Here is a 72089-nt window from a genome sequence, read left to right on the forward strand (position 1 = left end):
GCATAACGGGATTTCTTATAAGCTTCCGTGTTAGAGTCCCGCTCCTTGAAAGCGGAAGCTCTAGCCTTTAGCTCAGTGCGGATGCTGCCTGTAATCCATGGCTTCTGGTTGGGGTATGTACGTACGGTCACTGTGGGGATGACGTCATTGATGCACTTATTGATAAAGCCAGTGACTGATGTGGTGTACTCCTCAATGCCATCGGAGGAATCCCGGAACATATTCCAGTCTGTGCTAGCAAAACAGTCCTGTAGCTTAGCATCTGCTTCATCTGACCACTTTTTTACTGATCTAGTCACTGGTGCTTCCTGCTTTAATTTTTGCTTGTAAGCAGGAATCAGCAGGATAGAATTATGGTAAGATTTGCCAAATGGAGGGCAAGGGAGAGCTTTGTATCTCTGTGTGTGGAGTATAGGTGGTCCAGAGTTATTTTTCCTCTGGTTGCACATTTAACATGCTGATAGAAATTCTGGAGTAAAAATGTGCTTAATAAGTCACATAATAAGTTGCATGGACTCACTCAGTGTGCCATAACAGTGTTTAACATGATTTTTTAATGACTACTTTATCTCTGTACCCCACACATCTGTAAGATCCCTCAGTCGAGCAGTGAATATCAAACACAGATTCAACCACAAAGACCAGGGAGGTTTTCCAATGCCTCGCTAAGTGCACCTATTAGTAGATGGGTAAACATTTTAAAAAGCAGAAATTGAATATCCCTTTGAGCATGGTGAAGTTCTTAATTACACCTTGGATGGTGTATCAATATACTGTACCCAGTCTCTACAAAGTTACAGGAATCCTTCAGTTGCCAGAGAGAAAGGAAACCGCTCAGGGATTTCACCATGAGTCCAATGATGACTTTAAAACAGTTACAGAGTTGAATGGCTGTGATAGGAGAAAACTAAGGATGGATCAACAACATTGTAGTTACTCCACAATACTAACCTAATTGACAGAGTGAAAAGAAGGAAGCGTATACAGAAAAAAAAATGATTACAAAACATGCATCCTGTTTGCAACAAGGCATTAAAGTAATACTGCATAAAATGTGACAAAATAAATGTACTTTTTGTGCTAAATACAAAGTGTTATCTTTGGGGAAAATCCAACACATCACTGAGTACCACTCTCCATATTTTCAAGCACAGTGCTTGCGGCATCATGTTATGGTTATGCTTGTAATCGTTAAGGAAGTGAGAGTTTTTCAGGATAAAAAATAAATGTAGCTAAGCACTTTCCACCAGACACTGGGAGATGAATTCACCGTTCAGCAGGACAATAAACCAAAACACAAGGTGAAATCTACTCAGGGAATGTTCCTGAGTGGCCTAATTACAGTTTTGAATTAAATCTGCTTGAAATAAGATTTAAAAATGGTTCTCTAGCAATGGTCAACAAACAATATATTTTTTTATTCAATTCAATTATTTAGAATATAGCCTATAGTGAATAAACCTATAACTATCCTGAAGGTATTAGCTAGTGCACAAAAACGTTTCTGACATGATTTCCTGACTTAGATCTTAGATGCACACTGACTCAACTCCAATAATTTCCGTATTTTGTACTCTCTCTCTGTCTCTCTCTCTCTCTCTCTCTCTCTCTCTCTCTCTCTCTCTCTCTCTCTATATATATATATATATATATATATATATATATATATATATATATATATATATATATATATATTTATAAGATCTCACACACACACAAAAACACACACATGCACGCACACACACACACACACACACACACACACACACACACACACACACACACACACACACACACACACACACACACACACACACGCTGTCAAAGCCTCACCCTCTATTCAGTTCCGCGGAGCGCAACTATTTCCTAGGCGGTATAAATACTAAGGCGCGCAAACATCTGCATTTCACAACGAGGCGTGGTTTAGGACGGACAGGTGGGCTGCTGCTGCTGTATAACTGCTGTGAGCATTAATTCAACTAGGATACTTCTTTCTATCCCGGAGACCAACACATCACCATGCCGAAGTGCCCAAAATGCACAAAGGAAGTTTACTTCGGTAAGACATCTTTATTGTGTCGATCAAAATTATTATTCATTATTTTTGCTAAACAGGGTGCACTTATTTTATTCAACATACCTGCTTGGGGTTATCATACCATATTTCACATTTGACGAAACCTGTGGACAGTTCAATACAGTTTAGTTAACCAACTTGTCTGTAGCTGTAAAAAAGCTCTTGAGAGATTGTGAGAGAAAAGGAGCAATGCTTCGCTTGAGCAATTTCCTGTTAGGGATTATATATAGAAAAAACATGTCTGTGACTGCAGAATCTTTTTGGCATGCAAACTTTTAGTAACTAGTTAATAACAATTTTAGTAATACTAATTGACTAATTGGTTAATGACTGCAATGTTTATTTGCCCTTCCCAAAAGAGGAAGACATAATTCTACAAAAATCTGATGCAGTGAATTTAATGGGAGTCTTTTCCCCCTCAGACTCTGGAGATTTTCCAACAGTGATAACGGCTTGACAACAGACTAGCTGTGGTACTGCAGGTCCTGCTAAGTCAGTGACTTAGCATACGGCACTTAGTGCATTAGGGAGAGAGGGGATAAAATAACACAGGGATAAAAGGCTACAGCGGGCATTAAGACATCCTAATACAATATCTCTCTCAGACTTGTATTGGAATAGGAAATCACTAGCTATATATCAGGTTTGAAATGGGGAATTCATACATGTTCAAGTTGGCAGTAACCATCTGTTTGTGTTGGAGCCTACCCATCTTATTTCTCAACAACTGATATAGTAAGGAAGTGTACTGACAAGCACAAGCACTGCGAGGGAGATGACATCTCAGACGGGCACGGTGTAAACTAATATTATTATGATCAAGGCTAGGGAAGGAAAACGAGTGCCATCAAATTACGACCACTGGTTCCATCTCGTAAACTAATATTCCCCATGGAAAATATTGCTTTTGTACTTATTTTAAGTGACGACTTAAATGAAAGATGAGAAGAAGAGGAAATGTAATGGGTTGTTTTATCCGGTGAATCCCAAGAACCTTGGTCTCCCTCTGTCTGGAGGTCCATGGAGGGAGGAACTGATTGGACGTACGGACAGATCATTTTATGTGTCTTGATCCATTTAGCACATTTCCTTCACTTCAGTAGCTTAACAGAGTCAGTCTGTCATCGCTGGAGACACACAAAGCCATGATACATAGCACAAAGCTACAAAGGCTCTCTTTCTCTCACTCTACAGTAAGGTTGGCCTGTCAGTCAGATGAATTGACTCTGCTGGCTGGGGAGCCATACTTTCCCCCCCCCCCCTCTCTCTCTCTCTCTCTCTCTCTCTCTCTCTCTCTCTCTCTCTCTCTCTCTCTCTCTCTCTCTCTCTCTCTCTCTCTCTCTCTCTCTCTCTCTCTCTCTCTCTCTCTCTCTCTCTTTCTGCCTCTCTCTCTCTGTCTCTCTCAATTAAATTCAAGGTGCTTTATTGTCATGGGAAACATATGTTAACATCGCCAAAGCAAGTGAAGTAGATAATAAACAAAAGTGAAATAAATAATAAAAAAAATGAACAGTAAACATTAAGCTCACAGAAGTTCCAAAATAATAATGATATTTCAAATGTCATATGTATATATACAGTGTTGTAACAATGTGCAAATAGTTAAAGTACAAAAGGGAAAATAAATAAGCATAAATATGGGTTGTATTTACAATGGTGTTTGTTCTTCACTGGTTGCCCTTTTCTTGTGGCAACAGGTCACAAATCTTGCTGCTGTGATGGCACACTGTGGTATTTCACCCAGTAGATATGGGAGTTTATCAAAATTGGGTTTGTTTTCGAATTCTTTGTGGGTCTGTGTAATCTGAGAGGAATATGTGTCTCTAATATGGTCAAACATTGGCAGGAGGTTAGGAAGTGCAGCTCAGTTTCCACCTCATTTTGTTTTCTCATGATTTGGTTGGTTTGTGTTTGTGGGGTCTGTTTGTGTTTGTGAACAGAGCCCCAGAGTGTTCGTGAACAGAGTCTCTCTCTCTACCCACCTCATAACTCCCCCACCTCCCTCTCTCTCCCTCTCTCTCTCTCTCTCTCTCTCTCTGTCTCTCTGTCTCTCTTTACAGTAAGGTTGGCCTGTCAGTCAGAGGAATTGGCCTTGCTGGCTGGGGAGCCATACTTTCCTTCTGCGGATTACCTTTTCGTTTTTTTCATGTGCTGCTGAAAAAGCCCCCATGAAAAAACAGTTCTGCGTCTCTCTGCAGCTCTTGAATAAAATGTCTCAGGGCAATAGGGTATTGAAGCTGAGCTTCAGTTTTTTAGCTTGTAGGCTGTTATCAGTTTTCTCTTTCATAAATCTCTAAAATAGTTGTTTTCAGAAAGTATCTGTCATTGCTCAAGGGAGCAGCTATACTATCTTACATTTTAGTAGACACTCTTATCGAGAGCAACTTAAAGTACCCATTAGCATTAAATGCTTTGCTCAAGGGCACATCGGCACACTTTTTACTTTGTTGGCTTTGGGAGTATCGAACCAGCGACCTTTCGGTTCATTGCACAACAATCTTAACCACTAGGCAACCTGACGCTACTGCTACTCTCTGTTCATCATATATGCATAGTCACTTTAACCATATCTACATGTCAGTACATGTCAATCAGCCTGACTAACCGGTGTCTGTATGTAGCCTCGCTACTTTTATAGCCTCGCTACTGTCTTTTCTTTGTTCTTTTTCTTTACTTACCTATTGTTCACCTAATACCTTTTTTGCACTATTGGTTAGAGGCTGTAAGTAAGCATTTCACTGTAAGGTCTACACCTGTTGTATTCAGCGCACGTGACAAATAAACTTTGATTTGATTTGACACCCTATCTAGCTTGGAAATGCTTATGCAGCAACTCCATCTTCACGTAAGTAGCTTTTCACAACCTGTTCCACTGTAGGCCTGTTTTCCTACCAGAAGAGGCCTATTTCCTGTTCTACACATATCATTTATCTCCCCATCTCCTCTCTTGCTAAACTGTCTTTTGCCTTGGTTGATCTTCTCTACCTACCTCATAGCTCCCTCCAGCTCCCTGTCTCTTTCTCTACTCACCCCATCTCGACTCTCCAGAGCCCCCAGCTCCCTGTCTCTTTCTCTACTCACCCCATCTCGACTCTACAGAGCCCCCAGCTCCCTGTCTCTTTCTCTACTCACCCCATCTCGACTCTCTAGAGCCCCCAGCTCCCTGTCTCTTTCTCTACTCACCCCATCTCGACTCTACAGAGCCCCCAGCTCCCCGTCTCTTTCTCTACTCACCCCATCTCGACTCTCCAGAGCCCCCAGCTCCCTGTCTCTTTCTCTACTCACCCCATCTCGACTCTCCAGAGCCCCCAGCTCCCTGTCTCTCTCTCTCTACCCACCCCATCTCGACTCTCCAGAGCTCTCACCTCCCTGCCTCTCTCTCCCAGGGGTGGCTGAGCTCTCAGATGGAAGCAATCGTTCTACTGATGCTTAAGTCAATGACTGATGGAGGGAAAGTACTGTCTGCTTCCAGAGAGAGGAGAGCGGGAAACAATCAAACTTACCCCTCTCCCTGTAACGACAGAGAGACAGCTAGACAGAGATAGACAGAGACAGAGAGAAGAGAGAGTATGAGCCAAGGAAGGGCACCAACTATCACAGTGTGCAGAGATTTACCCAGGAACCACAAATAGAGGTCATCTTAACTACGTGTTCCCTCAATACATTATCTTCATGGACCATTTAGATTCAGATCTGAGCCAATCCAGGGTTATTCAGGGTAGTTGGAGTGGGGTAAGAAGGGTTATTCAGGGTAGTTGGAGTGGGGTAAGAAGGGTTATTCAGGGTAGTTGGAGTGGGGTAAGGAGGGTTATTCAGGGTAGTTGGAGTGGGGTAAGAAGGGTTATTCAGGGTAGTTGCAGTGGGTAAGAAGGGTTATTCAGGGTAGTTGCAGTGGGGTAAGAAGGGTTATTCAGGGTAGTTGGAGTGGTGTAAGAAGGGTTATTCAGGGTAGTTGCAGTGGGTAAGAAGGATTATTCAGGGTAGTTGGAGTGGGGTAAGAAGGGTTATTCAGGGTAGTTGGAGTGGTGTAAGAAGGGTTATTCAGGGTAGTTGGAGTGGTGTAAGAAGGGTTATTCAGGGTAGTTGGAGTGGGGTAAGAAGGGTTATTCAGGGTAGTTGGAGTGGGGTAAGAAGGGTTATTCAGGGTAGTTGGAGTGGTGTAAGAAGGGTTATTCAGGGTAGTTGGAGTCGTGTAAGAAGGGTTATTCAGGGTAGTTGGAGTGGTGTAAGAAGGGTTATTCAGGGTAGTTGGAGTGGTCTAAGAAGGGTTATTCAGGGTAGTTGGAGTGGGGTAAGAAGGGTTATTCAGGGTAGTTGGAGTGGGGTAAGAAGGGTTATTCAGGGTAGTTGGAGTGGTGTAAGAAGTGTTATTCAGAGTCGTTGGTCTTTCTCACACACACCCCCATTACAGTAGACACACCCCCATTACAGTAAACACAACCCAATTACAGTAGACATACCCCAATTACAGTAGACACACCCCATGACATTGACATCAAGGGGACTGAAGGATCTGTGTCTGTATATAAACTTCATTCACACACCCACCTACAGACAGACAGATGGACAACAGCTCTGAGTGCCTGAGGAATGAGCTGCCCATTCATAACCAATGGTGACAACAGAAGTGAAGGAATGTTGTTCGATGAATCACAATAGACCTTATTAACGTGTCGGCCATGATTGCTCCAGAGTAGGAATGAAAACCCCTGTGTGAATAAGTAACCCAACAGCGTTGCCTCTGTTACCCTCTGACACTGTAAGTCAACCTAGAGCACTTGAGACACAGCAGCACCATTATATTCTGTCCCAGGGTAGTGGAGAGGGACATCCTTTCTCTGTTTCCTCATCTTGTTAGTGGAAGTACAGTAATTACCAGAGGTGGGACCAAGTCATTGTTTTACAAGTCACAAGTAAGTCTCAAGTCTTAGCACTCAAGTCTCAAGTCAAGTCTCAAGTCAAGACCGTCAAGAATCAAGTCAAGTCTCAAGTCCTAAACTTTAAGTTTTGAGTTCTAAACAAGTCATAATGTGCTCTTCACCAAATGTAATACCATTTCATATTTTTAACAAGAGTAATAGTATATTACATTTACGCAAATCATGAATGCTTTTAAAAATATCTATATATTTATTACTTTCCAAATAAATGTTATATTTCCATGGGTAGCCATGAGAAAAACACCGCCTCCCCCCCAATAGTGATCGACTATCGAGGAACGCTATGGGGCGCAATCGGGCGACGTAGGCTTGTACACAATCGTCCAACCTTAACACACACACACACACACACACACACACACACACACTCTGTGTGGTTACAGTAGGCTAACGTATGTCAATGGTTTAAGGAACAGCAGTAACATCAGGCAGGATTTAGGCTACCAACTGCCTAGCCAGTTGTAGCTCAATCTTGGGTGCAATGATCACGTTCCCGCACTGACTGACTCTGTGGAGGCTCATTGACTTAACATTACGTTAGCCTACATGATACACCAGTAAAGTAATAAAATATATAGCTGTCGGCTATATTAGCCACGACTTACCATTCTTTGTGCAGCTTCCAATGTCAAGCAAAATTGGAAATTGTTCCGCCTCCGTCTGTAATTTTCTTCCCGCATGTTTTGCAAGTTGCAATCTGTTTTTTATTGATACAGCGTCGTCTTTATATCCGAAAATAATAATTTTGGGTATCATCTTTCCAAGGGCTCCATGTGAATTCACCCGCCGACGTTCCTCTGCACTGCCACGCACAACTTTTTCTCAGCTGACACAATTTGATTGGCTGCAGTCCGATTCAAACTGTAATCCGTTAAATGAAGAGTTGATGCGCTGCACACTTTTTTTAATAGCATCATTTTTAATATTTGGGCTTGGGGAGGGTATCAAGTCAGGTCGAGTCAAAAGGCTCAAGGTCACGAGTCATTGGTGTTAAAGTCAAAGTCGAGTTGCAAGTCATCATATTTGTGACTCGAGTCCACACCTCTGGTAATTACTGTGGCCCAGAGGGAGGCCAAACCTTGGACCTGGTTCCATTCCACCCAGCCTCTACAGAACCAGCTGGAATGATGTAGGACTGACTGACTGGCTGACTGACTGACTGCACTGAGACACTGATTGACTGACAGATTTTTTAAAATGTAACCTTTATTTAACTAGGCAAGTCAGTTAAGAACAAATTCTTATTTTCAATGACAGCTTAGGAACAGTGGGTTAACTGCCTTGTTCAGGGTAGAACAACAGATTTTTACCCTGTCAGCTCTGGGATTCAATCTAGCAACCTTTCAGTTACAAGTCCAACGCTCTAACCACTAGGCTACCTGCCGCCCCAGTAGAATTTGATTGCTGACTGACTGACTGGCTGAGTGGAAGACTGACTGACTGGCTTACTGACTGCACTGAGACAGTGATTGACTGACTGACTGACTGGCTGACTGACTGACCGACTGATTGTACTGAGACACTGGAACAATAATCTGACAGCAGTTGCCAGAATGGATCCATACTCACACTAGGGGCTCGATTTAATCCGTAGCGCTGAAGAATTGTGCTACAGCTCCATAGAAATGTAAAGGCAATGTTCCTGCGTTCACAGAGACTGGATTCACGGTAAATGCTGCATATGTCGGCTCAATCGGGAAATTATCTTTACATTGAATTTGCGCTACAGTGCGGTTCTTCAGCACTACGGATTGAATCGAGGCCTAAATCACTGACATGACAAATACCAGTGGTGTAAAGTACTTAAATAAAAATACTTCAAAGTACTACTTAAGTGTTTTTTTGGGGTATCTGTACTTTACTTTATTATTTATATTTTTGACAACTTTTACTTTTACTCCACTACATTCCTAAAGAAAATAATGTACTTTCTACTCTACATTTTCCCTGACTCCTAAAAGTACTTGTTATATTTTGAATGCTTAGCAGGACAGGAAAATTGTCTAATTCACGCACTTAAAGAGAAAATCCCTGGTCATCCCTACTGCCTCTGATCTGTCAGACTCACTAAACACAAATGCCCTGTTTGTAAATTATGTCTGAGTGTTGGAGTGTGCCCCTGGCTATCCGTAAATTTAAAAAACAAGAAAATTGTGCCGTTTGGTTTGCTTAATATAATGGAATTTGAATTGATTTATACTTTTACTTTTGATACTTAAGTATATTTCAAACCAAATACTTTTGGACTTTTACTCAAGTAGAATTTTACTGGGTGACTTTCACTTTTACTTTAGTCATTTTCAATTAAGGTCTCTTACTTTTACTCAAATATGACAATTGGGTACTTTTTCCACCACTGACAAATAACTAATGATACATATGCCTACCGTGCAGGAACTCGGTAATACAGTATAGTCAAATGCAATTCTACAATATGTAGAGACCTTCAGAATCATTTACAGTAATTCCAAATACGAAGCAAGAGTTCACATGATGGATCTGTCATCTATTGGTTAAACATTTACTTTAAATGGTGTATTGAGTAAGACTTTAGCAGGACCCTCATTCATATCCATAGATGGTAGAGATAACGTTACGCTCCAGTGGGTTTTGAATTTTCTCTACTTTATTTATGACCAAAATTGATTAGAATGTCATTTTGCTTTCAGCACCTCCTGTCCTTATGTTTTGAAATTGTGTGTGTGTGTGATGCGTGTATGTGTATATGTGCTCAGTGTGTGTGATGTATGTATGTGTATATGTGCTTGAGTGTGTGTGATGTATGTATGTGTATATGTGCTCAGTGTGTGTGATGTATGTATGTGTATATGTGCTCAGTGTGTGTGATGTATGTATGTGTATATGTGTTCAGTGTGTGTGATGTATGTATGTGTATATGTGCTTGAGTGTGTGTGCTCAGTTTGATGAACTTTACAGCATTTGGCTCCCATCAGACACAGCAGATGCTTAGTTGGCCCTCTCTCCCATTGCATCGTGGGATAGGTCTCAACAGACAGCACTCCGAGCTTTTCTGCTCATAAAAACCATAAAACCCATGACTATGGCTTACCCCCCTGTTTAACGACCGGCTCCATGATGGCTGTTTGTTGCAAATCGTTCCTCACAGCTCAGCCCGAAGATAAATACTCTCTTTATCGGGTTTTTATATTTACAGGGAAGGAGAGGAAATAGGGAGGGAATGGAGGGCGTATTCCTCAGGGAGTCTCCTCTCTCTCTCTCTCTCTCTCCTCAGACACTCAGCCAAGCACCACACCCTCCCAATATTCTTGTGACTAAAGTGTTATCTGTGTGCTGGTCTAAACGAGGCCTGTAACATTACATCATGGAGCACACAAGCAGTATCCTCAGCAGACTACAGCCTGACATCCAGACAGTATCCTCAATAGACTACAGTCTGACATCCAGACAGTATCCTCAATAGACTACAGTCTGACATCCAGACAGTATCCTCAATAGACTACAGTCTGACATCCAGACAGTATCCTCAATAGACTACAGTCTGACATCCAGACAGTATCCTCAATAGACTACAGTCTGACATCCAGACAGTATCCTCAATAGACTACAGTCTGACATCCAGACAGTATCCTCAATAGACTACAGTCTGACATCCAGACAGTATCCTCAATAGACTACAGTCTGACATCCAGACAGTATCCTCAATAGACTACAGTCTGACATCCAGACAGTATCCTCAATAGACTACAGCCTGACATCCAGACAGTATCCTCAGCAGACTACAGTCTGACATCCAGACAGTATCCTCACCAGACTACAGTCTGACATCCAGACAGTATCCTCAATAGACTACAGTCTGACATCCAGACAGTATCCTCAGCAGACTACAGTCTGACATCCAGACAGTATCCTCAATAGACTACAGTCTGACATCCAGACAGTATCCTCAGCAGACTACAGCCTGACATCCAGACAGTATCCTCAACAGACTACAGTCTGACATCCAGACAGTATCCTCACCAGACTACAGTCTGACATCCAGACAGTATCCTCAATAGACTACAGTCTGACATCCAGACAGTATCCTCAGCAGACTACAGCCTGACATCCAGACAGTATCCTCAACAGACTACAGTCTGACATCCAGACAGTATCCTCACCAGACTACAGTCTGACATCCAGACAGTATCCTCACCAGACTACAGTCTGACATCCAGACAGTATCCTCAATAGACTACAGTCTGACATCCAGACAGTATCCTCAGCAGACTACAGTCTGACATCCAGACAGTATCCTCACCAGACTACAGCCTGACATCCAGACAGTATCCTCACGAGACTACAGTCTGACATCCAGACAGTATCCTCACCAGACTACAGTCTGACATCCAGACAGTATCCTCACGAGACTACAGTCTGACATCCAGACAGTATCCTCACCAGACTACAGTCTGACATCCAGACAGTATCCTCACGAGACTACAGCCTGACATCCAGACAGTATCCTCAATAGACTACAGTCTGACATCCAGACAGTATCCTCAGCAGACTACAGTCTGACATCCAGACAGTATCCTCAGCAGACTACAGCCTGACATCCAGACAGTATCCTCACCAGACTACAGTCTGACATCCAGACAGTATCCTCACCAGACTACAGTCTGACATCCAGACAGTATCCTCAGCAGACTACAGTCTGACATCCAGACAGTATCCTCACCAGACTACAGTCTGACATCCAGACAGTATCCTCACGAGACTACAGTCTGACATCCAGACAGTATCCTCAGCAGACTACAGTGCCCTTCTCGTGTGGTGTGGGAAGATGCATGTCATTGTGAGTGGGCCATTGTCCATTAGCTAAACGTGTCCTATTATCTCTTTGTCTCACAGCGGAGAGAGTGACATCGCTGGGGAAGGACTGGCACAGACCCTGTCTGAAGTGTGAGAAGTGTAACAAGACGCTGTCGGCCGGATCACACGCAGAGGTCAGCCGACACACACACACACACACACACACACACACACACACACACACACACACACACACACACACACACACACACCACACACCTACGCACGTGCACACTCAAACACACACACCCATGCATGTGCAAGCACGCACGCGGGCAAACACACAAGCATGTGCAACCACACTTCACACATAACACACAATTCATTATTAGATGAGAAATATTTTAAGGAAAGAATTAAGGATATTGGAAACATTTATTTATGATATGTGTTCTCTTGTCATAGATCGTATTGGTCATAAACTACAATTAAGCCCACATTCTGGTCCATTAATCTTTCATGTAATTGTTTGGCTTTTTATCTGAATACAATCACATGCTGGTATTTTCAGTCAGTCAGGCTGGTTCTAATACAGCCTGTACCCTCTCTTTCATTCTCTCTCTCTCTCTCTCTCTCTCTCTCTCTCTCTCTAGCACGATGGCAAGCCTTACTGTAACAGCCCCTGCTACTCTGCACTATTTGGGCCTAAAGGTGAGTTCCTATTTATAATGATCCTACATTAGAGGTGACAGGTGTCTTAACAATCTATCTTAATGAGGATATCATAATTGAGAGAGATCACAACCCTATTATCGTAACCATATTACCTAGGGTTGTTATCTGTTTTTGGTTCAAGGTACATGTCAATGTAAGAAGGTAGTTGATATATAAGTTGAGTTCAGTGATATGGGAGCCGTGTGTCTATATACGTACTCTGATAAAGCTCCACGCTGTAATCTTTGGGAGGAGAACCTCACTATCGGGTATTCCTGACCCTAACATCCTGTATGGAAAGTCTGTTCATTGTGAACCTGTGACAGAATGAGCTAATTTGAACCATTTACGATACCCACCTCAGTGGGTAAGGTTCACGCTTCCACAAAGAACATTGGGGTCATTAACATCTTATCAATCAATATATTTTATATTTTATCTACTGATAACCTAGAAACTCTCTCCTCAAAATACAGTCACTGTCTCTGAAAAGTGGGCTAGTCGATCCCCTTACATTGACAGATATCCTGAATGTGAGAAATAGTTGGAATGTTCTGTTGGAATTGGAACAGCGGTAGTCATAGGACATGTTGGTTCCGTGTGGTGGTTCTAGAAGAGCTGCTGTGGAACGGGGTCAATGTTTTGTCGACGTACAGTATGCAGTCCCCTGACCCAACACTCTCTCTCTTTCTCTCTGTCTCTCTTGCTCTCTTTTTCTCTCCCCCCAAAGGATTTGGACGTGGGGGAGCTGAAAGCCACACATTCACTAAGTAGACCAACTCAGGTACAGTACAGGCCATTCAGTGTACTCATTCAAATATAGACCAACACTGTTCATTTAAGTCACATTCAACTAGATCTTCATTATAATAACAATTTCAGGGTGCTTATATTTGTCCTGTTACACACAAATGTGTAATAAAAAATGTATTTCTTGCACCTCCCAACTCCTTCTGAGATACCTGCAGGTTAACCATTGTCCAGCACCCCTAGAGAAATTAGGGTTAAGAGCCTTGCTCAAGGGTACAGCGACAGATTTTTCACCTTGTATCGTTCGGTACTCGAACCAGTGAACTTTTGATTCCTTTCCCAACGCTCTAACCTCGAGGCTACCTGCCACCCCAGAATCAAAGCAAATACACAGAGAAAAATATACACCTTCACCACCAACCTCAACCTTACAAATGCTACAAACATTAAAGATTGTTGTTTCGTTATGCAAAATACAAATCTAACATGTTTTCTCTTTTGTTTGCAGGTTCATCCACCACACCAAATGGGTTGCAAGAAGAAGGCAACTCAGCATTCTACAGCATCCTCCATACTATGCTAAACAAAAACAAACAACCAAAAAGGCTCCTTTTTGGAACCACCGTTTTGTGTTATTTTCTGTCTTTGTGTTGTCTGGAGGAATCAGTCTTAATACACATTTTAATTGGCTATAGTGAGATGTTTACTATAGTCCCACTAGTGGATCGGAGGGTTAGACAATAACCTCTCTGTTCCTGTACATGTTTTTAAATTCTGATTAAACAGTCTTTTTCAAAATGTTTTTCTCTCTTATTCATTCATTCCTCATTGGCTTACTCAGATAGTACTTCAGTCTACTTTTTATATTATGGCATGTCTCCTGTCTCATTTAGGCGTTTCCTCCTTAATACACCTGATAGTTACATACAGAGCAATATGAGAATATTTCTGTGACTTCCACTTGCTACAATCCATGGAAACTTAGGCATGTCCACTATGTCCACTATGTCCACCGTGTCCACTATGTCCACCATGTCCACTGTGCCCACTATTTCTACTATGTCCACTGTGTCCTCTGTGTTCACTATGTCCACTATTTCCACTATTTCCACTGTATCCACTGTGTCCACTGTGTCCACTATTTCCACTGTATCCACTGTGTCCACTGTGTCCACTATTTCCACTGTATCCACTGTGTCCACTGTGTCCACTATTTCTACTATGTCCACTATGTCTACTGTGCCCACTATGCCCACTATGTCCACTATGTCCACTATGTCCACTATGTCCACCATGTCCACTATGTCCACTGTGCCCACTATTTCTACTATGTCCACTGTGTCCACTGTGCCCACTATTTCTACTATGTCCACTATGTCCACTGTATCCACTATGTCCACTGTGTACACTATGTCCACAATGTCTACTGTGTCCACTATGTCCACTATTTCCACTGTGTCCACTATGTCCACAATGTCTACTGTGTCCACTATGTCCACTGTGTCCACTATGTCCACTGTGTCCACTGTGTCCACTATGTCCACTATGTCCACTGTGTCCACTATGTCCACAATGTCTACTGTGTCCACTATGTCCACTATGTCCACTATGTCCACTATGTCCACTATGTCCACCATGTCCACTATGTCCACTGTGCCCACTATTTCTACTATGTCCACTGTGTCCACTGTGCCCACTATTTCTACTATGTCCACTATGTCCACTGTATCCACTATGTCCACTGTGTACACTATGTCCACAATGTCTACTGTGTCCACTATGTCCACTATTTCCACTGTGTCCACTATGTCCACAATGTCTACTGTGTCCACTATGTCCACTGTGTCCACTATGTCCACTGTGTCCACTGTGTCCACTATGTCCACTATGTCCACTGTGTCCACTATGTCCACAATGTCTACTGTGTCCACTATGTCCACTGTGTCCACTGTGTCCACTATGTCCACTATGTCTACTGTATCCACTATGTCCACTACGTCCACTATGTCCACTGTGTCCACTATGTCCACTATTTCCACTGTGTCGACTATTTCCACTGTGTTCACTATTTCCACTGTGTCCACTATGTCCACTGTGTCGACTATGTCCACTATGTCCACTGTGTCCACTGTGTCCACTATGTCCACTATGTCCACTGTGTCGACTATGTCCACTATGTCCACTGTGTCGACTATGTCCACTATGTCCACTGTGTCCACTGTGTCCACTATGTCCACTATGTCCACTGTGTCGACTATGTCCACTATGTCCACTGTGTCCACTATGTCCACTATGTCCTCTATGTCCACTGTGTCGACTATTTCCACTGTGTTCACTATTTCCCCTGTGTCCACTATTTCCACTGTGTCCACTATTTCCACTGTGTCCACTATTTCCACTGTGTTCACTATTTCCACTATGTCCACTATTTCCACTGTGTCCACTATTTCCACTGTGTCCACTATTTCCACTGTGTCCACTATTTCCACTGTGTTCACTATTTACACTGTGTCCACTATGTCCACTGTATCCACTATGTCTACTACGTCCACTATGTCCACTGTGTCCACTATGTCCACTATGTCCACTGTGTCGACTATGTCCACTATGTCCACTGTGTCCACTATGTCCACTATGTCCTCTATGTCCACTGTGTCGACTATTTCCACTGTGTCCACTATTTCCACTGTGTCCACTATTTCCACTGTGTCCACTATTTCCACTGTGTCCATATCTGCAAGAAGAAAAACAGAACACATCGGCATCAGGCCACCGTAGATAATACTTATTGTCCACATTCCTTGGCAGTTGGCACAATCACTAACTCAATCAGTAATCTAATTTGATTAGGATCTGGACACAGGATTATGTACGTGAGCAGGAACAGAAAGCTTTCCTTCAACATTGCAGTAAATACATGGGTAATCTGATGATTAAAATTCCAGCTATTGATGAGGATGGACTCTTGAAACTGTCATCCTCTCTGTATTCTACCGTGGCTTCGTAACCTCACACATAAACTAAAGTTAACATTTTTGCTAATGACAGCAACATAGATATTACGACATTATCCTTCTGAATAAGTCCCTATCCACTTCCACAGTACATCAATTATGACATTATCCTTCTGAATATGTCCCTATCCACTTCCACAATACAAACATTATGACATTGTCCCTCTGAATAAGTCCCTATCCACTTCCACAGTACATCAATTATGACATTATCCTTCTGAATATGTCCCTATCCACTTCCACAATACAAACATTATGACATTGTCCTTCTGAATAAGTCCCTATCCACTTCCATGAAACAAAAATTATGACATTATCCTTCTGAATAAGTCCCTATCCACTTCCCTTCGACAGCCCCATCCACTCTTAGAGACATGATTCAGGGGACACATCCCTCTACTCCTTCTCACACCCACCCACTCTGTCCACTTAACAGCTGGACCCGTCTTGAAGGGAGGGAGGTTAGGGGAGGGAGGGATTGAGGGGGGGAGGGAGGGATGTAGGGAGGATGGGAGAGATGGAGGGAGGGGAGTGAGCAAGGGAGGCCAGGCTATTCCAGAGTACTAAAGGGAGATGAAGGGAAAGGAGGGTCTGGGACTTTTCCCAAACTATCCCATGGCCAGAAGGGCAGGCCAGAAGGGCAGTCCAGAAAGGCAGGCCAGAAGGGAAGTCCAGAAAGGCAGGCCAGAAGGGCAGTCCAGAAGGGCAGGCCAGAAGGGAAGTCCAGAAAGGCAGGCCAGAAGGGCAGTCCAGAAGGGCAGGCCAGAAGGGCAGTCCAGAAGGGCAGTCCAGAAGGGCAGGCCAGAAGGGAGTCCAGAAGGGCAGGCCAGAAGGGCAGTCCAGAAGGGCAGGCCAGAAGGGCAGTCCAGAAGGGCAGTCCAGAAGGGCAGGCCAGAAGGGCAGGCCAGAAGGGAAGTCCAGAAAGGCAGGCCAGAAGGGCAGTCCAGAAGGGCAGGCCAGAAGGGCAGGCCAGAAGGGCAGGCCTGAAGGGAAGGCCAGAAGGGCAGGGAAGAAGGGAAGGCCAGATCCTCCCTCGTGGCCTTTGTGGCTTCCACTGCCACACCCTGTTCCGAGGACATTGCCTTCAGCTCAGAGTTTACGACCAGCCGCCCATCCGCCCTCTGTCGCCCAGCAACTGGCTGGCAGCCACCTCACTAACCTCCCTCCCTCCTCTCCACTGTCACAGGGCCGACCCACCGCCCACTGTTACCACGGTAATGGACACAAACAAGACCCAACAGCCACCTGACAACCCAGACACCTCTCTCTCCCTAACCCCCTCTTCCTCTCTCTCTCTCTCTCTCTCTCTCTCTCTCTCTGACTCCCACCCACTCGCATTCCTCTTTGAACAAAGACCTTCAGTGTCACACAGAAGTCCACCAAGCCATACCACAGACAGGGTGGTATGCCCAACTGATGAGGCCACAGAGCAAGGGGGGGGGGGGGGGGGGTGATCAGTAATAGCATCTGTGAAAAGTGCATTTATCTCCCAACTCTTTTCTTATCTGTAATCTTCCCCTAACTGACAACTAGAATCAAAAGAGAATATAAAGTACATATACAAATTCCATGCATAGCACACTCAGAGAAAAAATATACAAATTGACTTCAGTTGTGGTTGGAATATTTTTAAAATATTTATAAGCTCAGTGCCAATCATGTCAAAAGAACCTGTCAAGTTCCACAGGATAACAAAAGACAAAATAGTTCTTTCTAAACACTTTTGGAAGAATGGGGGACAACATCTATCTGTGAAAGGGGGTTTCACAGAAAAATAAAAGAAATATATCAACATAAAAAAATGCGGGTCAATATTCTTTTTTTTTTTACAGGGTCCGTAAAAATGTTTTTTTTTTGTTCTGCAATTTCGCGGCATTGTGTTCTCGCACCCCCCCCCCCCCCCCTCTCTCTCTCTCTCTCTCTCTCTCTCTCTCTCTCTCTCTCTCTCTCTCTCTCTCTCTCTCTTTCCCCGTCAATTATCTTTTAACACTGGAAGGACAGACCTTAAAGGGGGGATGAACTTCCTGATTTGGCCTTGTTTTTCGGGTGAGTGACTGTAACTGCGTACTGTTTTGGCAGAGTGAATGTACAAATGATTCACACGTGCGAATGCACGCACAAGAGACACCCACATTAAAACATCCCACCAAGACAACTCTCATTTGGCTTTAGTTATGGCTGCTGCATTTCTTAATGATCAAGTGGTCATTAAGAAATGCAGCAGCCATGACTGAAGCCAAACAAGAGTGGTCTTGGGGGGATGTTTTAATGTGGGCGTCTCTTGTGCGTGCATTCGCATGTGGGAAGCATTTGTACATTCACTCTGCCAAAACAGTTAGTCACTCACCTTTCTAGATAACATGAACTAGTCTAACCAGGTCTTGTGTCTTGAAGTCCCCTAGGCTAGCTAGTGCTAGACAACTTCTTTCACCAATTAGCTACAGCCAGGCTGTTGTGCAACTTGGCTAAATTGGTTTGACATTGGATAGCCTATCTCTGGGGCTAGTTAGGGACCATCAATAAATTACACTATGTAAATGGGACAATGTTTTAATGTTGCACATCTTTTAGCTGTATATTAATTTCTACAATTTATAGTTGGTTTGAGTTTTTAAAATATTGTCACATGTACATTGTGTAATTTACTGATGGTCCCTAACTAGCCCCATATAGATATCGAATGTCAAACAAAATGTACCATAGGCGTTACGATCGGATCAGGTGCAGCTGAGCTCCGAATTGACGATTTGTGGGCATGCGGGCAGGATTGAAATAAACCCTTCATTCCAGGATATGCCATATCTTCCTATCATCTTGCAAACTTCAGTTTTGGATGAGAGCGAGATGGACTTTATGGCCAAAATGATCCTATTTACACGTAGTAAATTGTGACAATAGAATACATGCTTCTGACTCTTATCGATGCCACATAAGCTGATTTTCAAAGTGAGAAGTTGCTTTTGGGGCAGTCGCGCTTTAAGTGCCACCATGGTAGTCATGGTGACACTTCTCATTTGACGTGGTGCTCTGGAAGTGAAAACTACAATCAGAACCGTGTCAGGATGGCACCCTATTCCTTATATTCCCTATATAGGGCACTACTTTCTATGGACCCTAATCACACCCTGATCTGTTTCACCTGTCTTGTGATGTTAACTTGAGTGTAGCGAAATGCTTGTGCTTCTAGTTCCGACACTGCAGTAATATCTAACAAGTAATCTAACAATTTCACAAGTACCTTATACACACAAGTGTAAAGGAATGAATAAGAATATGTACATATAAATATATGGATGAGCGATGGCCGAACAGCATAGGCAAGATGCAGTAGATGGTATAGAGTACAGTATAGACATATGAGATGAGTAATGTAGGGTATGTAAACATGATATAAAGTGGCATTGTTTAAGTGACTAGTGATACATTTATTACATCCAATTATGAATGATTAAAGTGGCTAGAGATTTGAGTCAGTATGTTGGCAGCAGCCAATCAATGTTAGTGATGGCTGTTTAACAGTCTGATGGCCTTGAGATAGAAACTGTCTTTCAGTCTCTCGGTCCCAGCTTTGATGCACCTGTACTGACCTCGCCTTCTAGATGATAGCGGGGTGAACAGGCTGTGGCTCGGGTGGTTGTTGTCCTTGATGATCTTTTTGGCCTTCCTGTTACATCGGGTGATGTAGGTGTCCTGGAGGGCAGGTAGTTTGCCCCGGTGATGCGTTGTGCAGACCTCACTACCCCCTGGAGAGCCTTACGGTTGTGGGCGGAGCAGTTGCCGTACCTGGCGGTGATACAGCCCGACAGGATGCTCTCGATTGTGTATCTGTAAAAGTTTGTGAGTGTTTTTGGTGACAAGCCAAATTTCTTCAGCCTCCTGAGGTTGAAGAGGCGCTATTGCGCCTTCTTCACCACCCTGTCTGTGTGGGTGGACCATTTCAGTTTGTCCGTGATGTGTACGCCGAGGAACTTAAAACTTTCCACCTTCTCCACTACTGTCCCGTCGATGTGGATAGGAGGGTGCTCCCTCTGCTGTTTCCTGATGTCCACGATCATCTCCTTTGTTTTGTTGACGTTGAGTGTGAGGTTATTTTCCTGACACCACACTCCGAGGGTCCTCACCTCCCCCCTGTAGGCCGTTTCGCCGTTGTTGGTAATCAAGCCTACCACTGTAGTGTCATCTGCAAACTTGATGATTGAGTTGGAGGCGTGCATGACCACGCAGTCATGGGTGAACAGGGAGTACAGGAGAGGGCTGAGAACACACCCTTGTGGGGCCCCAGTGTTGAGGATCAGCGGGGTGGAGATATTGTTTCCTACCCTCACCACCTGGGGGCGGACTGTCAAAAAGTCCAGGACCCAGTTGCACAGGGCGGGGTCGAGACCCAGGGTCTCGAGCTTAATGACGAGTTTGGAGGGTTCTATGGTGTTAAATGCTGAGCTGTAATCGATGAACAGCATTCTTACTTAGGTATTCCTCTTGTCCAGATGGGTTAGGGCAGTGTGCAGTGTGATTGCGATTGCGTCGTCTGTGGACCTATTGGGTCGGTAAGCAAATTGGAGTGGGTCTAGGGTGTCAGGTAGGGTGGAGGTGATATGATCCTTGACTAGTCTCTCAAAGCACTTCATGATGACGGAAGTGAGTGCTACGGGGCGATAGTCATTTAGCTCAGTTACCTTAGCTTTCTTGGGAACAGGAACAATGGTGGCCCTCTTGAAGCATGTGGGAACAGCAGACTGGGATAGGGATTGATTGAATATGTTCGTAAACACACCAGCCAGCTGGTCTGCGCATGCTCTGAGGATGCAGCCGGGGATGCCGTCTGGGCCGGCAGCCTTGCGAGGGGTAACACGTTTAAATGTTTTACTCACGTTGGCTACAGTGAAGGAGAGCCCGCAGGTTTTGGTACCGGGCCGTGTCAGTGGCACTGTATTGTCCTCAAAGCGAGCAAAGAAGTTGTTTATTTTGTCTGGGAGCAAGACGTCGTGGTCCGCGACTGGGCTGGTTTTCTTTTTGTAATCTGTGATTGACTGTAGACCCTGCCACATACATCTCGTGTCTGAGCCATTGAATTGCGACTCTACTTTGTCTCTATACTGACGCTTAGCTTGTTTGATTGCCTTGCGGAGGGAATAGCTAGAATAGCTAGCAATCAGTGCAGATGAAGGGGAGGAGACAGGTTAAAGAATACTTTTTTAAGCAATGAGACAATTGAGACATGGATTGTGTATGTGTGCCATTCAGAGGGTGAATGGGCAAACCAAATATTTAAGTGACTTTGAACAGGGTATGGTAGTAGGTGCCAGACACACCAGTTTGAGTGTGTCAAGAGCTGCAACGCTGCTGAGTTTTTTATGCTCACCCGTTTCCCGTGTCAATCTAGAATGGTCCTCCACCCAAAAGACATCCAGCTAATTTGACACAACTGTGGGAAGCATTGGAGTCATCATTGGCCAGCATCCCTGTCGAACGCTTTCGACACCTTGTAGAGTCCATGCCCTGGCAAACTGAGGCTTTTCTGAGGGCAAAAGGGGGGTGCAACTCAATATTAGGAAGATGTTCCTAATGTTTTGTGCACTCAGTGTATACTGTAGATCCATACTGGATAATATACAGAAATGTAGATGAGTGTTCAAAGTGGAAATCTCATATAAGGCGTCTTTATTGTGTGTAGAGTGAGGTGGTGTGTGGGGCAACAAACATCTGTTCGGATTACTTGCTAAGAAGCCTACTATTCTACCATCATTGTGTACTGCCATCCTATATGCTATGGCATTGTTCTAGTGAAAGGGCATCAGAGCCTGCTGCGATGTTGAGTAAGAAAGACCTTGAGGCCCCCTGAACTCCACAACTCAGCAAGATTACAACAGAAGGTTGATTAAGGCTCAGAGGCTGTGCTTTTTAACTTTACTGTTTTATAGCAGGATCTTTAAAAAAATTCCCCTCAGTAAAACAGACATTAACAGGGAAAGCACAATACCATCGAAAATAAAGGAAGTTTATTTTTTTTCCTCCAGCGTCCCACAGAATTCTTTAAGATGGTATCCGACACACTCAGAGTCACTGAGTCATGGAATTCACATAAAAGAAGTGGACCTGGCCAATTCTAAAGGCTCTGTAATAAACACACACACACACACACACACACACACACACACACACACACACACACACACACACACACACACACACACACACACACACACACACACACACACACACACACACACACACACACACCTTTTCCAGCATGTCTTTACTACAAGACTATTTATTTTAGTTGTAAATCATTTTGGAGTTCTTAGTGAGTTTCATACAGTATGTGTTGCATGTCGCTCAGAGTTTCATACAGTATGTGTTGCATGTCACTCAGAGTTTCATACAGTATGTGTTGCATGTCACTCATAGTTTCATACAGTATGTGTTGCATGTCACTCAGAGTTTCATACAGTATGTGTTACATGTCACTCAGAGTTTCATACAGTATGTGTTGCATGTCACTCAGAGTTTCATACAGTATGTGTTGCATGTCACTCAGAGTTTCATACAGTATGTGTTGCATGTCACTCAGAGTTTCATACAGTATGTGTTGCATGTCACTCATAGTTTCATACAGTATGTGTTGCATGTCACTCAGAGTTTCATACAGTATGTGTTGCATGTCACTCAGAGTTTCATACAATACTATGTGTTGCATGTCACTCATAGTTTCATACAGTATGTGTTACATGTCACTCAGAGTTTCATACAGTATCTGTTGCATGTCACTCCGAGTTTCATACAGTATGTGTTACATGTCACTCAGAGTTTCATACAGTATGTGTTGCATGTCACTCAGAGTTTCATACAATACTATGTGTTGCATGTCACTCATAGTTTCATACAGTATGTGTTGCATGTCACTCATAGTTTCATACAGTATGTGTTGCATGTCACTCATAGTTTCATACAGTATGTGTTGCATGTCACTCAGAGATTCATACAGTATGTGTTGCATGTCACTCATAGTTTCATACAGTATGTGTTGCATGTCACTCAGAGTTTCATACAGTATGTGTTGCATGTCACTCAGAGTTTCATACAGTATGTGTTGCATGTCACTCAGAGTTTCATACAGTATGTGTTGCATGTCACTCATAGTTTCATACAGTATGTGCTACATGTCACTCAGAGTTTCATACAGTATGTGTTTCATGTCACTCAGAGTTTCATACAGTATGTGTTGCATGTCACTCAGAGTTTCATACAGTATGTGTTGCATGTCACTCAGAGTTTCCAGGCTCTCTAGTTGTAGCGTCTGGTAACTGAAGTGCTGCTGTGATGTCACAGTGTGTACTAGATGCACAGGAAAGCAACCCTATGCTTTTCACTCTCTCCAGCCAACTCCTGGAGTGGAGGAATAAAGACTCATTACAGTACTGACTCTAAACATGAAGGCCAGAGTTTGATAAAAAAATGTTTTACTTTTTCCACTTCACAGACATTAAATATATTATGGGTACCATAATTGAGTCTTTTATGTTAAATGTTGTCAGTTTGTCCAAGCCTTGGCTCAGAGAAAATAAACTGTATGGTAATTTTCCCTCTGTACAGTATGAAATTGCGGTGACAGCTTATGGAACAGATGTATTTAATGACTGCAATACCAGGTGCTAGCAGCTACCATGTCACTTGGACATCCGACTTAAAACTGCAATGATGGTCCATTTCTGTACAGAGGCTGCATTTCCCAGGAGGAATCATAATTATCTCTCCATCTGGACTGAACTGTACATGCCTGCTTGGTGTTAAATCACGTTTCCCACAGAACACTGACTACACCACTTCCGCAACCCGTTCAAACCTCATGTTAAACAATTAATAATTGAGTGTCTTGTGGAATGGCAACTCAGAAAGTGCTTTGCTTGAACTTTGAACTATGAGATATCTTTAACGTATAAATTGTGTGTAAAGACTGACTGTCTTCAACAGTGATCCATTCATTCACTGTGGATTCTTCAGGCCTGCGTTGGAGGGATGAGTGTGTGTGTGTGTGTGTATCTGTGTGTGTGTATCTGTGTGCGTCTGTGTGTATCTGTGTGTGTCTGTGTGTATCTGTGTGTGTCTGTGTGTATTGTGACAACCACCCAACAAACAGCCCACAAGGCATTGATAATGGTGTGTATTATAAATAAAGAGGCAGGGTTGGCCTTGTAGTGAATAGAGTTAGGATGGGTTGAGCTCAGCTCAGACAACAGGGTGGGGTCGGCCCAAGGTCATTATTATGACTGTGAGCTACAAGGTCTGTTGTATAGACTGCATAATTTACACCAGTCATCTACGGCTCTGGGTTACATGATACAGGCAAGCAAACAGCTATTAACAAGTTATCATGTTAATACTGATAACCGTTTTGCATAAGTACCCATTTTGAGTGTTTACTGTGTGTTCATAAGCCTTTATAGCCTTTAAGTATTTGACTCAGAACCTAGTAGTTTAAAACACATGCCAGATTATGTGAACAGTAGAAGGAGAACCAATCCCATGACATGTGTTTATTGTAAGAGGACTGTAGAGAAAACCACATGGGTTTTATGAGGTCAGCCTGGGACAAACCACAGCCATGCACACACACACACACACATATATATACACACACACACACACACACACACACACATATATATATACACATACATACATACATACATACATATATATATACATATACACATATATATATATACATATATACACACACACACACACACACACACACACACACACACACACACACACACACACACACACACACACACACACACATAATGTAAATATGTATATAGAATGGCTCACACACAGGTCAAACCACAGGAGATCAGATCAAAAGTATAGATAGAAATTTTAATTAGTGGGTTCAAAAGACGGAAGCAACAGGACTGAAGAAGTGTAGCCATTTTCTTCACAAACAGCGAGTCCTGAAGTGTTTTAAAGCCTTACTACACAAAACAGATAACTGATCATCATAATCAATAACAGTCATATTATATATATAATACTAAGGCACATTCTAACAGAATGCTTTGTCTGCAGTGTCTGCCAGTTACTCTGTGTGTGTCCAAAATCAGACCCTATTCCCTGTAGTTGAATCCTTTTGACCAGGCCACTATATAGGGAACAAGGTGCTATTTCAGACAGACAAAGGTTCTATAGGCTACTTCCAACTATAATACTTCAGCTCATAGTAATGTCAGTGAGGAATACATCAGGGTTCCTCAGTACACTAACATTTTGACCATATAGAATTGTACAGCTTTTGGATGGTCTATATTCTACAAGTTTATGTTTCGTCACTGTACAGCTTACGTTGCCTCATCTTCTTTCCTTAATTTGTCCCATAGGTGTAGCTGTAGTACAATGCAATTTCCTTATGCAATTTTACTGGTATATTCTTATTCTTAACCAATCAATAAATACATCCTGTGTCAATCAAACCAATTGAAAAGGATTCCATGCCTGAACTCTATACAGTACTGTACATACACAATTTACCCTGCCAAACCAGTAACAGGACCCTCAGAACAGCCTGGGTCCAGATGTGTTTGTTCTGTATTGCAAACTCCTATGGTATCCATTGGAAAAACAGAATCTGGAACCAGGCTACCCTCAAAAACCCACCACCCTAAAATAACATATCTGTCTGAAACCTAAACCCCACAGACGTTTTAATATCATCCATTTGATCAGGAATGGAGTTGGATGGCCAAAACAGTATAAATCATTCCTGCTGTTAAGATGAATGGTTGAAGTAGTGCTCCTGTCCTGATCAGCATCATCTGCACCTGCAGCCAGACTACTCCCTCTCTCCCAGGTGAGATAGATCCCTACCTGTAATCGTAACTTTGTATATTTTTATTGTTGGCCTGTCAGCATGTTACCGTGACAATCCAGCACCTTCCTTTAAAACACCATGTATCACTACTCTGAGGAAAGACTAAAATGTGTTATGTTTACAGAAAGGGATTATTTTAAACTTTTCACCTGGTCTCTAAACTCCCCCTCAACGGATCTATGCTGAACTGTCTCGTAAAGGGTACTTTAAGAGAAATACAATTAAAATATGTTTTATGGCAGTTCTTAAAGTACAATTTTATGTGGGGTTGTAATACGTATATATCAACGCTCGTAAATATACATAAACATGACATAAACTGATCATGAACTCATAAAAGTGAAGAATGGACTTCTTGGCCCTTATGCTTTAGTGGGGAGAGAGAATGGCATTCACATACATTAATGTGGTGCTTTTGTTTTTACTATGGACCCACTCAGGGTTAAATTGATTTCAATAAATATATATCTTTTTTAATTACGTGTAAATAAAATGTCATTTAGAAGGTTGCTGTGCTAGGAGGCTGAGGTGGGCATAGCCAGGTGGTACAGGGTTCAGGGGTTGAAGGGGAGGAAATAGAGGCTAGTGGCAGGGTCTCAGGTCTCTGGGCTGCTTATAGAATGAGCTATAGAGGCGAGTCTAGTGATAATAACACTGTGTTGGATTGTGGTCGTAGTATTGGAGAGGTCAGGTTGGTCTCGGAGGCTGGGGACTGGATGGGGCAGACAGCAGCAGCTCAGGGTTGGGCCTCTGTGCTGACATCCTTCTCGTAGATGTAGCTGCCTACACCACCAGTGTTCACCCCTGGAGAGACAAGAACACATTTTACATTTCAGTCATTTAGCAGGCGATCTTATTCAGAGCGACTTACAGTAGTGAGTGCATACATTTTCAGACGTCTAGGCAGGATCACATGCGGAAAATGTATTGCAGTATAACAAATCATTTATTTTCAGTTGGTGGTTTTGAAACAGTCTGAGTAAGTTGCATCACCTTTGTGTCGGAAGAGCAATATGAGCGGGTTCTTTAAAAAGCAATTCTACACTGCATAGACTACTGTTACAGTACAGCTAATACATAGGTCAGACAACAGCACTACCTGGTGGTTGAATAAAGAAGCCAAGCGACGCGCCTACCTTTTGGTCCAAAGAGACAAGCATAGCATGGCTTGTGGCAGTATGGCTGGCCATCATGCTGAAAAACAAATATTAAACATACACATGAAAATGTAATCATACCATGTATTCATTGAGAATATCCATATTAGAACACATTTATCGGGGCGGCAGGTAGCCTAGTGGTTAGAGGGTTGGACTAGTAACCGAAAGGTTGAAGATTAAATCCTATTTAGGTGCATTCAAGAAGACCAGCCTTAACAAGGTGTTGTGTAGATTCCCTGATATTAATAATGACTAGTTATTTAGGAGTTATTTGTAGATCAGTGATTCTGTGCAGTCAGGGCCATGTTCAGGCCAACTCCTTTGAACACTGTGATTGTCTTTGAATAGCTGGCCCCTTCCTGTGTAAACACCCCTTTCACCCCATCCTCATCCCTTCTTTCTCCATCACCTCCCATCCTATCCATCCCTCTCTCTCCTACCTCTGCATGGCTGCCGGCGGCCAGGGTCTTGCTGCACCTCTCACAACGGAGACAGGGCCGATGCCAGTCCTTCCCCAGGGACGTCACCTTCTCAGCTGTCACACACACACACACACACACACACACACACACACACACACACACACACACACACACACACACACACACACACACACACACACACACACACACACACACACACACACCTTAGAAATGAGATGCATTCATCTCAGGGTTGCTTCAGCAGGTGCCTCGGATATGTTTCAAACTTAATTCAAAGGAATGACAGACAGGAGCACACGATACCATGGCAACTGCACAACAGATAATTCTCACCCTGGTAGTGTGTGATAGGTACTTCATATTATGTAATATAATGGCTACTTACCAAAGTAGACCTTCTTGTTACACCTGGGACACAGGTTGGCCTCACCAGAGAAGGTAGTGATGCTGGAAGCTGTACACACACACACACCCACACACACACACACACACAGTAGTATGGCCTATGGCCTGCAACGATGCAAAAACCCAGTGTGAACAGCTAAATAAACTACCCTGTGACCGTCCCTGGAGTGAGCCTGGTGTTAGCCTTTCCCCTGGACTGAGCCTGGTGTTAGCCTTTCCCCTGAACTGAGCCTGGAGTGAGCCTGGTGTTAGCCTTTCCCCTGAACTGAGCCTGGTGTTAGCCTTTCCCCTGGACTGAGCCTGGTGTTAGCCTTTCCCCTGAACTGAGCCTGGTGTTAGCCTTTCCCCTGGACTGAGCCTGGTGTTAGCCTTTCCCCTGAACTGAGCCTGGTGTTAGCCTTTCCCCTGGACTGAGCCTGGTGTTAGCTTTTCCCCTGGACTGAGCCTGGTGTTAGCCTTTCCCCTGGACTGAGCCTGGTGTTAGCCTTTCCCCTGGACTGAGCCTGGTGTTAGCCTTTCCCCTGGACTGAGCCTGGTGTTAGCCTTTCCCCTGGACTGAGCCTGGTGTTAGCCTTTCCCCTGGACTGAGCCTGGTGTTGAACTTTCCCCTGGACTGAGCCTGGTGTTAGCCTTTCCCCTGGACTGAGCCTGGAGTGAGCCTGGTGTTAGCCTTTCCCCTGGACTGAGCCTGGTGTTAGCCTTTCCCCTGGACTGAGCCTGGAGTGAGCCTGGTGTTAGCCTTTCCCCTGGACTGAGCCTGGTGTTAGCCTTTCCCCTGGACTGAGCCTGGTGTTAACCTTTCCCCTGGACTGAGCCTGGTGTTAGCCTGGTGTTAGCCTTTCCCCTGGACTGAGCCTGGTGTTAGCCTGGTGTTAGCCTTTCCCCTGGACTGAGCCTGGTGTTAGCCTGGTGTTAGCCTTTCCCCTGGACTGAGCCTGGTGTTAGCCTGGTGTTAGCCTTTCCCCTGGAGTGAGCCTGGTGTTAGCCTTTCCCCTGGAGTGAGCCTGGTGTTAGCCTGGTGTTAGCCTTTCCCCTGGACTGAGCCTGGTGTTAGCCTTTCCCCTGGACTGAGCCTGGTGTTAGCCTTTCCCCTGGACTGAGCCTGGTGTTAGCCTGGTGTTAGCCTTTCCCCTGGAGTGAGCCTGGTGTTAGCCTGGTGTTAGCATTTCCCCTGGAGTGAGCCTGGTGTTAGCCTGGTTTTAGCCTGGTTTTAGCCTTTCCCCTGGAGTGAGCCTGGTGTTAGCCTGGTGTCTGCCTGGTGTTAGCCTTTCCACTGGAGTGAGCCTGGTGTTAGTCTGTTGTTAGCCTGATCTTTGCCTGGTGTTAGCCTGATCTTAGCCTGGTTTTAGCCTTTCCCCTTGGCGTGAGTCTGACCTGTATAGTAGGGCTCTAATCACAGGATGACAACAAGGATCTGCTACTCCTTTAGGATAAAGGTGTTAGCATGTTATGTGCCAGCCTGTATAGTAGGGTCTCTATAGAAGGGCCTCTATAGAAGGGCCTGTATAGAAGGGCCTGTATTTGAAGGACCTGTATAGAAGGACCTGTATAGAAGGGCCTGTATAGTAGGGCCTGTATAGAAGGGCCTGTATAGTAGGGCCTGTATAGAAGGGCTTGTATAGTAGGGCCTGTATAGTAGGGCCTGTATAGTAGGGCCTCTATAGAAGGGCCTCTATAGAAGGGCCTGTATAGAAGGGCCTGTATAGTAGGGCCTGTATAGAAGGGCCTGTATAGAAGGGCCTGTATAGAAGGGCCTGTATAGAAGGGCCTGTATAGTAGGGCCTGTATAGAAGGGCCTGTATAGAATGGCCTGTATAGAAGGGCCTGTATAGAAGGGCCTGTATAGAAGGGCCTGTATAGTAGGGCCTGTATAGTAGGGCCTGTATAGAAGGGCCTGTATAGTAGGGCCTGTATAGAAGGGCCTGTATAGTAGGGCCTGTATAGAAGGGCCTGTATAGAAGGGCCTGTATAGTAGGGCCTGTATAGAAGGGCCTGTATAGTAGGGCCTGTATAGAAGGGCCTGTATAGAAGGGCCTGTATAGAAGGGCCTGTATAGTAGGGCCTGTATAGAAGGGCCTGTATAGTAGGGCCTGTATAGAAGGGCCTGTATAGTAGGGCCTGTATAGAAGGGCCTGTATAGTAGGGCCTGTATAGAAGGGCCTGTATAGTAGGGCCTGTATAGAAGGGCCTGTATAGAAGGGCCTGTATAGAAGGGCCTGTATAGTAGGGCCTGTATAGAAGGGCCTGTATAGTAGGGCTTGAGTCAGCAGGAAGACAACACAGAGTCTGCTAATCCTTTTTAACAAAGTCAGCTCCTTCGGCAGCTACTTCCACTATTTCACATCTTTTCCCACGTCAACACTTACACACGTGGACACATGTAAACATGCGCGAAAGAACGCGCACACGTAGCATGTACCTTTGACAGGAGCCCTGGGTGCCAACGCTGCCTTCTCCTCAGGTTTGGGGGGGGCGTCCACGTCAGTCGGAGTCGGGTTATTGTTGAGGGGGGCTTCATACACATAGGACCCTGCTCCACCGATGTTTACACCTACAGAGGTCATAGGTTATATATATATATATATATATATATATATATATATATATATATATATATATATATATACACACACACACACACACACACACCATAAGATACATATTATTTCATATAACATATTAGAAACATTTAACAATCATAACATATGGCTGTGGTTCAGCCCATCTGCTTACTACACAACAGTGTGTTTCTAAACAGTACAATCAAACTGGAGGTTATCAGGAAGTCAGTTTGAAGATCTTCAGATCGTTTTAACCACTGGGCTTTGGACAGACATACAAGTGTACTGCACCTTTTGGTCCGAAGAGGGCAGCATAGCATGGTTTGTGGCAGAAGGGCTTCCCATCGTGCTGTGTAAAGGGAATAAAGAAGAGGAGAATGACAGACAGGGAGTAAATAACAAGTCTAAAACACAAGACTAACAACCATATCTTGGCAATATCCCTTTTCTAGCCAGACTCATGCATTTTTGGGAAAAAAATGGTTATTGGATTGTGTGTGTGTGTGTGTGTGTGTGTGTGTGTGTGTGTGTGTGTGTGTGTGTGTGTGTGTGTGTGTGTGTGTGGGAGAGAGAGAGGCTGAGACAGAAAAACACCACAGCCTCCTGAGAAAGAGAGTCTGATAAATCAACAGTACTGGTCTGCTGGTTACAATGACGTTTGGACATATGGTGTAGATGCAACACACAGACATGGTAGAATGGAAAGTGGGGATCAAACCAAACGCCTCACATCCGGGTCCTGTTCAGGAGAATGGTTTTGGTTGGAGGATTACGGATTAGTGGTCATGTAATAGTTGTCAGTGGTCAAAGCCAGCCAGCCAGCCAGCCAGTAGGAGGATCATCAGGGTCTAGACCAGAGAGCAGACATCCAGTCCAGTCCTAATTCATCTTTCCTCCACTCCTCCATTTCTCACCTCGCCGCTTTCGCAAAATGGATTGGAGGAGGTTCGAGGGGAGGGAGGGACCTTGGATACTCTCCTCCAATACAGTTGAGGAGGAGGTGAGGAGATAGGATGTAAGTGGCATCTCCTCACAGGAGATATGCGATTTACTGGGCCTGGAAGTGGCATCTTTTCACAGGAGATACGCGATTTACTGGGCCTGGAAGTGGTATCTCTTCACAGGAGATACGCGATTTACTGGGCCTGGAAGTGGTATCTCTTCACAGGAGATATGCGATTTACTGGGCCTGGAAGTGGTATCTCTTCACAGGAGATACGCGATTTACTGGGCCTGGAAGTGGTATCTCTTCACAGGAGATACGCGATTTACTGGGCCTGGAAGTGGCATCTCTTCACAGGAGATACGCGATTTACTGGGCCTGGAAGTGGTATCTCTTCACAGGAAATACGCGATTTACTGGGCCTGGAAGTGGTATCTCTTCACAGGAGATACGCGATTTACTGGGCCTGGAAGTGGCATCTCCTCACAGGAGATATGCGATTTACTGTGCCTGGAAGTGGCATCTCTTCACAGGAGATACGCGATTTACTGGGCCTGGAAGTGGCATCTCTTCACAGGAGATACGCGATTTACTGGGCCTGGAAGTGGTATCTCTTCACAGGAAATACGCGATTTACTGGGCCTGGAAGTGGCATCTCTTCACAGGAGATACGCGATTTACTGGGCCTGGAAGTGGTATCTCTTCACAGGAGATACGCGATTTACTGGGCCTGGAAGTGGCATCTCCTCACAGGAGATATGCGATTTACTGGGCCTGGAAGTGGCATCTCCTCACAGGAGATATGCGATTTACTGGGCCTGGAAGTGGCATCTGCTCACAGGCGATACGCGATTTACTGGGCCTGGAAGTGGTATCTCTTCACAGGAGATACGTGATTTACTGGGCCTGGAAGTGGCATCTCCTCACAGGAGATACGTGATTTACTGGACCTGGAAGTGGCATCTCCTCACAGGAGATACATGATTTACTGGACCTGGAAGTGGCATCTCTTCACAGGAGATTCATGATTTACTGGGCCTGGAAGTGGTATCTCTTCACAGGAGATACGTGATTTACTGGGCCTGGAAGTGGCATCTCCTCACAGGAGATACGTGATTTACTGGGCCTGGAAGTGGTATCTCTTCACAGGAGATTCATGATTTACTGGGCCTGGAAGTGGTATCTCTTCACAGGAGATATGTGATTTACTGGGCCTGGAAGTGGCATCTCCTCACAGGAGATACGTGATTTACTGGGCCTGGAAGTGGCATCTCTTCACAGGAGATTCATGATTTACTGGGCCTGGAAGTGGTATCTCTTCACAGCATATATCACACTGGCTACAGTCCTTGTTGTCTAATAGCGTTATAGTACACCAATAACCCCTCATCTATGAACCCGCCCTTCAGTTTCCATGACAATAGGCTACTGGCTTTTCAGACCACGGCCAGGTTATCACCATGTCAATGCAGTCTAGGGCCGCAGGGCGGACTAGAGGACATTTAACATGTAATCACTGTGTGTGTGGAATCTGCTGTCTGTTCATGGAGAGGACAGACTAGAGGACATGTAACATATAGAGAGATTAAACCTTCCCTGTAGCTCAGTTGGTAGAGCATGGTAGAGCATGGTGTTTGCAATGCCAGGGTTGTGGGTTCGATTCCCACGGGGGGCCAGCAGAGAAAAAAAAAGAAAAAAATTGTATGAAATGTATGCATTCACTACTGTAAATTGCTCTGGATAAGAGCGTCTGCTAAATGACTAAAATGTAAATGTAATTAAACAACCCAACCCAGGCCAGGTCTGGCAGCACCCACTACTAGCCTGGTCACAGATACTAGCCTGGTCACAGATACTAGCCTGGTCACAGATACTAGCCTGGTCACAGATGTGTTTGTGCTGTATTGGAGTTGGTTATAGCCTGGTCCCAGATGTTTTTGTGCTGTACAGGAGTTGGTTATAGCCTGGTCACAGATGTGTTTGTGCTGTATTGGAGTTGGTTATAGCCTGGTCCCAGATGTGTTTGTGCTGTACTGGAGTTGGTTATAGCCTGGTCACAGATGTGTTTGTGCTGTATTGCAGTTGGTTATAGCCTGGTCCCAGATGTGTTTGTGCTGTATTGGAGTTGGTTATAGCCTGGTCCCAGATGTGTTTGTGCTGTATTGGAGTTGGTTATAGCCTGGTCCCAGATGTGTTTGTGCTGTATTGGAGTTGGTTATAGCCTAGTTACAAATGTGTTTGTGCTGTATTGCAGTTGGTTATAGCCTGGTCCCAGATGTGTTTGTGCTGTATTGCAGTTGGTTATAGCCTGGTCCCAGATGTGTTTGTGCTGTATTGCAGTTGGTTATAGCCTGGTTGCAGATGTGTTTGTGCTGTATTGCAGTTGGTTATAGCCTGGTTGCAGATGTGTTTGTGCTGTATTGCAGTTGGTTATAGCCTGGTTGCAGATGTGTTTGTGCTGTATTGCAGTTGGTTATAGCCTGGTTGCAGATGTGTTTGTGCTGTATTGGAGTTGGTTATAGCCTGGTTGCAGATGTGTTTGTGCTGTATTGCAGTTGGTTATAGCCTGGTCCCAGATGTGTTTGTGCTGTATTGCAGTTGGTTATAGCTTGGTTGTAGATGTGTTTGTGCTGTATTGCAGTTGGTTACAGCCTGGTCCCAGATGTGTTTGTGCTGTATTGGAGTTGGTTATAGCCTGGTCCCAGATGTGTTTGTGCTGTATTGCAGTTGGTTACAGCCTGGTCCCAGATGTGTTTGTGCTGTATTGCAGTTGGTTACAGCCTGGTCCCAGATGTGTTTGTGCTGTATTGCAGTTGGTTATAGCCTGGTCCCAGATGTGTTTGTGCTGTATTGGAGTTGGTTATAGCCTGGTCCCAGATATGTTTGTGCTGTATTGGAGTTGGTTATAGCCTGGTCCCAGATGTGTTTGTGCTGTATTGGAGTTGGTTATAGCCTGGTCCCAGATGTGTTTGTGCTGTATTGCAGTTGGTTATAGCCTGGTCCCAGATGTGTTTGTGCTGTATTGCAGTTGGTTATAGCCTGGTTGCAGATGTGTTTGTGCTGTATTGCAGTTGGTTATACCCTAGTCCCAGATGTGTTTGTGCTGTATTGGAGTTGGTTATAGCCTGGTCCCAGATGTGTTTGTGCTGTACAGGAGTTGGTTATAGCCTAGTCCCAGATGTGTTTGTGCTGTATTGGAGTTGGTTATAGCCTGGTTGCAGATGTGTTTGTGCTGTATTGGAGTTGGTTATAGCCTAGTCACAGATGTGTTTGTGCTGTACAGTAGTTGGTTATACAGCACAAACTGGTCTGGGACCAGGCTAATCTACTACTGGGGTCTGGATGGAAATTGTGGCGAGGACGGAGAGAGGACATTTAACATGTATGATGTAATCCTTTATAGAGAGGAAATAACCCAGGACAGGTCAACATCTAGTATCTAGTGATGACTGAGGTCTGGTCTGGGGGGAAATTTAGTTTGTGTCGTAAAAAAGATGCAGAATTCCCATCCTTCATTTCTTCCTGTTCTGTTCTGATCCAGGCCCAGGGACAGCGCTGTTTCACACAGGAGGAGATGTCCACTATTCCTGACCTGATCCAGGGACAGCGCTGTTTCACACAGGAGGAGATGTCCACTATTCCTGTTCTGATCCAGGCCCAGGGACAGCGCTGTTTCACACAGGAGGAGATGTCCACTATTCCTGACCTGATCCAGGGACAGCGCTGTTTCACACAGGAGGAGATGTCCACTATTCCTGTTCTGATCCAGGCCCAGGGACAGTGTTGTTTCACACAGGAGGAGATGTCCACTATTCCTGACCTGATCCAGGGACAGCGCTGTTTCACACAGGAGGAGATGTCCACTATTCCTGTTCTGTTCTGATCCAGGGACAGCGCTGTTTCACACAGGAGGACATGTCCACTATAACACTTAGACATGGTGAAAATAGAAGGTCATGAAAAAGCCTGTTCTGATCCAGGAAGCAGTGCAGTTTCACAGTCACGTACAGTAACAGCATGTGTGGAGGAGATATACAGTATATTCACTATAACACACAGACATGGTGGAGATAGAAGCTAGAATGGCTGTCTAACGGAGTAAAATAGAACCCTTTTACAATATGTTATACTGGTATTTCTATGTGCTGACTTGCTAGGTCCTAAAGTAACCTTCAGCAAGGGTGTGTGTGTGTGTGTGTGTGTGTGTGTGTGTGTGTGTGTGTGTGTGTGTGTGTGTGTGTGTGTGTGTGTGTGTGTGTCAAATAGTCAATACAAAACTGAGGCCTGCATTGGGGGGCTCCCGAGTGGTGCAGCGGTCTAAGGCACTGCATCTCAGTGCTAGAGGCGTCAACAAAGACACCCTGGTTCGAATCTAGGCTGTATCATAACCAGCCATGATTGGGAATCCAATAGGGCGGCACACAACTGGCCCAGCGTCATCCGGGTTTGGCCGGTGTACGCCGTCATTGTAAATAAGAATCTGTTCTTAACTGACTTGCCTAGTTAAATAAAACATGGGATTTTACCATTAAGCTATACCAGGTGGATCTTCAGATGTTGCATCTTAAAGTTTGTAATTTCCACTTTGAAATTGCAGACTTGATTTTCCATTCCGAAATATGTATCAACCCCTACAAAATGTTCATGAATTATAATCCACATAATAATTCACATTTCCTGTTGCTGCCGGATTATTTTCCTGCTGTAACAAACTGGCTCAAATTAAGATTCTACGTCTGTATACTGATCCTATGTGTGTGAGCCTTCAGACCCACAGAAGTCATTGTTCATCACTCACCTCAGCATGTCCTCCTGCGTTCAGGGTTTTGTTACAGCGGCCACACTTCAGACAGAATTTATGCCAGTCCTTCCCCAGTGATGACACCTTCTCAGCTAGAGAGAGAGAAAGAAAGGAAAGAGAGAGGAGAAACAGAGAGATAGGGAAAGGGGGGGGGGAAGAAGATTGTTAGAGAAAGCATTTTAATAAAGCAGCATGTCCCAATCAATCAATCAGATTCCAAACTCTCCACCATGGCCAAGACCAAAGAGCTCTCCAAGGATGTCAGGGACAAGATTGTAGACCTACACAAAGCTGGAATTGGCTACAAGACCATCGCCAAGCAGCTTGGTGAGAAGGTGACAACAGTTGGTGCGATTATTCGCAAATGGAAGAAACACAAAAGAACTGTCAATCTCCCTCGGCCTGGGGCTCCATGCAAGATCTCACCTCATGGGGTTGCAATGATCATGAGAACGGTGAGGAATCAGCCCAGAACTACACGGGAGGATCTTGTCAATGATCTCAAGGCAGCTGGGACCATAGTTACCAAGAAAACAATTGGTAACACATTACGCCGTGAAGGACTGAAATCCTGCAGCGCCCGCAAGGTCCCCTTGCTCAAGAAAGCACATATACATGCCCGTCTGAAGTTTGCCAATGAACATCTGAATGATTCAGAGGACAACTGGGTGAAAGTGTTGTGGTCAGATGAGACCAAAATGGAGCTCTTTGGCATCAACTCAACTCGCCGTGTTTGGAGGAGGAGGAATGCTGCCTATGACCCCAAGAACACCATCCCCACCGTCAAACATGGAGGTGGAAACATTATGCTTTGGGGGTGTTTTTCTGCTAAGGGGACAGGACAACTTCACCACATCAAAGGGACGATGTACCATCAAATCTTGGGTGAGAACCGCCTTCCCTCAGCCAGGGCATTGAAAATGGGTCGTGGATGGGTATTCCAGCATGACAATGACCCAAAACACACGGCCAAGGCAACAAAGGAGTGGCTCAAGAAGAAGCACATTAAGGTCCTGGAGTGGCCTAGCCAGTCTCCAGACCTTAATCCCATAGAAAATCTGTGGAGGGAGCTGAAGGTTCGAGTTGCCAAACGTCAGCCTCGAAACCTTAATGACTTGGAGAAGATCTGCAAAGAGGAGTGGGACAAAATCCCTCCTGAGATGTGTGCAAACCTGGTGGCCAACTACAAGAAACGTCTGACCTCTGTGATTGCCAACCAACAAGGGTTTTGCCACCAAGTACTAAGTCATGTTTTGCAGAGGGGTCAAATACTTATTTCCCTCATTAAAATGCAAATCAATTTATAACATTTTTGACATGCATTCTTCTGGATTTTTTTGTTGTTATTCTGTCACTCACTGTTCAAATAAATCTACCATTAAAATTATAGACTGATCATTTCTTTGTCAGTGGGCAAACGTACAAAATCAGCAGGGGATCAAATACTTTTTTCCATCACTGTATATACCTCTGTATAACCCATTGTGACTGTAGTCTTCTTAAGGTCTTTATATACCTCTGTATAACCCATTGTGACTGTAGTCTTCTTAAGGTCTTTATATACCTCTGTATAACCCATTGTAACTGTAGTCTTCTTAAGGTCTTTATATACCTCAGTATAACCCATTGTAACTGTAGTCTTCTTAAGGTCTTTATATACCTCTGTATAACCCATTGTAACTGTAGTCTTCTTAAGGTCTTTATATACCTCTGTATAACCCATTGTAACTGTCACTCCTCTACAGTAAATTACACTAGAGGGAGAATGGAGTTCCTCAGTGCTTTACACTGTAGTTGGTTTAATGATTTTCCGTATGTTCCACTGATTCCTATTTGGTAGTCTAATAGGCAATTAGAGAAGTGGGTATTATGATTCTGAGTGTGCTTGAAGTGCACCAAATACGATGCTGCTGTGAGGTCATCAGGAAGAGTATGGCTGGACAGCAGGGTCTCAACAGCAGCTAACCCAAATCCCTTATATCCCTCTCCCCACATCCCCCTTCTCCTCCTCCCTCTCTCCAACCCCAACCCCGTTTCCATCCCCTCTTACCACCAGTCTCTCTTCCAGATCAGTCCAGACACTTCACCAGACAAGAGCTGTCCTAATTATACCCCGTCCGTCCTTCCCTCCTCCTCTCTCTCCCTCCCTCCTGCCTTCTCTCTCTCCCTCCCTCCCCCCCTCTCTCTCTCCCTCCATCCTCCCCGCCTCCTCCTCCCCCCCCCTCCCTCCCTCCATCCTCCTTCCTTCTCTCCCTCCCTCCCTCCCTCCCTCCCTCCCTCCCTCCCTCCCTCCCTCCCTCCCCCTCCCTCCCCTCCAGACAATGGTCCAGAGGTCTGCATGACCGGCTAAGCTCCCTACAGGAAACACCTTCTCTTACAATGGCAGGGCACAATCAGCCGGAAGTTAGGCCAGACCCCGCTTCCTACACCTTCCTCATCCCCTTTCTCCCTCCTCCTCTCCTTCCCTCTCTTCCCACATGGAGACAGAGGATTATTTTAGAAGGTTTGTTTCAGACCCCCCTCTGTTAGTCAGCGACTCCCCATTGGGCAGTTTATGTTCTCTCTCCAATCAGTGTCATTGTCATAACTTCTCACTGTCAACTACACAAAAGAATGACCTAGTAGGATGGGACACATGGCTATGCCAGCCAACACTGTCATTGTGTGAGGGATTGGTCAGTTAGATGATAAACAGGCCAGCTAACAGATGTATGAGTGAGACAGGGCGGAAGGCTATACCAGTCAGCCAGCCAGCCAGCCAGTCCTCTGTCATTGTGTGAGGGATATGTCAGTTAGATGATAAACAGGCCAGCTAACAGATGTATGAGTGAGACAGGGCGAAGGCTATACCAGTCAGCCAGCCAGCCAGCCAGCCAGCCAGCCAGCCAGTCCTCTGTCATTGTGTGTGTGAGGGATATGTCAGTTAGATGATAAACAGGCCAGCTAACAGATGTATGAGTGAGACAGGGCGGAAGGCTATACCAGTCAGCCAGCCAGCCAGCCAGTCCTCTGTCATTGTGTGAGGGATATGTCAGTTAGATGATAAACAGGCCAGCTAACAGATGTATGAGTGAGACAGGGCGAAGGCTATACCAGTCAGCCAGCCAGCCAGCCAGCCAGCCAGTCCTCTGTCATTGTGTGTGTGAGGGATATGTGATCAAGAGACCAGTTAAAACAGCACTTCAGTTTAAGGGGTTGCTGTTATTGTTAGAGGAGAGAGGTTGTGAGAGGGCTGTCTGGGATATGAGTGTGTGTGTGTGTGTGTGTGTGTGTGTGTGTGTGTGTGTGTGTGTGTGTGTGTGTGTGTGTGTGTGTGTGTGTGTGTGTGTGTGTGTGTGTGTTAGTAGAAGAGAAGGATACCCGGTTGTCTATCCCCTGGCTGTCCTCCAAACAACCATTTTCCCTATACGATGCCACACACACACACACACACACACACACACACACACACACACACACACACACACACACACACACACACACACACACACACACACACACACACACACACACACACACACACACACACACACCACACACACACAGCAGAGTAAAAGTTGTACATTTTTACAAGGCTCCATGTTGACCCGCTAATGAAAGGTCACCACCATCACCCCTGCCTCGTTATGGTAATGTGTGAACACACTAGTGTAAACAAACACACCGGAGCTCAGAGGGAAATCCTCAGGATATGCTAGTTAACAAGGTAAACACTGCTGAGGATGTGGAAAGTTTGATGACAGCATAACTGAAAATATTGTGCTTAGCTCTAACGGGATAGTGTTCCAAACAACTTGATTACAACCGCTTAATTATCAACCCTAATGAGCCAGAAGCACCCAAACACCATAATTCACACACACATCACACACAATCTCACACACAAACACACAGTCTCACACACGCACGTGCAAACACACATGCACACACTCACACATGCACACGTGCACAGACACACAACCCAGGCCAAGGGGATGAGCTGAGCTGAGCTGAGCTTACCTTGGATCTCTGCATCTGTTAAACAAAATCATCACAGGCAAATAATGACTAGACTACTCCGCCTTGAACAACATTGACACAGCTGAACTACATGCAACACTACTGCAGCAGGAACAGGAAGGAATGTCAATGGGATAGTGATACCTTATGAAATTACTTGAAAACTGGATTACAACTGAACTAAAATCCAATCAGCAGGATGACACCGTATGACCTCTGCTCTCTCATATCTGATACGTGTGTGTGTGTGTGTGTTACTGTGTTTCAATCTAAGTGTCATGCATGTAGTTCTACAGTAGCCACATAGATCGCAAACAGCTCCAGCATTTCCACACTTGGCTAGATGTGAGAACAGTATTCTACTAACTATAGACCCTCCATCACATGGAGTGATCTCTGGGAAATGAGCAAGGCAGTTAACCCCCAACGACTGCTCCCCGGGCGCCGATGACATGGACGTCGGTTACGGCAGCCTCCCGCACCTCTCTGATTCAGAGGGGTTGTGCAACTGACCAGTGATCCCGTTTCCACTTCCCCCTTTCATTATGGAGTTCACCCATCACTCCATCTCTTAGGCTAGGCTACATTCTTTCATTATGGAGTTCACCCATCACTCCATCTCTTAGGCTAGGCTACATTCTTTCATTATAGAGTCCACCCATCACTCCATCTCTTAGGCTAGGCTACATTCTTTCATTATAGAGTTCACCCATCACTCCATCTCTTAGGCTTGGCTACATTCTTTCATTATGGAGTTCACCCATCACTCCATCTCTTAGGCTAGGCTACATTCTTTCATTATAGAGTCCACCCATCACTCCATCTCTTAGGCTAGGCTACATTCTTTCCCACCAGCATCTGGAGAAGGTCTATTTAAAACACTACAAGCCCTGCATGAAGAACATTCTTCTTGTGACACATAATGAATTAATAGGTTACAACAAGTGACTCTATCCATTTAAATTCAATCTATTTGATTTATTTATTACGTTTACTTGGCAACAAAACACCAGTCTCAGAGTATGAGAAGTGGTGCACTGCACCAGGTCTAGCTGGTAGCTAACACCAGTCTCAGAGTATGAGAAGTGGTGCACTGCACCAGGTCTAGCTGGTAGCTAACACCAGTCTCAGAGTATGAGAAGTGGTGCTCTGCACCAGGTCTAGCTGGTAGCTAACACCAGTCTCAGAGTATGAGAAGTGGTGCACTGCACCAGGTCTAGCTGGCAGCTAATTTAGATCTGCAGTCCCCGCTATTCGTGAAGTAAACTGAAATTCCAATTTAATTTAACATTTTCCTCAGTACAATTGAAATGGAATTGACCCCAATGCAGAATACAGAATATAAATGGTATGTTTTTCGTTGAATGAACAGTATGATGCTATTTACATGTGTACAAGTGCACTATAGGCTACATATTTCCAAATTACAGTTGGTTGGACTTCTACATCAACCATTATTAATGTGGACCTGTCTGTTATTTAGCCCCCCATACTGTAAACCACCAACCCCTCTCCCTTTATGTCCCAACCCCCCCTTCCCTCCTCATTCCTCTCCAGCTGAGTCCATGCAGGCGTTTGTACTATTCCAGCCCTACTCTGATAACTGTACTATTCCAGCCCTCCTCTGATAACTGTACTATTCCAGCCCTCCTCTGATAACTGTACTATTCCAGCCCTCCTCTGATAACTGTACTATTCCAGCCCTCCTCTGATAACTGTACTATTCCAGCCCTACTCTGATAACTGTACTATTCCAGCCCTCCTCTGATAACTGTACTATTCCAGCCCTCCTCTGATAACTGTACTATTCCAGCCCTCCTCTGATAACTGTACTATTCCAGCCCTCCTCTGATAACTGTACTATTCCAGCCCTCCTCTGATAACTGTACTATTCCAGCCCTCCTCTGATAACTGTACTATTCCAGCCCTACTCTGATAACTGTACTATTCCAGCCCTCCTCTGATAACTGTACTATTCCAGCCCTCCTCTGATAACTGTACTATTCCAGCCCTCCTCTGATAACTGTACTATTCCAGCCCTCCTCTGATAACTGTACTATTCCAGCCCTCCTCTGATAACTGTACTATTCCAGCCCTCCTCTGATAACTGTACTATTCCAGCCCTCCTCTGATAACTGTACTATTCCAGCCCTCCTCTGATAACTGTACTATTCCAGCCCTCCTCTGATAACTGTACTATTCCAGCCCTCCTCTGATAACGGCATGTCCCAGTACCCACCATGCACCTGACTCCTGAGGGCTGGGGGGCCTATAGGGTTGGTGACCAGGTGCAGGGGGCAAACAGAGTATCCTCTCCTCTCCAGCAGCAGACAGGAAGGAACAACATTCAGCCCGTGTTCCCCTCAGCATCCTCTCCCCATCCTGTCCTTTTAAATATAATGCCTGACTGGTAGTAAAAATAAATACACACCTTCGAGGCCAAATGACCTTTGCTGTGTTTAAGACAATGTCTATTCAACATTTACACAGTCCTATGGCAAAGGTTGGCATTGTAGCCTAAATCTATTGACATTCTTTACCTGACCCTGGCTTTGAATGTGGTTTGATTTAATGAGGTAACAGTTACAACCAATTGAACACTAGGATCAAACTCACTCTCAAACTGCGTAGGCTACATACATTACATTTCAACTGATTTCCAGCATCCAGCTCACTACAATCTAGAGGTCGACCTATTATTATTTTTCAACGCCGATACCGATTATTGGGCCCCCCCCCCCCCCCCAAAAAAAGCCGATACCGATTAATCCGCAGATTATTATTTTTTTGTTGTAATAATGACAATTACAACAATACTGAATGAACACTTATTTTAACTTAATATACTGTTAAAAAAAATAAAGGGAACACTAAAATAACACATCCTAGATCTGAATGAATGAAATAATCTCATGAAATACTTTTTTCTTTACATAGTTAAATGTGCTGACAACAAAATCACACAAAAATAATCAATGGAAATCCAATTTATCAACCCATGGAGGTCTGGATTTGGAGTCACACTCAGAATTGAAGTGGAAAACCACACTACAGGCTGATCCAACTTTGATGTAATGTCCTTAAAACAAGTCAAAATGAGGCTCAGTAGTGTGTGTGGCCTCCACGTGCCTGTATGACCTCCCTACAACGCCTGGGCATGCTCCTGATGAGGTGGCGGATGGTCTCCTGAGGGATCTCCTCCCAGACCTGGACTAAAGCATCCGCCAACTCCTGGACAGTCTGTGGTGCAACGTGGCGTTGGTGGATGGAGCGAGACATGATGTCCCAGATGTGCTCAATTGGATTCAGGTCTGGGGAACGGGCGGGCCAGTCCATAGCATCAATGCCTTCCTCTTGCAGGAACTGCTGACACACTCCAGCCACATGAGGTCTAGCATTGTCTTGCATTAGGAGGAACCCAGGGCCAACCGCACCAGCATATGGTCTCACAAAGGGTCTGAGGATCTCATCTCGGTACCTAATGGCAGTCAGGCTACCTCTGGTGAGCACATGGAGGGCTGTGCGGCCCCCCAAAGAAATGCCACCCTACACCATGACTGACCCACCGCCAAACCGGTCATGCTGGAGGATGTTGCAGGCAGCAGAACGTTCTCCACGGCGTCTCCAGACTCTGTCACCTCTGTCACGTGCTCAGTGTGAACCTGCTTTCATCTGTGAAGAGCACAGGGCGCCAGTGGAGAATTTGCCAATCTTGGTGTTCTCTGGCAAATGCCAAACGTCCTGCACAGTGTTGGGCTGTAAGCACAACCCCCACCTGTGGACGTCGGGCCCTCATACCACCCTCATGGAGTCTGTTTCTGACCGTTTGAGCAGACACATGCACATTTGTGGCCTGCTGGAGGTCATTTTGCAGGGCTCTGGCAGTGCTCCTCCTGCTCCTCCTTGCACAAAGGCGGAGGTAGCGGTCCTGCTGCTGGGTTGTTGCCCTCCTACGGCCTCCTCCACGTCTCCTGATGTACTGGCCTGTCTCCTGGTAGCGCCTCCATGCTCTGGACACTACGCTGACAGACACAGCAAACCTTCTTGCCACAGCTCGCATTGATGTGCCATCCTGGATGAGCTGCACTACCTGAGCCACTTGTGTGGGTTGTAGACTCCGTCTCATGCTACCACTAGAGTGAAAGCACCGCCAGCATTCAAAAGTGACCAAAACATCAGCCAGGAAGCATAGGAACTGAGAAGTGGTCTGTGGTCTCCACCTGCAGAACCACTCCTTTATTGGGGGTGTCTTGCTAATTGCCTATAATTTCCACCTGTTGTCTATTCCATTTGCACAACAGCATGTGAAATTTATTGTCAGTGTTGCTTCCTAAGTGGACAGTTTGATTTCACAGAAGTGTGATTGACTTGGAGTTACATTGTGTTGTTTAAGTGTTCCCTTTATTTTTTTGAGCAGTGTATAATACATCAATAAAATCAATTTAGCCTCAAATGAATAATGAAACATGTTCAATTTGGTTTAAATACTGCAAAAACAAAGTGTTGGAGAAGAAAGTAAAAGTGCAATATGTGCCATGTAAAAAAGCTAACGTTTAAGTTCCTTGCTCAGAACATATGAAAGCTGGTGGTTCCTTTTAACATGAGTCTTCAATATTCCCAGGTAAGATGTTTTAGGTTGTAGTTATTATAGGAATTATAGGACTATTTCTCTCTATACGATTTGTATTTCATATTCCTTTGACTATTGGATGTTCTTATAGGCACTTTATTATTGCCAGTGTAACAGTATAGCTTCCGTCCCTCTCCTCGCTCCTACCTGGGCTCGAACCAGGAACACATCGACAACAGCCACCCTCGAAGCAGCGTTACCCATGCAGAGCAAGGGGAACAACTACTCCAAGTCTCAGAGCGAGTGACGTTTGAAACGCTATTAGCGCGCACCCGCTAACTAGCTAGCCATTTCACATCGGTTACACCAGCCTAATCTTGGGAGTTGATAGGCTTGAAGTCATAAACAGCACAATGCTTGAAGCACAGCGAAGAGCTGCTGGCAAAACGCACGAAAGTGCTGTTTGAATTAATGCTTACGAGCCTGCTGCTGCCTATCATCGCTCAGTCAGACTGCACTATCAAATCATAGACTTAATTATAACATAATAACACATAGAAATACAAGCCTTAGGTCATTAATATGGTCGAATCCGGAAACTATCATCTCGAAAACAAAACGTTTTTCCTTTCAGTGAAATACGGAACCGTCCCGTATTTTATCAAACGGGTGGCATCCCTAAGTCTAAATATTCCTGTTACATTGCACAACCTTCATTGACATGTCATAATTACGTAGAATTCTGGCAAATTAGTTCGCAACGAGCTAGGCGGCCCAAACTTTTGCATATACCCTGACTCTGCGTGCAATGAACGCAAGAGAAATTACACAATTTCACCTGGTTAATATTGCCTGCTAACCTGGATTTCTTTTAGCTAAATATGCAGGTTTAAAAATATATACTTCTGTGTATTGATTTTAAGAAAGGCATTGATGTGTATGGTTAGGTACAGTCGTGCAACGATTGTGCTTTTTTTGCAAATGCGCTTTTGTTAAATCATCCCCCGTTTGGCAAAGTTGGTTGTCTTTGTTAGGAAGAAATAGTCTTCACAGTTCGCAACGAGCCAGAACTGCTGCATATACCCTGACTCTGTTGCAAGAGAAGTGACACCTTTTCCCTAGTTAAAAGAAATTCATGTTAGCAGGCAATATTAATTAAATATGCAGGTTTAAAATATATATACTTGTGTATTGATTAGGAAAGGCATTGATGTTTATGGTTGGAGCAACGTGTACCTAAGCGATTATATGCAACGCAGGACAGGCTAGATAAACTAGTAATATCATCAACCATGTGTAGTTAACTAGTGATTATGATTGATTGATTGTTTTTTATAAGATAAGTTTAATGCTAGCTAGCAACTTACCTTGGCTTCTTACTGCATTCGCGTAACAGGCAGGCTCCTCGTGGAGTGCAATGTAAAGCAGGTGGTTAGAGCGTTGGACAAGTTAACCGTAAGGTTGCAAGATTGAATCCGCGAGCTGACAAGGTAAAAATCTGCCGTTCTGCCCCTGAACAAGGCAGTTGACCCACCGTTCCTAGGCCGTCATTGAAAATAAGAATGTGTTCTTAACTGACTTGCCTATTTAAATAAAGGTGTAAAAAAAATACAAAAAAATAACGGCTAAATCGGCGTCCAAAAATACCGATTTCCAATTGTTATGAAAACTTGAAATCGGCCCTAAATAATCGGCCATTGCGATTAATCGGTCGACCTCTACTACAATCTGATTTTTAAAAATGTTCTAATATCCAATTCGTAGCTGCAGCGATGGGACAAGACTAACTCCCGTACGGACTCGGGAGAGGTGAAGGTCGAGAGCCGTGCGTCCTCCGAAACACGACCCTGCCAAGCCGCACTGCTACTTGACACACTGCTTGCTTAACCCGGAAGCCAGCCGCACCAATATATCGGAGGAAACACCGTACAACTGGCCTTGCCACAGGAGTCGCTACAGCGCGATGGGATAAGGACAACCCGGCCAGCCAAACCCTCCCCTAACCTGGACGATGCTGGGCCAATTGTACGTCGCTTCATCGATCTCCCGGTCGCGGCTGGCTGCGACACAGCCTGGGATCGAACCAAGCTCTGTGGTGATGCAGCTAGCACTGCAATGCCTTAGACCGCTGCACCACTCGGGAGGCCCTCTAAAATCTGAATTTCTAATTAGCCCCAAGACCATAGGCATTATGGTAATAGTGTATCTTAAAGCTTTAACTTTATTTTATGCCTTCTGATGGGCTGGGTGGACAGGTCGTATATACACATCTAATCCTCTCAGATCTATAGCAGTGGCTCAAGAGTAGGGGGTTGATTTGTGATTCAGCATTAGACGTGTCTCTCTGTAGGGTGTGTGTTTAGTTTCACCTCTTCCCTCAGGCTGGCTGATTCAACACAAGTGCAAAATAAACTGGGTCTATGTTCCAAATGGCAACCTATATAGTGCACTAATTTTGACCAGGGTCCATAGGGACAGAGCCTAACTTCCCCTAGTTTTGGAGGTCGCCTGTCGCCTCAATCAAGGCCAGGTTCTCTCTCTCTTTCTCTCTCTCTCCCCTTCCGTCCCCCTCTCTCTACCGCTCTCGTTCTGTCCCAGCGTCCCTCCATGAATTTCATGACCTCATGACTTGGGCTTGCTGATGTAAATGTTCTCTCCAGGCTGCATCCTGGAGTGCATTGAAGCAGTGAAATAACTGTCTTCCTGTCTGTTTGTCTGTACTGGAGAAGAACAGAGAGAGGAGCCTCAAGCCTCACACATTTTTATAGACACTCTGCCTTGCCTCGTTCACCTTTGCTCTTTCTCCCCCCTCTCTCACCCCAGCCTCTCACCCTCAATCCTAACTCATCTGCAACCACTAACCAGCCAGGACTTTGTGTTCTGAACTGAAGAGTCTACATACAACATGGCTCTTTTCCAGACAACGACTGGCTGGCATGTTACAATGGAATCAAGACCTTGTGACTGCTAATGGCACCCTATTCTTAAAGTGCACTACTTGTGACCAGGGCTCTGGTGAAAAGTAGTGCACTATTTAGGGAACAAAGGGTGCCATTTGGGACACATCCATAGACCACGTGGCAGATGAGACTTTGTTGACGAAACCTATTATACTCTATATGGGGTACTTTACACCTGTGGTCTGGTTGTCGTTTAGTGGTGAAACCAAAGGCTATTTGAAATTCACATTATCTTTACAGAGTCACAGAGCGAGCAGTCAGTGCATTAAATAAAGGGGCTTTAGTTCACCCTGCTCAGCTGAATATTGAAGGCTCAGGAAGACATCCTTTACAAAATGTCTAATAAAAAAAGGCCATTTCACAGTAACAGTTTGGGCGGAGTAAATTATTCATGATTTTCTGCAGCTAGATGATAACCAAATTAGACCTTAAACAGCCATCACTAACAGAGAGGCTTCTGCAGAAATACAGACTCAAATCACTGGCCACTTTAACGTCAAATCTATTTAAAGATCATGTCTTTTATGTAAGAAACCATTTCGCATCAACCACCTGCAGGTCAGAGCGATGAGGGCAGTTCATCTCTCAGAGCAGAGTTTACACAGGATCAGTGTTCAAGCCTCTATTCTATTTGTTTTCTACTATGCAGGTATGTTCATTACATAATGAAATGAGCGGGAAAACGCCTGTCAAAAGCGCACCGCACATGCAAATGGTTTAACATGACAGCGACAAATATCCATTAGAAATTTAGAAAGAGGGGAGATCTAAAGATGCTACAACTAGCATGGGTTACTAATATGACTATGCCTTTGGGTACCAGACAATGAAAGAAAGTTGATTTGAAAACCAATAGAACATGAGAGAAATAGGCTACATGGTTTCAATGGTATATCTTCAGAAAATAATTGCCTCTACAGTTCTATGATCACATCTTACTTTTAAGGAAGGTAAGTCGTGCCTCATAATATGAAATAAAACCTTCAGGTCTCAATCAATTAAGTATACGTTTTCAAAATGCATACTGCCTCCAGCTCATTGCAAAGTGGTGTGTAATGCACTGAAGCCTACCGTTGGCTATAGGCACTTGGCGAATGGGAAGCGTGCTTCAATTACCATTTGAGGAATAAGATTGGTAGCTCTTTTTAATCGTGGCCATGAAAACTCTTCTTTTTTTTTTCTTTTTTTTTTTTTACATGTGATTGCATTTAGATTTGTTATGCAACGATTGGTCTTATAAAAGCACGTTTGAGAAGCTGTAGCAGCAGCTCTTGTGCTGTCTGACAGATATTCCGCTCATAAGCTCTGTATCATGCTGTGCATGTGTGATAATCATAAAGACTAATGAAAATACACGCGAGACAATTTAATTCCACTAAATTATGCAAATTAAGTGATATAACTATAAGCATGACCGGTCAAATGTATTTACATCGACTGGTGTTTCCATCAATGAATAGGCGGGGGGGGGGGGGGGGAGGAGTCAAAAGCCAGCTATTATCAGCTAGGGCTGGGCGGTATACTGTATTTGACTAAATACCAGTATTGATGCACGGACCGGTTTGGGTATTTCCTTTCCTACTATTGTCACGCCTGCTCCCGCTCCTTCTCTCTGGCGCTTCATTACGCACACCTGTCACCATCATTACGCGCATCAGCGCTCATTGGACTCACCTGGACTCCTTCACATTTGTTGATTGCCCCTCTATATCTGCCTATTCCTCGGTTAGATCCCTGTGTCAGCATTGTTGTTTTTGTTTTCCCCTGTCCAGATGCTGTTCATATTCTGTTCCTGTCTGTGTTTCATTAAATGTTCACTCCCTGTACTTGCTTCTCGTCTTCAGCGTCTTTCCTTACAACTATAACCTACTATGTCAGTTTTTATAGTTTACTCAGTTTTCTACTTGAGTCATCTTTATCCTGCTCATCCTGCTGCATGCCACTAACTACACCAAGCCCTGCCCCCTGTCACTCATGGAGAGCAGTTCCTCGACCACAGAGTCACAAGAACTTTCTTGCATGATCAGATAGATGCAACAAGATGTTGGTGACAGCCAAAAATATTTTGGCCATATCGCCCAGCCTTATTACCAGCTGATGAAAACCCTGCTGTGTGTGTGTGTGTGTGTGTGTGTGTGTGTGTGTGTGTGTGTGTGTGTGTGTGTGTGTGTGTGTGTGTGTGTGTGTGTGTGTGTGTGTGTGTGTGTGTGTGTGTGTGTGTGTGTACACGTAGGATAGGAGTGTTAGTGTACTGTGTGGAAAATAGGGTGTTCTTCTCTTCTGCCCTGACAGAGCCTGTCTAAGAGGAGGAATAAAGTATTCTAGAACCCAGAAAGAACACAAGTATAGCTACTATACAGACAAAGACAGACAGAAAGAGCCTTGTGTGTCTTGCTTAAAATAAAGACAAAGCCACTTTCTCCCAGCTGAAGGGAGTTAGGTCAGGTGGTTAAAGAGAGTTGTGTAGGTGATATTGTAGTAAGGCAGCAAGCCCAGCTCCTTCATTCCAGAGTAGCATTCTAGAACTCCTGAGTGACATCACCCTGATGTTCCAAGTTCCAGCTAAGCAGAGGGCAGCATAGCCAAGAACAGCACCAGACCTCTCCCAGACCAGACCTCATTACTTCCTGCACCAAAACTGTTATTATACTTAGTTACTCACTCACTCTCCAATAATCACTTAGAATGCAGACAAACCCACACAGGTCTCTTCACTGACTGTTCTCTCAGGGCTAGCACTATAGTCAACTAGGATATTCCCAGTAAAACTGTTACTATAGTTGTACTGTAGAAATATGAACGCAGCATGCAACAATTTCAAAGATTTTACTGAGTTACAGGTCATAGAAAGAAATTAAACAATTGAAATAAATTAATTGGGCCCTAATCTATGGATTTCACATGACTGGGCAGGGACGCAGCCATGGGTGGGCCTGGAAGGGCATAGACCCACCCACTTGGGAGCCAAGTCCAACCACTGGCAAGCCAGGCCCAGCCAATCAGAATTTGTTTTTCCCCGCAAAACAACTTCATTACAGAAATAAATACTCCTCAGCTCCCCCTCCCTCCACAGACGATCACACAGGTGAAGAAGCTGGATGTGGAGGTGACGTGGTTACAAACTAAAATCTTAAAATCAGGAAAAATACAACAGAGAAAACATCACAGATTTTATAGGCCCCCCCTTAGAATTGTTTATTAACCAATATTTTACCAGGTATATTGACAGAAAACATTGGGTACTACTTTCTCTTGTACACTAAGGACCCGTGGAAGAGTTGTAAAAAAACACATTGTTGCTTGCACTATTGTTTCCTATTTTTAAAAGTAGCTCTCATGCTAGAAAAAAAGTTGAAAACTCTTGCTCTATAGCCATCATGTGTATTATCTGGCCTTGCTGGTCATCTATGAACGTTTGAACATCCTGAAACCCAGTTCAGCCAGAAGAGGACTGGCCAAACATCAGAGCCTGGTTCCTCTCTAGGTTTCTTCCTTGGTTCCTGTTTTCTAGGGAGTTTTTCCTAGCCACCGCGCTTCTACATCTGCATTGCTTGCTCTTTGGGGTTTTAGGTTGGCTTTCTGTATAACACTGACAACTGCTGATGTAAAAAGAGCTTTATAAAATACATTTGATTGATTGATTGATTTTGACCTAGACTAGTAACTGACTGTTGTCAGTTATAGCTACAGCATCAACCCCATACAGTATCAACCCCATACAGCATCAACCCCATACAGCATCAACCACATACAGCATCAAACCCATACAGCATCAAACCCATACAGCATCAACCCCATACAGCATCAACCCCATACAGCATCAAACCCATACAGTATCAAACCCATACAGTATCAACCCCATACAGCATCAAACCCATACAGCATCAACCCCATACAGCATCAACCCCATACAGCATCAACCCCATACAGCATCAAACCCATACAGCATCAAACCCATACAGTATCAAACCCATACAGCATCAACCCCATACAGCATCAAACCCATACAGCATCAACCCCATACAGCATCAACCCCATACAGCATCAACCCCATACAGCATCAACCCCATACAGCATCAACCACATACAGCATCAACACCCATACAGCATCAACCCCATACAGCATCAACCCCATACAGCATCAACCCCATACAGCATCAACCCCATACAGCATCAACCCCAAACAGTATCAAACCCATACAGTATCAAACCCATACAGTATCAACCCCATACAGCATCAACCCCATACAGCATCAACCACATACAGTATCAAACCCATACAGTATCAACCACATACAGTATCAACCACATACAGTATCAAACCCATACAGCATCAACCACATACAGCATCAAACCCATACAGCATCAACCACATACAGCATCAACCCCATACAGCTACAGTATCCCCAGTATCAACCCCATACAGCATCAAACCCCATACAGCATCAACCACATACAGCATCAAACCCATTCAGCTACAGTATCCCCAGCATCAACCCCATACAGTATCGACCCCATACAGCATCAAACCCATACAGCATCGACCCCATACAGTATCGACCCCATACAGCATCAAACCCATACAGCTACAGTATCCCCAGCATCAACCCCATACAGTATCGACCCCAAAACAGTATCGACCCCATACAGTATCGACCCCATACAGTATCAACCCCATACAGTATCGACCCCATACAGTATCGACCCCATACAGTATCGACCCCATACAGCATCAAACCCATACAGCTACAGTATCCCCAGCATCAACCCCATACAGTATCGACCCCATAAGTATCGACCCCATACAGCTACAGTATCGCCAGCATCAACCCCATACAGTATCGACCCCATACAGTATCGACCCCATACAGTATCGACCCCATACAGTATTGACGCCATACAGTATCGACCCCATACAGCATCAAACCCATACAGCTACAGTATCCCCAGCATCAACCCCATACAGTATCGACCCCATACAGTATCGACCCCATACAGCATCAAACCCATACAGCTACAGTATCCCCAGCATCAACCCCATACAGTATCGACCCCATACAGTATCGACCCCATACAGCTACAGTATCCCCAGCATCAAACCCATACAGCTACAGTATCCCCAGCATCAACCCCATACAGTATCGACCCCATACAGTATCGACCCCATACAGTATCGACCCCATACAGCATCAAACCCATACAGCTACAGTATCCCCAGCATCAACCCCATACAGTATCGACCCCATACAGTATCGACCCCATACAGTATCGACCCCATACAGTATCGACCCCATACAGCATCAAACCCATACAGCTACAGTATCCCCAGCATCAACCCCATACAGTATCGACCCCATAAGTATCGACCCCATACAGCTACAGTATCCCCAGCATCAACCCCATACAGTATCGACCCCATACAGTATCGACCCCATACAGTATTGACGCCATACAGTATCGACCCCATACAGCATCAAACCCATACAGCTACAGTATCCCCAGCATCAACCCCATACAGTATCGACCCCATACAGTATCGACCCCATACAGCATCAAACCCATACAGCTACAGTATCCCCAGCATCAACCCCATACAGTATCGACCCCATACAGTATCGACCCCATACAGTATCGACCCCATACAGCATCAAACCCATACAGCTACAGTATCCCCAGCATCAACCCCATACAGTATCGACCCCATACAGTATCAACCCCATACAGTATCGACCCCATACAGTATCGACCCCATACAGTATCGACCCCATACAGCTACAGTATCCCCAGCATCAACCCCATACAGCATCAACCCCATACAGTATCGACCCCATACAGTATCGACCCCATACAGTATCGACCCCATACAGCATCAAACCCATACAGCTACAGTATCCCCAGCATCAACCCCATACAGTATCGACCCCATACAGTATCAACCCCATACAGTATCGACCCCATACAGTATCGACCCCATACAGTATCGACCCCATACAGTATCGACCCCATACAGCTACAGTATCCCCAGCATCAACCCCATACAGTATCGACCCCATACAGTATCGACCCCATACAGCATCAACCCCATACAGTATCGACCCCATACAGTATCGACCCCATACAGTATCGACCCCATACAGTATCGACCCCATACAGCTACAGTATCCCCAGCATCAACCCCATACAGTATCGACCCCATACAGTATCGACCCCATACAGCATCAACCCCATACAGTATCGACCCCATACAGTATCGACCCCATACAGCATCGACCCCATACAGTATCGACCCCATACAGCATCAACCCCATACAGTATCGACCCCATACAGTATCGACCCCATACAGCACTACAGATAAACGTGGTGCCCCAGGCAGCACTCCACCCAACTGTGATATGAAAACTTCACCCCACCATACGCAGTCTCAGTAAAACATGACTTGTTTCCCTCCCTCTGTGCGCACGTCTTTGTTACCTCCCTGTGTGTTACATAAAAATAAATAAATTAGGGGCAAAGACATGACTCACCAAAGAATGGCTAACCTTGTAAAAGAGGCAGTGTTATGCAGTATGTCATATAATGGTATTTGGTGCTCATCTGAAATCGTATTTGCCTGCTGTATGCTTCCAATTGCCTGACTTGAGGGACTCTGCCATTGGCCCATAGGATGAGCAGCAGCTGTGATGCACACAGCCTATTTTGCTGTTACAATGCAACAGACGATTCCACCCCCTTAATTTATTTGGACCCCATGGAAGCTTCATGCACTGTTAGGTGGTGATGTGTGTGTGTGTGAGATGTAGTTAGTTCGAGACAGGATGAGAACTAGCCAGGAATAACTGTTTGTTCCATGCTGATAGCAAAACAACACACACGGACACACATGCGCACACACACACACACAGATACAGTACACACAGATACAGTACCCACAGATACAGTACACACAGATACAGTACACACAGATACAGTACACACAGCAATCAGGTGACTGACTTTATCATGACATCAACTTATATTTGACGCGTGTGTGTCCGTTAATAAATCAAATCTCTACACTGCCCAAGCAGATGTTTGGTATCTCTGTTTGTGATCTGGGCATACGGTTGAGATGGAACAACAGGTTTGGAACTGACCCAGTTTGAATAGAACATAAGGCCACACTGCCTCCCTTCATAATGAACATTTGGCATTATCACATACTCGGCACTGACCGAGTAAGCAAGGACTGACTGTGCAGCAACCTCCAAAGCCAACTGCCATAGATGTGTATATCCCGAGCACAACACATTTACTAGGCTATGTCATAGTTCAGTGTCAGAGATGAATCCAATATTTTGGGAATTTTAAATCATTTGCCACATACATACATACATACATACATACATACATACATACATACATACATACATACATACATACATACATACATACATAGCAAATGTCCCACATATTGACAAGGAAGTTTTTGTGAGATTGAATGGATGTTTTTCAGGCACTAGTCTTATCCTCTATTGCGACTAACGTAATTACACTGCAACGTATTAGTCCATTAAAACGGTTGTTCTGAAAATGGGTTACTCTTATTTTAGTTATGTCAGGAACGTGACAGGCTGAATACTATAGGACCATAAGGGCTTAGAAAAATAATCTAATTGAGTACATTTACAAATCCAAAGTAATCAAATTTATTACATAAATGAGCTATTAAAAACAACAGCTATAATGCAGACGTACTACTGTTTATACATGTTGGTCCTCTTTGATAATGAACAGACACATTGTAGCTAGCTTTTGTAAACAATGACAAATTGTGCCAATTTGTGCCCACAAATTTGGTGATTTTGGGTATGGATATTTTCGACATTATTCTTTGTTTAAAACACCGCTTTAGCTAGCTAAAACGGGCTAACCTAGTAGCAGGTTGCACTGACTCTTTACATAATTTCCCAAGGGTGTTATTTCGCTAATAAATCTCAGCTAACCATGCGCACCAGAAAATAACGTTAGATAAGAGTCAGGAAATCAAGTTACTTACCAAAATACACTGTCTTGTCACACTTGGGACACTTTGAAGCCATGTTGCGATGGTTTTCTCGATGAATGACCAGAGTTCTGTGTCCACGTCCTCTTTCTATCTCATTCAAGCATAAGAGCTGCTCTGTTCGCTGAAGCTGAGAGCATCTCTTTACATCACCGCGCAGCGTTAGCGTAAAGCCCGCCTCTTGCACCTGTTTGGTCCGGCTCACCGTCAGTCACAGACAGAGCGAAAGAACAGCAGCGCTTCCAGGACAGTGATGTCTAACGACTCGGATTCAGTCTGGAGCACTCCGTCTTTCCACACGCCCACTTTCCACTTTCCTTTTTTCCACCCGGCGAGTAGGCAGTGGTTGGTTGAACCACAATGCGCTCTTTCACTGGAGACTTATAGCTTTTTTTTAGGGCATGCATGATGATGGCAGATGTTGACATTTGAAATCGTTGTGCTTGCATAATGAATTAATGGTTGATCTGAGTCAGAAAGATGGGGGTAATAGCTGAGATATTTGTTTTACTTGTTCAGGGAAGCTTAGTAATAATATAACATGTATTTCATGACCAGTATCCTGACATTTGACTGTTCAATCTGTAAACTCCATACAAACATGGGTCATGTTATCTGTATTCACATAGTATGCCTACAAGCAGCTGTTGAATGAACACATATGCTCCTCTCTCTGACTACATAACATGTTTGCCTTTATCTTTCGCCAGAGGAGGGAGTGCAGGTATTTCTTTCCAAGCTACATGACTGTTAGTTATCTCACCCATTCACACAGTGCTGTCCTGTGTAGGCCCTGGCCTCTTGGTGACATTCTGCAGGTCCCAACCCAAGAACACCCACATTCTCCAAGTGGAAGCTATTTCCCAGAGCCCTGTGAGTTTCCCAGATGATTAGCAGCATGCCTCAGCCTGTGACCACTTCATCTTATCTCACTCCAAACTCACTTACTGTTTTTTTAACCGTCGGGCTGTCTGTCTGTCTATCTGCTAAGTGTCTGTCTGTCTATCTGCTAAGTGTCTGTTTGTCTATCTGCTAAGTGTCTGTCTGTCTATCTGCTGACGCTGTCTGTCTGTCTGTCTGTCTGTCTGTCTGTCTGTCTGTCTGTCTGTCTGTCTGTCTGTCTGTCTGTCTGTCTGTCTGTCTGTCTGTCTGTCTGTCTGTCTGTCTGTCTGTCTGTCTGTCTGTCTGTCTGTCTGTCTGTCTGTCTGTCTGTCTGTCAGCTGAGTGTCTGTCTCACTTGGTGTGTGTGTGTGGTATGTGGGTGGGTACGTGTGTGTGTGTGTGTGTGTGTGTGTGTGTGTGTGTGTGTGTGTGTGTGTGTGTGCGCGCGCGTGTGTATGTCAGAGAGAAACATGACTTCATTACCATGTTCAGCTCATTCAGCTTTGGTGCTCTGGCTCGGAACAGGACGATGGTCAGAAAGGTTCAGAGAGAGTTGGAATTAAGGCAAAGACAGGAGGGAAATTGAGGCGAAGGGTATTCACTAACTAGTGATCTAAAATAGATGCTTTTGCCTCCCAGCTTCTGGGAAAGGAACACTTACCCCATAACACTTCAATGTGATAGGGAAAAAGTATGTTACTGACCCAGCAGGAGAGAGTTAGACATAGGGAAAGAGTAGGTTACTGACCGAGCATGAGAGAGTTAGACAGGACATAGGGAAAAAGTATGTTACTGACCGGGCATGAGAGAGTTAGACATAGGGAAAGAGTAGGTTACTGACCGAGCATGAGAGAGTTAGGCAGGACATAGGGAAAGAGTAGGTTACTGACCGAGCATGAGAGAGTTAGACAGGACATAGGGAAAGAGTAGGTTACTGACCGAGCATGAGAGAGTTAGACAGGACATAGGGCAAAAGTATGTTACTGACCGAGCATGAGAGAGTTAGACAGGACATAGGGAAAGAGTAGGTTACTGACCGAGCAGGAGAGAGTTAGACAGGACATAGGGAAAGAGTATGTTACTGACCGAGCATGAGAGAGTTAGACAGGACATAGGGAAAAAGTAGGTTACTGACCGAGCATGAGAGAGTTAGACAGGACATAGGGAAAGAGTATGTTACTGACCGAGCATGAGAGAGTTAGACAGGACATAGGGAAAGAGTAGGTTACTGACCGAGCATGAGAGTTAGACAGGACATAGGGAAAGAGTAGGTTACTGAGCGAGCATGAGAGAGTTAGACAGGACATAGGGGAAAAGTATGTTACTGACCGAGCATGAGAGAGTTAGACAGGACATAGGGGAAAAGTATGTTACTGACCGAGCATGAGAGAGTTAGGCAGGACATAGGGAAAAAGTAGGTTACTGACCGAGCATGAGAGTTAGGCAGGACATAGGGGAAAAGTATGCTACTGACCGAGCATGAGAGAGTTAGACAGGACATAGGGAAAAAGTATGTTACTGACCGAGCATGAGAGAGTTAGACAGGACATAGGGAAAAAGTATGTTACTGACAGAGCATGAGAGAGTTAGACAGGACATAGGGAAAAAGTAGGTTACTGACCGAGCATGAGAGAGTTAGACAGGACATAGGGAAAGAGTAGGTTACTGACCGAGCATGAGAGAGTTAGACAGGACATAGGGAAAGAGTAGGTTCCTCTCCAAGCATGAGAGAGTTAGGCAGGACATAGGGAAAAAGTATGTTACTGACCGAGCATGAGAGAGTTAGACAGGACATAGGGAAAGAGTAGGTTCCTCTCCAAGCATGAGAGAATTAGACAGGACATGTTCCATGTTGTCTGTTGTCTGTAGCTTGTGAGGTGTGGAAACACTTTGTTGTTTTTATGGATTTTGTCTTGTTGCTTTTTGTTCTATGTTGCTCTGTCTGTATGCTACATCTTGCTTGTCCTATGTTGCTCTGTCTGTATGCTATGTCTTGCTTGTCCTATGTTACTCTGCGTGTGCTCACTGTTCAATGATTGTCTATATTGTAATTGTTTTTAATAACCTGCCCAGGGACTGCGGTTTAAAATTAGCCGGCTGGCTAAAACCGGCACTTTTACTGAAACGTTGATTAATGTGCACTGTCCCTGTAAAAATAAAATAAACTCAACTCAAAACTCAAAATAGGGAAAGAGTATGTTACTGACCGAGCATGAGAGAGTTAGACAGGACATAGAGGACATAGACAGGACATAGGTTCCTCTCCAAGCATGAGAGAGTTAGACAGGACATAGGGAAAAAGTAGGTTCCTTTCCAAGCATGAGAGAGTTAGACAGGACATAGGGAAAAAGTAGGTTCCTCTCCAAGCATGAGAGAGTTAGACAGGACATAGGGAAAAAGTAGGTTCCTCTCCAAGCATGAGAGAGTTAGACAGGACATAGGGAAAAAGTAGGTTCCTCTCCAAGCATGAGAGAGTTAGACAGGACATAGGGAAAAAGTAGGTTCCTTTCCAAGCATGAGAGAGTTAGACAGGACATAGGGAAAAAGTAGGTTCCTCTCCAAGCATGAGAGAGTTAGACAGGACATAGGGAAAGAGAGCAAAAGAGATCAAGAGAAAAGGGGCAAAAGGATTGTTTAAAGGGAATGAATGGATGGAGGCCGGAAAAAAGGACAGGGTAAAGGGGATGGACTGATGGATGAGAGGATCCTGCTGGGCTCTGAGGCACTGAGCCATGGTGAGGCCCTAGTTATACAGTCTATGGCTATGGGCCTCGGCTGGATCTGGTCTGGAGGGGCACTGGTGGCTAAAGACAGATCCAGGTAAACATCTCTGATCTGCTGCTTGCTTCAGACCTCACCACTAGCCTGGTCTCAGATTTGTTTGTGCTGTAAGTTATCGCCAATGGCCTAGGAGTTGGCTATATGACACAAACAGATCTGGGACCAGGCTACTACACCACTGGCACTGAAGTCAGTCCAAAGGGAGATAACATGTGTGTGAACCAGGGATATTTTTGTTACTACCTGCAACACACACACACACACACACACACACACACACACACACACACACACACACACACACACACACACACACACACACACACACACACACACACACACACACACACACACACACACACACACACACACACACACACACACACCTGCTCCAGAGATTCCTCACGCTCACCCCATCAGACCAACCAACCAGTCCAGGGGTATAGCCTAGGCCAAGGGCTATAAACCAGGGCAGGGCAGGGGTGTGAGCAGAACCAGGGATGTCTGTTAATGTTCCTGTTCCTTCCTGCAGCACACACACATGCTCCAGAGACTCTTCATGCTTACACACCCATCAGACTGATAATCCAAAGGGCCCAAGGGCTAACAGGTGTCAGAACCCTTTGGCATGAGCCATGTGATCCTCTAGCCAGTGTTTCCTGAAGGCATCCGACAGAACACTCTACCCTGCCTATGGCCTGTTGCTCACACACACACACACACACACAGACACACAGCACACACACACACACACACACACACACACACACACACACACACACACACACACACACACACACACACACACACACACACACACACACACACACACACACACACACACACCACCCAGCCCTAGCCTATCGCTTGCCTGTTAATGTGTTGTGTATATGTTGTCTGTCAAGGGTTACTTTAACTTGTTTTTTACAATTGAGGGCACTATATGTTGGGGTCATGGGTCACTAGTCACATGTGTATATAGGTAGCACAGGTGACCAGGCACAGGTGAGAGGAGAGCACATACAGTTGTTACCGTATCACCGATACAGCTTATAGGAAGCATCTCTCTGCACCTTTTCTACAGGAATATGTGTTTTAGAGCTATTTATATTTATATAGGCAAAAAATGGGAACTTCACCCCAAAAGAAGAACGTTTGGAAAGCTGATTCTTGTGGACGCGTTATGGACAGCTCTCTCCTGTGCCAGTGGCTTTTCATAGGAAAGGATGTGGAGAACAATGTTCTCTCCCAGAGAAACTGCCCAGATAAAATGATTACTGAACATGTTCACAAAAGTTTTAAGAAATGGACAGATATAAAAAATTATGAAAAAATACTCAAATTAAGGACTGTGTGAAACAGGGGCAGTCTGACTTTGTACAGCAGGGTCATATTGGGGCTGGCGTGGAGTTGCTGATTGGCAGCGATGCTTCACAGGCCATCCACCCTGCTGATGACGACAGTGTTGGAGGTGTACCCCACACCGCTGGGACCCAATTGGTGTGGGTCTCTGGCGGTCCCTTAGGAGAAGGTGGTGACAACCCTGGGCAGATTGTATGTCCTGCTGTTACTGGCCACTCCATCTACATCAGACACACAGGCACACTGGGTGCTACAGGATGCTGCCTTGGATGACCCGTCAACCTACTACAGAACTTATCTTGTTATAGGCTGAGCTGGGGCTAAGTGCTAGCAACCACTGGTCCTTCAGATCATCCCTCCATGAAGATATCTACACACAGATCTGGGACCAGGCTACTACACCACTGGCACTGAAGTCAGACAGACAGACATAGAGAGTGGCAGACAGACGGACAGACAGACAGACCCATCTCTATCCCCATCTATAGCCCCAGCCCCATCCCTCCCCCAGCCCCATCCCTCGCCCAGCTCCATCCTAGCTCCAGCCCCAGCTCCAGCCAAAGCTCAATCCTCAGCCCCCGCTCCAGCCACATCTCCATCCCCATCTCCATCCACCACTAGTTAGTAGTAGTGTAGTGGAGAGAAGGAACAGTGGATGGAGGCAGTAGTTAGTAGTAGTGTAGTGGAGAGAAGGAACAGTGGATGGAGGCAGTAGTTAGTAGTAGTGTAGTGGAGAGAAGGAACAGTGGATGGAGGCAGTAGTTAGTAGTAGTGTAGTGGAGAGAAGGAACAGTGGATGGAGTCAGAAGTTAGTAGTAGTGTAGTGGAGAGAAGGAACAGTGGATGGAGGAAGTAGTTAGTAGTGAAGTGGAGAAAAGGAACAGTGGATGGAGGCAGTAGTTAGTAGTGTAGTGGAGAGAAGGAACAGTGGATGGAGGCAGTAGTTAGTAGTAGTGTAGTGGAGAGAAGGAACAGTGGATGGAGGCAGTAGTTAGTAGTAGTGTAGTGGAGAGAAGGAACAGTGGATGGAGGCAGTAGTTAGTAGTGTAGTGGAGAGAAGGAACAGTGGATGGAGGCAGTAGTTAGTAGTAGTGTAGTGGAGAGAAGGAACAGTGGATGCAGGCAGCAGTTAGTAATAGTGTAGTGGAGAGAAGGAACAGTGGATGGAGGCAGTAGTTAGTAGTAGTATAGTGGAGAGAAGGAACAGTGGATGGAGGCAGTAGTTAGTAGTAGTATAGTGGAGAGAAGGAACAGTGGATGGAGGCAGTAGTTAGTAGTGTAGTGGAGAGAAGGAACAGTGGATGGAGGCAGTAGTTAGTAGTAGTGTAGTGGAGAGAAGGAACAGTGGATGGAGGCAGTAGTTAGTAGTGTAGTGGAGAGAAGGAACAGTGGATGGAGGCAGTAGTTAGTAGTGTAGTGGAGAGAAGGAACAGTGGATGGAGGCAGTAGTTAGTAGTAGTGTAGTGGAGAGAAGGAACAGTGGATGGAGGCAGTAGTTAGTAGTAGTGTAGTGGAGAGAAGGAACAGTGGATGGAGGCAGTAGTTAGTTGTAGTATAGTGGAGAGAAGGAACAGTGCATGGAGGCAGTAGTTAGTAGTGTAGTGGAGAGAAGGAACAGTGGATGGAGGCAGTAGTTAGTAGTAGCGTAGTGGAGAGAAGGAACAGTGGATGGAGGCAGTAGTTAGTAGTAGTGTAGTGGAGAGAAGGAACAGTGGATGGAGGCAGTAGTTAGTAGTAGTGTAGTGGAGAAAAGGAACAGTGGATGGAGGAAGTAGTTAGTAGTAGTGTAGTGGAGAGAAGGAACAGTGGATGGAGTCAGAAGTTAGTAGTAGTGTAGTGGAGAGAAGGAACAGTGGATGGAGGCAGTAGTTAGTAGTGAAGTGGAGAGAAGGAACAGTGGATGGAGGCAGTAGTTAGTAGTGTAGTGGAGAGAAGGAACAGTGGATGGAGGCAGTAGTTAGTAGTAGTGTAGTGGAGAGAAGGAACAGTGGATGGAGGCAGTAGTTAGTAGTAGTGTAGTGGAGAGAAGGAACAGTGGATGGAGGCAGTAGTTAGTAGTGTAGTGGAGAGAAGGAACAGTGGATGGAGGCAGTAGTTAGTAGTAGTGTAGTGGAGAGAAGGAACAGTGGATGCAGGCAGCAGTTAGTAATAGTGTAGTGGAGAGAAGGAACAGTGGATGGAGGCAGTAGTTAGTAGTAGTGTAGTGGAGAGAAGGAACAGTGGATGGAGGCAGTAGTTAGTAGTGTAGTGGAGAGAAGGAACAGTGGATGGAGGCAGTAGTTAGTAGTGTAGTGGAGAGAAGGAACAGTGGATGGAGGCAGTAGTTAGTAGTAGTATAGTGGAGAGAAGGAACAGTGGATGGAGGCAGTAGTGTAGTAGTGTAGTGGAGAGAAGGAACAGTGGATGGAGGCAGTAGTTAGTAGTAGTATAGTGGAGAGAAGGAACAGTGGATGGAGGCAGTAGTTAGTAGTAGTGTAGTGGAGAGAAGGAACAGTGGATGGAGGCAGTAGTTAGTAGTAGTGTAGTGGAGAGAAGGAACAGTGGTTGGAGGCAGTAGTTAGTAGTAGTGTAGTGGAGAGAAGGAACAGTGGATGGAGGCAGTAGGTAGTAGTGTAGTGGAGAGAAGGAACAGTGGATGGAGGCAGTAGTTAGTAGTGTAGTGGAGAGAAGGAACAGTGGATGGAGGCAGTAGTTAGTAGTAGTGTAGTGGAGAGAAGGAACAGTGGATGGAGGCAGTAGTTAGTAGTAGTGTAGTGGAGAGAAGGAACAGTGGATGGAGGCAGTAGTTAGTTGTAGTATAGTGGAGAGAAGGAACAGTGGATGGAGGCAGTAGTTAGTAGTAGTGTAGTGGAGAGAAGTAACAGTGGATGGAGGAAGTAGTTAGTAGTAGTGTAGTGGAGAGAAGGAACAGTGGATGGAGGCAGTAGTTAGTAGCGTAGTGGAGAGAAGGAACAGTGGATGGAGGCAGTAGTTAGTAGTCGTGTAGTGGAGAGAAGGAACAGTGGATGGAGGCAGTAGTTTGTAGTAGTGTAGTGGAGAGAAGGAACAGTGGATGGAGGCAGTAGTTAGTAGTAGCGTAGTGGAGAGAAGGAACAGTGGATGGAGGCAGTAGTTAGTAGTAGTGTAGTGAAGGAACAGTGGATGGAGGCAGAAGTTAGTAGTAGTGTAGTGGAGAGAAGGAACAGTGGATGGAGGCAGTAGTTAGTAGTAGTGTAGTGGAGAGAAGGAACAGTGGATGGAGGCAGTAGTTAGTAGTGTAGTGGAGAGAAGGAACAGTGGATGGAGGCAGTAGTTAGTAGTAGTGTAGTGGAGAGAAGGAACAGTGGATGGAGGCAGTAGTTAGTAGTAGTGTAGTGGAGAGAAGGAACAGTGGATGGAGGCAGTAGTTAGTAGTAGTGAAGTGGAGAGAAGGAACAGTGGATGGAGGCAGTAGTTAGTAGTGTAGTGGAGAGAAGGAACAGTGGATGGAGGCAGTAGTTAGTAGTAGTGTAGTGGAGAGAAGGAACAGTGGATGGAGGCAGTAGTTAGTAGTAGTGTAGTGGAGAGAAGGAACAGTGGATGGAGGCAGTAGTTAGTAGTGTAGTGGAGAGAAGGAACAGTGGATGGAGGCAGTAGTTAGTAGTAGTGTAGTGGAGAGAAGGAACAGTGGATGCAGGCAGCAGTTAGTAATAGTGTAGTGGAGAGAAGGAACAGTGGATGGAGGCAGTAGTTAGTAGTAGTATAGTGGAGAGAAGGAACAGTGGATGGAGGCAGTAGTTAGTAGTAGTATAGTGGAGAGAAGGAACAGTGGATGGAGGCAGTAGTTAGTAGTGTAGTGGAGAGAAGGAACAGTGGATGGAGGCAGTAGTTAGTAGTAGTGTAGTGGAGAGAAGGAACAGTGGATGGAGGCAGTAGTTAGTAGTGTAGTGGAGAGAAGGAACAGTGGATGGAGGCAGTAGTTAGTAGTGTAGTGGAGAGAAGGAACAGTGGATGGAGGCAGTAGTTAGTAGTAGTGTAGTGGAGAGAAGGAACAGTGGATGGAGGCAGTAGTTAGTAGTAGTGTAGTGGAGAGAAGGAACAGTGGATGGAGGCAGTAGTTAGTTGTAGTATAGTGGAGAGAAGGAACAGTGCATGGAGGCAGTAGTTAGTAGTGTAGTGGAGAGAAGGAACAGTGGATGGAGGCAGTAGTTAGTAGTAGCGTAGTGGAGAGAAGGAACAGTGGATGGAGGCAGTAGTTAGTAGTAGTGTAGTGGAGAGAAGGAACAGTGGATGGAGGCAGTAGTTAGTAGTAGTGTAGTGGAGAAAAGGAACAGTGGATGGAGGAAGTAGTTAGTAGTAGTGTAGTGGAGAGAAGGAACAGTGGATGGAGGCAGTAGTTAGTAGTGTAGTGGAGAGAAGGAACAGTGGATGGAGGCAGTAGTTAGTAGTAGTGTAGTGGAGAGAAGGAACAGTGGATGGAGGCAGTAGTTAGTAGTGTAGTGGAGAGAAGGAACAGTGGATGGAGTCAGAAGTTAGTAGTAGTGTAGTGGAGAGAAGGAACAGTGGATGGAGGCAGTAGTTAGTAGTGAAGTGGAGAGAAGGAACAGTGGATGGAGGCAGTAGTTAGTAGTGTAGTGGAGAGAAGGAACAGTGGATGGAGGCAGTAGTTAGTAGTAGTGTAGTGGAGAGAAGGAACAGTGGATGGAGGCAGTAGTTAGTAGTAGTGTAGTGGAGAGAAGGAACAGTGGATGGAGGCAGTAGTTAGTAGTGTAGTGGAGAGAAGGAACAGTGGATGGAGGCAGTAGTTAGTAGTAGTGTAGTGGAGAGAAGGAACAGTGGATGCAGGCAGCAGTTAGTAATAGTGTAGTGGAGAGAAGGAACAGTGGATGGAGGCAGTAGTTAGTAGTAGTGTAGTGGAGAGAAGGAACAGTGGATGGAGGCAGTAGTTAGTAGTAGTGTAGTGGAGAGAAGGAACAGTGGATGGAGGCAGTAGTTAGTAGTAGTGTAGTGGAGAGAAGGAACAGTGGATGGAGGCAGTAGTTAGTAGTAGTGTAGTGGAGAGAAGGAACAGTGGTTGGAGGCAGTAGTTAGTAGTAGTGTAGTGGAGAGAAGGAACAGTGGATGGAGGCAGTAGGTAGTAGTGTAGTGGAGAGAAGGAACAGTGGATGGAGGCAGTAGTTAGTAGTGTAGTGGAGAGAAGGAACAGTGGATGGAGGCAGTAGTTAGTAGTAGTGTAGTGGAGAGAAGGAACAGTGGATGGAGGCAGTAGTTAGTAGTAGTGTAGTGGAGAGAAGGAACAGTGGATGGAGGCAGTAGTTAGTTGTAGTATAGTGGAGAGAAGGAACAGTGGATGGAGGCAGTAGTTAGTAGTAGTGTAGTGGAGAGAAGTAACAGTGGATGGAGGAAGTAGTTAGTAGTAGTGTAGTGGAGAGAAGGAACAGTGGATGGAGGCAGTAGTTAGTAGCGTAGTGGAGAGAAGGAACAGTGGATGGAGGCAGTAGTTAGTAGTCGTGTAGTGGAGAGAAGGAACAGTGGATGGAGGCAGTAGTTTGTAGTAGTGTAGTGGAGAGAAGGAACAGTGGATGGAGGCAGTAGTTAGTAGTAGCGTAGTGGAGAGAAGGAACAGTGGATGGAGGCAGTAGTTAGTAGTAGTGTAGTGAAGAGAAGGAACAGTGGATGAAGGCAGTAGTTAGTAGTGTAGTGGAGAGAAGGAACAGTGGATGGAGGCAGTAGTTAGTAGTAGTGTAGTGGAGAGAAGGAACAGTGGATGGAGGCAGTAGTTAGTAGTGTAGTGGAGAGAAGGAACAGTGGATGGAGGCAGTAGTTAGTAGTAGTGTAGTGGAGAGAAGGAACAGTGGATGGAGGCAGTAGTTAGTAGTAGTGTAGTGGAGAGAAGGAACAGTGGATGGAGGCAGTAGTTAGTAGTAGTGTAGTGGAGAGAAGGAACAGTGGATGGAGGCAGTAGTTAGTAGTAGTGTAGTGGAGAGAAGGAACAGTGGATGGAGGCAGTAGTTAGTAGTTGTGTAGTGGAGAGAAGGAACAGTGGATGGAGGCAGTAGTTAGTAGTAGTGTAGTGGAGAGAAGGAACAGTGGATGGAGGCAGTAGTTAGTAGTAGTGTAGTGGAGAGAAGGAACAGTGGATGGAGGCAGTAGTTAGTAGTAGTGTAGTGGAGAGAAGGAACAGTGGATGGAGGCAGTAGTTAGTAGTAGTGTAGTGGAGAGAAGGAACAGTGGATGGAGGCAGTAGTTAGTAGTGTAGTGGAGAGAAGGAACAGTGGATGGAGGCAGTAGTTAGTAGTAGTGTAGTGGAGAGAAGGAACAGTGGATGGAGGCAGTAGTTAGTAGTAGTGTAGTGGAGAGAAGGAACAGTGGATGGAGGCAGTAGTTAGTAGTAGTGTAGTGGAGAGAAGGAACAGTGGATGGAGGCAGTAGTTAGTAGTAGTGTAGTGGAGAGAAGGAACAGTGGATGGAGGCAGTAGTTAGTAGTATAGTGGAGAGAAGGAACAGTGGATGGAGGCAGTAGTTAGTAGTAGTATAGTGGAGAGAAGGAACAGTGGATGGAGGATGTAGTTAGTAGTAGTGTAGTGGAGAGAAGGAACAGTGGATGGAGGCAGTAGTTAGTAGTAGTGTAGTGGAGAGAAGGAACAGTGGATGGAGGAAGTAGTTAGTAGCATAGTGGAGAGAAGGAACAGTGGATGGAGGCAGTAGTTAGTAGTAGTGTAGTGGAGAGAAGGAACAGTGGATGGAGGCAGTAGTTAGTAGTAGTGTAGTGGAGAGAAGGAACAGTGGATGGAGGCAGTAGTTAGTAGTAGTGTAGTGGAGAGAAGGAACAGTGGATGCAGGCAGCAGTTAGTAATAGTGTAGTGGAGAGAAGGAACAGTGGATGGAGGCAGTAGTTAGTAGTAGTATAGTGGAGAGAAGGAACAGTGGATGGAGGCAGTAGTTAGTAGTAGTATAGTGGAGAGAAGGAAGAGTGGATGGAGGCAGTAGTTAGTAGTGTAGTGGAGAGAAGGAACAGTGGATGGAGGCAGTAGTTAGTTGTAGTGTAGTGGAGAGAAGGAACAGCGGATGGAGGCAGTAGTTAGTAGTAGTGTAGTGGAGAGAAGGAACAGTGGATGGAGGCAGTAGTTAGTAGTAGTGTAGTGGAGAGAAGGAACAGTGGATGGAGGCAGTAGTTAGTAGTGTAGTGGATAGAAGGAACAGTGGATGGAGGCAGTAGTTAGTAGTAGTGTAGTGGAGAGAAGGAACAGTGGATGAAGGCAGTAGTTAGTAGTAGTATAGTGGAGAGAAGGAACAGTGGATGGAGGCAGTAGTTAGTAGTAGTGTAGTGGAGAGAAGGAACAGTGGATGGAGGCAGTAGTTAGTAGTAGCGTAGTGGAGAGAAGGAACAGTGGATGGAGGCAGTAGTTAGTAGTAGTGTAGTGGAGAGAAGGAACAGTGGATGGAGGCAGTAGTTAGTAGTAGTGTAGTGGAGAGAAGGAACAGTGGTTGGAGGCAGTAGTTAGTAGTAGTGTAGTGGAGAGAAGGAACAGTGGATGGAGGCAGTAGTTAGTAGTGTAGTGGAGAGAAGGAACAGTGGATGGAGGCAGTAGTTCGTAGTAGTGTAGTGGAGAGAAGGAACAGTGGATGGAGGCAGTAGTTAGTAGTAGTGTAGTGGAGAGAAGGAACAGTGGATGCAGGCAGCAGTTAGTAATAGTGTAGTGGAGAGAAGGAACAGTGGATGGAGGCAATAGTTAGTAGTAGTGTAGTGGAGAGAAGGATCAGTGGATGGAGGCAGTAGTTAGTAGTAGTGTAGTGGAGAGAAGGAACAGTGGATGGAGGCAGTAGTTAGTAGTAGCGTAGTGGAGAGAAGGAACAGTGGATGGAGGCAGTAGTTAGTAGTAGTGTAGTGGAGAGAAGGAACAGTGGATGGAGGCAGTAGTTAGTAGTAGTGTAGTGGAGAGAAGGAACAGTGGATGCGAGGCAGCTAGTTAGTAAGTAGTCGTAGTGGAGAGAGAAGGAACAGTGGATGGAGGCAGTAGTTAGTAGTGTAGTGGAGAGAAGGAACAGTGGATGGAGGCAGTAGTTAGTAGTAGTGTAGTGGAGAGAAGGAACAGCGGATGGAGGCAGTAGTTAGTAGTAGTGTAGTGGAGAGAAGGAACAGTGGATGGAGGCAGTAGTTAGTAGTAGTATAGTGGAGAGAAGGAACAGTGGATGGAGGCAGTAGTTAGTAGTGTAGTGGAGAGAAGGAACAGTGGATGGAGGCAGTAGTTAGTAGTAGTGTAGTGGAGAGAAGGAACAGTGGATGGAGGCAGTAGTTAGTAGTAGCGTAGTGGAGAGAAGGAACAGTGGATGGAGGCAGTAGTTAGTAGTAGTGTAGTGGAGAGAAGGAACAGTGGATGGAGGCAGTAGTTAGTAGTAGTGTAGTGGAGAGAAGGAACAGTGGATGGAGGCAGTATTTAGTAGTAGTGTAGTGGAGAGAAGGAACAGTGGATGGAGGCAGTAGTTAGTAGTGTAGTGGAGAGAAGGAACAGTGGATGGAGGCAGTAGTTAGTAGTGTAGTGGAGAGAAGGAACAGTGGATGGAGGCAGTAGTTAGTAGTAGTGTAGTGGAGAGAAGGAACAGTGGATGGAGGCAGTAGTTAGTAGTAGTGTAGTGGAGAGAAGGAACAGTGGTTGAAGGCAGTAGTTAGTAGTAGTGTAGTGGAGAGAAGGAACAGTGGATGGAGGCAGTAGTTAGTAGTGTAGTGGAGAGAAGGAACAGTGGATGGAGGCAGTAGTTAGTAGTGTAGTGGAGAGAAGGAACAGTGGATGGAGGCAGTAGTTAGTAGTAGTGTGGTGGAGAGAAGGAACAGTGGATGGAGGCAGTAGTTAGTAGTAGTGTAGTGGAGAGAAGGAACAGTGGATGGAGGCAGTAGTTAGTAGTAGTGTGGTGGAGAGAAGGAACAGTGGATGGAGGCAGTAGTTAGTAGTAGTGTAGTGGAGAGAAGGAACAGTGGATGGAGGCAGTAGTTAGTAGTAGTGTAGTGGAGAGAAGGAACAGTGGATGGAGGCAGTAGTTAGTAGTTGTGTAGTGGAGAGAAGGAACAGTGGATGGAGCCAGTAGTTAGTAGTAGTGTAGTGGAGAGAAGGAACAGTGGATGCAGGCAGCAGTTAGTAATAGTGTAGTGGAGAGAAGGAACAGTGGATGGAGGCAGTAGTTAGTAGTAGTGTAGTGGAGAGAAGGATCAGTGGATGGAGGCAGTAGTTAGTAGTAGTGTAGTGGAGAGAAGGAACAGTGGATGGAGGCAGTAGTTAGTAGTAGTGTAGTGGAGAGAAGGAACAGTGGATGGAGGCAGTAGTTAGTAGTGTAGTGGAGTGAAGGAACAGTGGATGGAGGCAGTAGTTAGTAGTGTAGTGGAGAGAAGGAACAGTGGATGGAGGCAGTAGTTAGTAGTAGTGTAGTGGAGAGAAGGAACAGTGGATGGAGGCAGTAGTTAGTAGTAGTATAGTGGAAAGAAGGAACAGTGGATGGAGGCAGTAGTTAGTAGTAGTGTAGTGGAGAGAAGGAACAGTGGATGGAGGCAGTAGTTAGTAGTAGTGTAGTGGAGAGTAGGAACAGTGGATGGAGGCAGTAGTTAGTAGTAGTATAGTGGAGAGAAGGAACAGTGGATGGAGGCAGTAGTTAGTAGTGTAGTGGAGAGAAGGAACAGTGGATGGAGGCAGTAGTTAGTAGTAGTGTAGTGGAGAGAAGGAACAGTGGATGGAGGCAGTAGTTAGTAGTAGCGTAGTGGAGAGAAGGAACAGTGGATGGAGGCAGTAGTTAGTAGTAGTGTAGTGGAGAGAAGGAACAGTGGATGGAGGCAGTAGTTAGTAGTAGTGTAGTGGAGAGAAGGAACAGTGGATGGAGGCAGTATTTAGTAGTAGTGTAGTGGAGAGAAGGAACAGTGGATGGAGGCAGTAGTTAGTAGTGTAGTGGAGAGAAGGAACAGTGGATGGAGGCAGTAGTTAGTAGTGTAGTGGAGAGAAGGAACAGTGGATGGAGGCAGTAGTTAGTAGTAGTGTAGTGGAGAGAAGGAACAGTGGATGGAGGCAGTAGTTAGTAGTAGTGTAGTGGAGAGAAGGAACAGTGGTTGGATGCAGTAGTTAGTAGTAGTGTAGTGGAGAGAAGGAACAGTGGATGGAGGCAGTAGTTAGTAGTGTAGTGGAGAGAAGGAACAGTGGATGGAGGCAGTAGTTAGTAGTGTAGTGGAGAGAAGGAACAGTGGATGGAGGCAGTAGTTAGTAGTAGTGTGGTGGAGAGAAGGAACAGTGGATGGAGGCAGTAGTTAGTAGTAGTGTAGTGGAGAGAAGGAACAGTGGATGGAGGCAGTAGTTAGTAGTAGTGTGGTGGAGAGAAGGAACAGTGGATGGAGGCAGTAGTTAGTAGTAGTGTAGTGGAGAGAAGGAACAGTGGATGGAGGCAGTAGTTAGTAGTAGTGTAGTGGAGAGAAGGAACAGTGGATGGAGGCAGTAGTTAGTAGTTGTGTAGTGGAGAGAAGGAACAGTGGATGGAGCCAGTAGTTAGTAGTAGTGTAGTGGAGAGAAGGAACAGTGGATGCAGGCAGCAGTTAGTAATAGTGTAGTGGAGAGAAGGAACAGTGGATGGAGGCAGTAGTTAGTAGTAGTGTAGTGGAGAGAAGGATCAGTGGATGGAGGCAGTAGTTAGTAGTAGTGTAGTGGAGAGAAGGAACAGTGGATGGAGGCAGTAGTTAGTAGTAGTGTAGTGGAGAGAAGGAACAGTGGATGGAGGCAGTAGTTAGTAGTGTAGTGGAGTGAAGGAACAGTGGATGGAGGCAGTAGTTAGTAGTAGTGTAGTGGAGAGAAGGAACAGTGGATGGAGGCAGTAGTTAGTAGTAGTATAGTGGAAAGAAGGAACAGTGGATGGAGGCAGTAGTTAGTAGTAGTGTAGTGGAGAGAAGGAACAGTGGATGGAGGCAGTAGTTAGTAGTAGTGTAGTGGAGAGAAGGAACAGTGGATGGAGGCAGTAGTTAGTAGTGTAGTGGAGAGAAGGAACAGTGGATGGAGGCAGCAGTTAGTAGTAGTGTAGTGGAGAGAAGGAACAGTGGATGGAGGCAGTAGTTAGT

General features: G+C 45.1%; 2 protein-coding genes across 2 annotated transcripts; one reads left to right on the forward strand and one right to left on the reverse strand.

Moving 5' to 3' along the window:
- Nucleotides 1-1804: 1804 nt before the first annotated feature.
- On the forward strand, nt 1805-14056 carry LOC106611282 (cysteine-rich protein 1). Its single transcript, XM_014211328.3, has 5 exons — nt 1805-2059; nt 11890-11984; nt 12444-12501; nt 13235-13288; nt 13763-14056. Exons 1-4 carry the CDS (start codon nt 2020-2022, stop codon nt 13276-13278), a joined length of 237 nt encoding a protein of 78 aa, XP_014066803.2. The 5' UTR covers nt 1805-2019; the 3' UTR covers nt 13279-13288; nt 13763-14056.
- Nucleotides 14057-26336: 12280 nt separating this feature from the next.
- Nucleotides 26337-56172, reverse strand: LOC106611283 (cysteine-rich protein 2). Its single transcript, XM_014211329.3, has 8 exons — nt 56018-56172; nt 36450-36544; nt 31000-31057; nt 30567-30698; nt 28128-28196; nt 27740-27834; nt 27276-27333; nt 26337-26943 (listed from the first exon to the last, which is right to left on the reverse strand). Exons 1-8 carry the CDS (start codon nt 56058-56060, stop codon nt 26876-26878), a joined length of 618 nt encoding a protein of 205 aa, XP_014066804.1. The 5' UTR covers nt 56061-56172; the 3' UTR covers nt 26337-26875.
- Nucleotides 56173-72089: the final 15917 nt, after the last annotated feature.

Source organism: Salmo salar, chromosome 09, assembly GCF_965601325.2.
Source record: "Salmo salar chromosome 09, fSalSal1, whole genome shotgun sequence".
NCBI classification, from domain to species: domain Eukaryota; kingdom Metazoa; phylum Chordata; class Actinopteri; order Salmoniformes; family Salmonidae; genus Salmo; species Salmo salar.

What these genes read in the sequence shown, in the direction of transcription:
- LOC106611282 (XM_014211328.3), top strand. Translation starts at nt 2,020, where the DNA reads ATGCCGAAGTGCCCAAAATGCACAAAGGAAGTTTACTTCG. An exon ending in CACAAAGGAAGTTTACTTCG is followed by an intron (nt 2,060 to 11,889) that starts GTAAGACATCTT and finishes TTTGTCTCACAG; the next exon opens with CGGAGAGAGTGACATCGCTG. An exon ending in TGCACTATTTGGGCCTAAAG is followed by an intron (nt 12,502 to 13,234) that starts GTGAGTTCCTAT and finishes CTCCCCCCAAAG; the next exon opens with GATTTGGACGTGGGGGAGCT.
- LOC106611283 (XM_014211329.3), bottom strand. Translation starts at nt 56,060, where the DNA reads ATGGCTTCAAAGTGTCCCAAGTGTGACAAGACAGTGTATTTTG. An exon ending in TAACAAGAAGGTCTACTTTG is followed by an intron (nt 27,835 to 28,127) that starts GTAAGTAGCCAT and finishes TGTGTGTGACAG; the next exon opens with CTGAGAAGGTGACGTCCCTG. An exon ending in TTGTCTCTTTGGACCAAAAG is followed by an intron (nt 26,944 to 27,275) that starts GTAGGCGCGTCG and finishes TTGTCTCTCCAG; the next exon opens with GGGTGAACACTGGTGGTGTA.